We start from the raw sequence: 71,783 nt of genomic DNA on the forward strand, positions 1-71,783 counted from the left end.
TCAGTTCGAAAAGCTGCTGAGAGATACAGTTCGATGGGGACCGACTGTTTCCACTGGATTGAGCGACACAGGGAGCTGGCTTGGTGTGGAGATGGGGGCCGAGGCCAGGCTGAAGGAAACCAGCATGGAAACCTTCATGAAGCTCAGAGATCATCTCGACCGTCCATCTCTCTTTTCAGGTGGGGAAACTGAGGTCCAGGTACGGGGAGAGATGCATTCAGGGTGAGGAACACCCAGGAGAACCATTCCTTCATGAGGCAGGGACCCCCTGACGGTGTCCACCTGTTTTCAGGGCCCCAGAAATACCAGACTCATTTGAGATTTGCTGGGGGGGGGGGTGTGGGTATTCAAAGGGACCCAGATGGTGCTGCTCTCTGGGCACCTTCTGGATATGCAGGGCTCCTGGTTGGCTGAGCAGAGGGCTTTGCAGAGGTGGGGCTGACTGCAGCTCTCTGTTCAGAGAGGTGGTAGAGGGGGGAAGGGCAGGAGGAGCCCGTCATCGAGAGCGGGGACCTGTACTCTTGGTCAGCTGCCCAGGCTGCTCCTCCACCGTCTTTCCCCGAGGGTGGGAAGCTGTTTGTCTACTGAAGTGGCAAGAAAGTTGGGAGAGCCCCCCAGTCTGCAGTCAGGACTCTGGGGACAGAGGGAGGGGAGCCAGCGTTAAAGAGATGGACGTGTGGAGCTGAGGCACAGAAACCGGGAGGGACCTCTGGAAGACTCTCCGGGCCAAGAAGGGGCTCCCTGTGAAGAAAGCCAATGGCGGGGCAGGGGAGGGGTGGGGGGGGGGGGAGTTGTGCCAGGCTCACAGCCCCAGCCTGAGACATGGCCCTGCCCGCTCCCGTCCCAGGCAGCTCTAAGCCCTGGGTACTTGCAGGTCTGGGTCCTGAGCTTAGGGGCAGAGAGGATGACACGAGAGGACCTCGTTCTGAGTCGGCCTAGAACAGCGTGCCTTCACCCTGAATCCACTAAATACAGCCCATTATGCACGACTGGGCGAGAGGCCTCATACCAGGGGCATCCTTACTCATTCTCTGTGGCACAAAGCTGGGAGCTGTTTCCCTGTGAGAGGATCCATCTCGGGGACTAAGCTGGAAAGCCTTGTTTCACTGCTCTTCCTGCCCTGACTCCCTGCACCTGATGCGGGACCCTCACAGGCCTGGATCCCGCCCTTCTTGTCTCCCCTGGCCCTCTTCCTGGTGGTGGTGGTGTCGAGCGATCCTGCTCTGGGAGGCGGGCCGGATTCTCCCCGGAACTTTGGAGAAGGCCATGGCACTGGGCCCCCACCCTGCTGTGTCGCCCGAGGGCGCAAGTCCACTCAGCAGCCTCCCTGTGGATCCAGCTCTGTCATCCTCAGAGCCCCCGCCAACCTCCACAGGTGGCCTGGGGCTAGGGCCACACTAGCCGATGCCCCACAGCCCGCACGTCTGGCCTAATCTGTCCCTGGATGGAATCGAAGCCGCAGCCGAATGGCTCAGTTGCCTGTGTCCTCGGCAAGCGCCCCCCGAGGGGAGGGCACGAGTTCTTGATGTGCACACAGAGCAGTGACCAGCCCCTTGGTCGCTCAGCCTCACAGTGCATGGGTGAGCTGGCAGTGGTTCCCTGGGTATGGTCTGCGGTTCTCAGAGTCGGCTGCCCGTTGGAACCACTGGAGGTGCTTCTGGAAGTCTCCAGTGTCCCGGCCACACCAAAGACCAAGCAAACGGGAGCCACCGAGAGTGGCCCCCAGGCATCAGTCAGTTGTAAAGGCCTCAGTGTATTCTGCCAGCCGCCAACCTTGAGAACCCCCTGGTTTAAGGGAAACAGAGACTCCTGTCAAACAAACCATCTGTGCAGTTTCTTTTTCTCTTTCCCTGCATTCTCTCTCCTCAGCTCTCAGTCTCTTTCCCTCCCTCCCTCCCTCCCTCCGTCCCTCCCTCCCTTCCTTCCTCCCTCTCTTTCTTTCTCTTTCCTCTTTCTCTGTCTTTCTCTCTCTCCCTCCCCCCCCTTTTTCTCTATCTCCCCCTGTCCACTCTCTTTCTTTCTTTTTTTTTTTTAACGTTTATTTATTTTTGAGACAGAGAGAGACAGAGCATGAACGGGCGAGGGGCAGAGAGAGAGGGAGACAGAATCGGAAGCAGGCTCCAGGCTCTGAGCCATCAGCCCAGAGCCCGACGCGGGGCTCGAACTCATGGACCGCGAGATCGTGACCCGGGCTGAAGTCGGACGTTTAACCGACTGAGCCACCCAGGCGCCCCTCTCTTTCTCTCTTTCTTTCCCACTTTCCCTTATTTCTTTTCTTTTGTGAGTTTCATTGATTTGGAAACTCTTCCCTTTTAGCTACTCGTTTCATAAATGTATTACAAAGATTTTCTTAACTGCCTATTGTGTGTTAGGCATTGTGTGTTCAGTGATTTAAAAACAATGTGACAACAGCAACAACAAGAAACCGGTACGAAAAGAAAAAGAAAAAGACAGGCTCCTTGACTCCACAGAGTTTACGGTCTATAAGAAAGACACTCCTCAGGTGAACACAAAACAAATATATTATTTTAAATTGTGACGCAGACTGTGAACCCAAGGATAGAATGCTGACATCCTAATTTTCGGTGTGATGGGATTCGGGGGTGGGACCTGGGGGCGGTGATTAGGTCTTGAGAGTGGGATCCTCATGAAGGGCATTAGTGCTCTTACAAAGGACACCCTGGAGAGCTCCCTTCCCCCGCGGGAAGGTACAGCATGAAGACACGGTCTGTGACCCAGGAAGCAGGTTCTCACCAGATGCTGGGTCTGCCGGCACTTTGATCTTAGACTTCCAACCTCCAGAACTGTGACAGTAATTGCGTGGAAAAAGGCTATTATGTCAACATGAGAATGTGTCATAACTAGACATAAAAAGCTGAAAGATATTTCCTTCAGTTAAGGCATATGACTGGACCCTCTTACTATTAAACATGGCTTTTAGAAATGCAGGGTCCACTAATTTCATTTTCTGTCAGTATTTAATGGCTTATCAGTGCTTTCCTCCCCTCTAATAATGAATTTTAAATAACAAAAGAAATGGCCAGCAGCTTTAATTTAAAAATGAAACTAGATATTGGAATCAATTTGATACTTAAAAAATTTTTTTTAAGTTTTATTTATTTTTAAGAGAGAGAGAGAGAGAGAGAGAGCAGGGGAGGGTCAGAGAGGGGGAGACACAGAATCCGAAGCGGGCTCCAGGCTCTGAGCTGTCAGCACAGATCCTGATGTGGGGCTTGAAGCCACAAAACCTGAGATCATGACTGAGCTGAAGTCAGACAGTCAACCTACTGAGCCTCCCAGGCACCCCCAATCTGATACTTTTTTTATTTAAAAGAGAGTCTTGTCTAAGCCATTTGGCCCATGGGATTGTTCCCTAGCAGCCTGACCCCTCTTGAGGAGGGTAGCATTTAAACTATGACCAGAGAGGTGAAAAAGGAACCAGTCAGAGAAGAATGAGAATAAGAACATCCCAAAGACAAGAGCACATGGGAAGGGTGGGGTTGGACAGACATGAGGACATCTGGGGACCCCCAGGACAGTGAGTGGTCTCAGCAAGGATCGGAGGGACCAGGCTGGACGAGGAGTGAGGGTCAGCCATGAAGAATTAGGAGCAGGAGGCCGGCCATCATGAGCCTGTGTTGTTAAAATATCATCATGGAGAATTAATTCGTGGAATTAATTAATTATAAATATTCCACTTCCAGAAATGAAGATTTACTCAGAATAAAACCCTAAAACGAATTGGGAGTATGTTACAGGAATCATCCTAAAAATGTAGGCTTATTATTGAACACCTCACATTTGGCAACTGTCGCGTTAGCAGAATGCCTTTTCTTTTGCTAGGCCTCCAGCAAAGGGATGCGAGTCAATTTAGCGGGGAATTTGTGAGAGCGGGATTTGTTGCTGCTGTCTTTGTCCTTGGTGCCTCAGGTCACAGGATTCCAGCTCCTCTAGCGTGACCTTGGGCTTCATTTGCCTGGTGCCTTTTCTCTGCTGTTTCACCATTAGCCTTAAGCCTTTCCTTCGTGCTCCTGCCTTGGAGAGACTCTCCCTGTGCACCCTCACCCCCGCCCAGCGACAATCTTCTGTTGTCCTGGTTCAGCCTGCATCTCGGGCAGATCCCGTGCCCCTAGTTCCCAGGGTGGCCCTCTCAGGGAACAACTGTGTCCTCCCACCAGCAGGGGATGTCTAATTTTCCCAGCCCAGGACAGTCTCTGATACGCCCTCTCTGGGGGTAGAATATGTTTTCTCCTCTTCCTTTGCCAAAGTTGCAGTGGGTTTCACCTGGGGCCTTGGAGCAATCAGGTGTGCTGTCTTTCTTTCCTCTAGTGTCTGAAGTCTCGTATTCCCTAAAGTAGATGGAGCGGTGGGGGCAAGGTCTGAGTGGAGCTTTATGGCCTCCTGCTGCTGCCATCCCCCCACTCCCCCCCCCCACACCTGCCCAGGGGGCTTCCTCACGTTCCTGCCCTTCCACAGTGGTGTTTTGTTGTTGTTGTTATTTTAAGCTTTTACTTAAATTCTAGTTAGTTAACCTATAGTGTGGTAGTGGCTTCAGAAGTAGAACCTAGTGATTCATCACTTAGGCATAACACCCAGCGCTCATCACAAGTGTCCTCCTTAATGCCCATCACTCATTTAGTCCACCCCCCACCTACCTCCCCTCCAGCAACCTTCAGTTTGTTCTCTGTATTTAAGAGTCTCTTCTGGCTTACCTCCCTCTCTTTTTTTTCCCCCTTCCCCCTCCGCAGTGCTCTTGTAAGCACCTACTGAGGTCCACAGAGAGGAAGTGGAACTCGGTGTGAACCCCCTGAGGTTGGGACACCCAGGGATTCCATAGCCTCTGGTAGCGCACCCTCAGTTACATCCACTCCAAGAAGCCATTGCTCACATCCACCTCCCTTCCAGTTCCCATCTTTGCCTGTGTTTTGAATTTCTTAGTTGTACCGAGACCTCTGGTCTCTTATGGGTTCAGGAAATATTGTGATCTTACAGGTTACTGTCTTTTCTTTTTCTTTATTTTTTTTAATGTTTACTTACTTTTTAGAGAGACTGAGACAGAGTACGAGTCAGAGGAGGGGCAGAGAGAGAAGGAGACACAAAATTCAAGGCAGGCTCCAGGCTCTGAGCTGTCAGCACAGAGCCCATCGCGGGGTTCAAACTCACAAACTGCGAAATCATGACCTGAGCCAAAATCAGACACTACACTGACTGAGCCACCCAGGCACCCCAGTTTTCTTGAATTAAGGATGGGAACAACATTTTTTCCCCACGTCCTTGGTCTCCTCATCTTTTCAATATATTATTTTTTTAAGTTTATTATTTTTTTTAAATACTTTCCACACCCGGGGCGCCTGGGTGGCTCAGTCGGTTGGGCGTCCGACTTCGGCTCAGATCATGATCTCACGGTCCGTGAGTTCGAGCCCCGCATCAGGCTCTGTGCTGACAGCTCAGAGCCTGGGGCCTGCTGTGTCTTCCTCTCTCTCTGCCTCTCCCCCACTTGCGCGCGCGCGCTCTCTCTCTCTCTCTCTCTCTTTCTCTTAAAAAAAAAGTCAATAAACATTAAAAAAAAAATACTTTCCACACCCAACACGGGGCTCAAACCCACAACCCTGAGATCAAGAGTCAAATGATTTTCTGACTGAGCCAGCCAGGTGCCCCTTTAACCCATTATTAAAAGAAGATATTTGGGCTTAGCTTTTTGGTTTTATTTTATTTTTAATCCAATCTGACAATCTCCATCTTTAATTAGCAGGTTTAGGCCATTTACATTTAATGTAATTACTTATGTGATTGGTTATACATTGAGGAATTACAGCTATGATAGAACCATAGGTTGTTTTGAGAAGAGCATGTGGTTTGAGGTCCAAGGTTCTAGGCCAGTTATTTAATTAGAGACTTCTTAGTTTTGGGTCTTGGCTTCATTTTTTGAACCTCAATTTATTTACTCTTAGAAGGGTGTTATGACACCAGACATAAAGAATTACTTTAGGGATTGTGAAAATTGATGTAGCTGATACTGTATTAAAGCTATGTTCTGCTATACAAATATTTTATGGTTTTATGATCAAGGAGGAAACTGTGGTCAAATGGTTCCATGACAACTTTATAGGTTTGTAGTTTTGTTCTGCAGTGATGATGATATAAATGGTGCCTGTAAAACATTTAGCTTCTTTTATGTAATTCTTTCACAATACTTGTCACATCCCTTGTACTTACTTGCTTATGTTTTTCTTGTCAGACTAGGTCCTCATTAAGAGCAGGAAATACAGTTTATTTATGTCTATATTTTTGTGTCTTGCAGAGTGCCTGGCACAATATATGCTCAATATGGGTTTGTAGCATTGAAACACATTTTAAAAATATAGCACTGAAGCTCTCTGCACCAGTCTGAAAATACAGCATTCCCTGGATGAAGCGTAGCTAAGCATTTCAGAATTTGACCAACCTCTGAGGATCTTACTTCAGAGCCTCGATTGCCATCCACATTGCCCGAACCCTTTGACACCCAAGACAGCCTTGGCTAGTCGGCTGGCGTCATGGGTGGTGAAAATTCTTTCCGAAGCTTGTGGGAAATTTGGCTGTCAGGTCACCGTCAGCTACACACAAATGTGTTGCCAGGTTTCGCGACTTTGTATGACTAGTCTCCAAGCTGTAGTAATTGTTGCATTTGTGTGCGACTTCTCAACATTCCTGTGACATTACCACCGTGTTGCCACAGCTGTAAAAGGGTGAGAATTAAGTGGGGATTTGCAAACTTTTAGAGAAGCGTGGTTTTTGTATCCACGTGAACACTCCCTTCTGCCGAGGTGGAACTAAAAGGTTCCTCTCTGGAACTTCCGTGGAGTTTCTGTGGTTTCACAGCGCGTGCCCAGGTCTGGGTCAGCTAGCTCTGTCTTTTCATCTGCTTCCGAGTGCAGAGGCCCCCGTAGGGGCTCAGAGGGGCTTTCTGAGTAGGAATACATGCGCACCACATTCTGAAGGCGATCCTCCCTACCTCGGCCATCTCTAGCCACTCCCAGCTTGCCCTAACTCAGCCGCCCTTAGCGGGGGCCACACAACTGAGGGCCACATGTATCCTCACCCGAATTGTTTGTTCTCTTGTAACTTGTTTTTGTGTTGTTCTCATGGATTGCAGTTTCCTCTGCCCAGCAGTCCTGTCTTAAATGTTTATTTTTTGTCTTGGAAGGCCAGGTGTAGAGTAGCGTAAAAGTTGGCTTCTTCAAGGGCGCCTGTGGCTCAGCGCGTTGAACGTCCCAACTCTTGATTTCAGCTCAGGTCATGATCTCCTAGTTCATGAGATGGAGTCCACATTGGGCACAGAGCATACTCGGGATTCGCTCTCCCTCTCTTGCTGCCCCCTACCCCCGCTTGCCCTCTCTCTGTCCCTCCCCCACTCATGCATGCTCTCTCTCTCAAAATAAATAAGCGTTAAAAAGAAAAGTGGCTTCTTTCTGAACATTTGCTAACTCTACAGCTAACTCCATCCTTAGAGCTTGGAAGCATTTCACATGAGGATTATGCAGGAGTTAAGTAAACAGAGAGTTGAGATTCAACCGTTCCACATACCTATTTTGGGGAAACAAATTCAAGTTCTTCTTTGTAATAAAACACTACCCGATGCCCAGCGTATACCAAAGGTTGAACGGGGAAAGGCTCTTAGAAGTAGTTTCAGACCCCAGTGAAAACAATTTTGACCTGCTACTAAGGACAGGTTTGTACTGATACACAACGGTCTAGGCTGGGTCCCCTTTGGTGCCATGAGCCTAATAATTTATGCTGTTTTACCCTCTTCTTAGCTGCCTGGTGGTGGCAAAACTCTGAGACGTTTTCGTTGGCTAATTGGTAGCCGGCTAGCACTGGCCTCTCTGGAGACCCAGATTTCTTTATTGGGGAGACCCTTTTCTTTTCAGGAGAGTTTGGATAAGCACCCCTACCCTACTTCAGTTGTCACTAGGACTAGGAAGGGAAGTGTGGATTTAGGAGAAGGTGCTAAGGAAAAACCAGTGAGGCCTGCTGACCGTGGCAGCTTTAAGCTCTCAGAAGACAATGTTGTGTCTTATCACTATCTCCTCCTGGCGTAGTCGGCCGTCAGACAATATTTAATGAATACATGATGAATGACTGGATTAAAGGGGTGTGTGTGTGTGTGTGAGATTTCGCTGTCAATGAAAGGTTCAATATGCACAGAAATTTAGTCGTGGAGGCTAGAACTCTCGATATCTGCCTAACCATGATCTGATTTACTTGGTAATGGACACAGCTTAGCAAAATGTGTTTTATCCCCACACCTCACTCATCGTTCAGAGATGCAGGCCAGGTGTCAGTGCAGCCTGGGCCAGGGAGAGCAGTTGGCCCATTAGTTATGATCTGTCATGCCTGTAGACTCCAGGGACCAGGACATTTACCCTCAACATCACAAAGAGAATTAGCACAGTAATGGCTTTGTTCCTAGCCACCAAGGCCATTCATCCTGTCCCAGCCTGGCTTCAAGGTCTTTGGAAGCCCTGCCAGCCCTCCCACCTGCCCACCACCTCGTTCTAAGATTCCTCCTGAATGGCATCTTGCATTTGCTACTTCTAGGTGGCTTTGTGGTTGAGCAGAACTCTGTGGCATGCTTCTGCCTTCCCGGAATACAAGGCAGCATTGGGTATAATGATGGCGTTCATCTTCCTGTTCCGTTTTTGCTGCATAGTTTTAAATAAAATGAGAACGTGGTTTCAGTTTAATTCAAGAAGTGTTTGGCTAGTGCTTCTAGTGCACTGTGATGGGAGATAGAGAGTGATTCTTCATTCATGGTAACTAGCAGCATGAGGAATGCTTGTCTTCCCCCTGCATGCTAGGCTGGGTTTAGGAAGAGAGAGTGGATTTTCCTTCACATCTATCCTTCCTCAGTATTTTTCATGTTTGAAAATTTTTTCATGTTTGAAATGAACTACATTTGGTTATGAACTACATCTCACTGTGCCACCGCCCTCACTGGCATTCCCTTAGCCTCTTCACTATCTCCTTATGAAGAGAGGCATTCTCATTTCCACTTTACAGATGAAGAAACTCAAATTCAGGGTCAGGGAGACTGTGTAACATACCCAAAGCAACCTGTACGAAGGAGAAGTAAATTTTTCAGGAACACAGAGCCAGTAAGTGGTGGAGATGGGACCTAAAGACAGGCCTCTGGGACTCCTCAGTCCTAGCTACTAATCTTTCTAAACTGCTTCATAAAATGAACGAATGGATGATCTGTGCCATGGCTTGGATAACTTTGAAGTAAATTTGTAGAGCTGTGATGGACTTTAAAAACACACAGGATAGAGTAACATGTAATTAAGTACTAAAGTAAATCAGAGATCATTGATTTTATGCTCTAAGAAACCTTTTCGATCCAGTCAAGTCCCATTATCTTCATATAATCAATGAAGAGTCTGAAGATTATTGACATGTAAGATCTTGTCCAAAGCCACGGAACCGATACCAAAAAGCCGAGTCAGCACATGATGGTAAGTTACCTTGACATTAATCCATTATTCATTTTGATACATACTCCTGCCTTGATGACTTCCTAGAAGCAAATGTTATTAGAGTTTTAGCCTTTATGCCAAAGTATTAGTGTTGGCCAAGTAGCGTATGGCTGTGCGTTCCAACCTAGGCGAACAGAGCTGGTTCCTCACCCTAAGTATGCAACAATACCTGGGTGAGTCTACAAGCCTCAAGGTCTTACCAGAAAATGTGTAGTGTCAGTCTGAACTGGTATTTACAGATGAAGAGATGTTATTAGTGGGGTAATTTGGTTAAATGAATATTGTGCCAAATTATCTCAAATTTATAAGATAACACTTATCACAATTTTATGGAAAATTGCTTCCAAAATTATACCCTTATAAAGTGCACACATTAATAACACACCACAAGGACACGTAAATTATATAAGAGTCATATCTTTTTTGCAGTTGTGTACATTGAATAATGTGATGTTTTTGCAAGAGCCGAAGGTATACTATGCTCTTAAAACATACTGACATTTTAAAGTGCTACATTAACATCACTGTAGACAATCTGAAGATACAGAAATACTAAAAGACAGAGTGTTTTGAGCAAGATGTGATTTGTTCCCTCTCTAAATGGAAAAATTAAAAAACAAAAACAAAAGCCAGACCACACATATAGAGAGAATGGGATGAGCTCCAAATAAATGTTAGAAAGGGATGATATAACCTGTGGTCATTTTATGAAGTGTGTTACACTCAAATAAAGACATAAATATGACCTTCAGAATTATGAAGTTTCCAACAAGATGGAAACGCACTTTTCCCATTGATTCCTGGGAACTGGGGCTGCTTTGCCAGTGTGAGGAATGAGTACCAGCCCTACATCTAGAAGTGGTGAGTCAACACCCCCTCGTGCAGGTAGTTAGCCACATAGAATGGCACGCAGGACAATCGATGCGCCATGCTGTTTTGTGCACGTTCCCACATCATGCCTTTGTTAATTCTGTTAGTGCTTCGAATGTCTTTCCTCCTTGCTCCATATTCTCTTGTCCTTGAGATCCTCGGGTGAACACCATCTTCTCTTTCAAGATCTGGTTTGAGAGTCGTAATCTTTTTGAAGACTTTTCCGACTCCTCTTATGGAATTAGTTGGTTCATTTGGCCATCCCTGGAATCCACTTGTTGGTAACCATGTTTGTCTCCCTACTAGACTGTAAAATAGTCTTAATCAACTCTTTGAACCTAAATGCCATCACTGGTACTAACTCAGAATGGTGCACTTTTTTTGGACAATTGGATGAATGCATGAATGAGTGGATGGATGGATGGATGGAAAGTAAAGGAAAAAGCTAAATGAGACCTTGAGGGGCATAAAAGTTATAGCTATCAACATCAGTGCCACCAACTGTTAATTCTATAGGACACTTGGGCTGATCATAACATTTGCACATTTGTGACCTACCTTTTTTGGTTTCTGGCACCTTCTTACTTTTACAGAACTTAGGGCACTTTGTCAATAGGCTTCGATTTTGTATCAGCTGTCTTCAGTTTTTAGGGTAGAGCTGGTAACTGCCACAACTGGGTTTTCATTGTTACAGGAATTTGATAGGAAGACCACAACTCAAGTCACACCAGTTAAGCAGCTACCTTCCATATCTATGTCTGAATCATCTGGCTCAGTTCTAGAAAAAACACCTCTCTCTCTCTCTCTCTCTCTTTTTCTCCCACACTCCTCCTTCCTTTCTTTCTTTTTCAAAGATGTTTTGAAGACCTACCATGTTCAAGTCACAGAGTCAGCCATTAGGAACACAACACAAAACCAATGCAACAACTACAACAACACATGTTTTCCCCTTCAGCAGAGAAAACTAATGCTCACCAACATCTGTCTCTTTCCTCTTGTTGGGTACACTGCTAGACAACATTTGTACTCCCCTTGTGGCTTTTTTGGGCAAATGACTGGATTTTGGCTAGTGCAATTGTAGGTGAAAGTGGTGAATGCCGTTTTTAAGTCTGACCCTTAAATTTTCCTGCAACATCTGAGTTTTCTTTTTTCCCCCCTTCGGCTGACTGGCTTGATCAGATCCAAGAGTCTCCACCTAAGTAAACTGACGACAAACCCTAAAACTTACTTTGATGTCCACCCATAGTTTTCCTCCCCTCCCATTATATTTAGGAGATGCCTTTTCTTCTGGTGTAGAGCCACCTCCTCCCACTTACCCAGGAATTTTATTTTCTCTTCAACATCTTCCATCAGCACTGAAGCACGTTCAGATTTCCATCCCCTTAAAAGAAAAAAGTGAGGCAGACAAAACACCCTTCTGCGGCTCTCCTCTGATTTACAGTTGAACTTCCTGAACTGTTTGTCTACATTTTCTGTATTTTCTCAACTCCATCAACTTCTAAACCTGCTGCAATGTGGATTCTCTGTGCCCTTTAACTTCCTGCCATGAAACCAGGCTTATTCCGACCACTGCCATTGTGTGTGTGTGTGTGTGTGTGTGTGTGTGTGTGTGTGTGTCAAACTCAGTAAATATGTCAGTACTCATTTTACTTGATTTTTTACAGCATTTGGTTTTGTTGAACTTCCTCTTCTTCAGAAAAATCTAGTCCCCTGGCCTCCATGATGACCCTTTCTCCAGTTTTGTTTCTTTTTCCCTGGCCATCTTTCTGAGTTTTTTTGAGGCTCCCTTTCCTTGTACCATCACTGAAATGTTGATATTCTAGTCCAGACCATCTTTTTTCCTCCCTCCTATGTATATGCTTCTGGGTAGGCTCCCTCCCCTCTCCTAGCAACACGAACTACCTATCTGCTGATCCTTCCAGCTCTTTCTTCCAGCTTTCTTGAGCTCCAGTATTAACCTAATCAATGCATGTGAGCATTGTTCCATTTCCATAAATACAGATTTATACCAGCATTTTTACTGGTTGCCTTCTATCCCTCAAAATAATATATCACAAGCTTTTAAACCACTTATTGATGGAGATTTCAGTTGTTTGTGTTTTTCTTTGCTCTTTTTCTGCTCTAACAGCTTTACAGTAAATATCCTTGAACATAAATCTTTAAAAAGCAGTGATCTCTGGGGGCTCCTGGGTGGCTTAGTCGGCTAAGTGCCTGACTTCGGCTCAGGTCGTGATCTCACGGTTTGTGAGTTCGAGCACTGTGTCAGGCTCTGAGCTGACAGCTCGGAGCCTGCTTCGAATTCTCTGTCTCCCTCTTTCTCTCTCTCAGTGCTCTTCCCTCACTCACTCACACTCTCTTTCTCCATAATAAAAAATAAGTAAACATTTAAAATTAAAAAAAAAGCAGTGATCCCTATAGATAAACACACACCCTGAAATGAGTGGACCATGTGTTATGTTTATTTAAGATTCTGGCATGTATTTCAAGGTCATCCCCAGACTGGTACCAACAGTTCATGGCTGTGTCAATGTTTTGAATTTTTCCAACATATCAATACTTTTATCTGAAAGTATAGGATTTCAATTGTGTTTCTTTAATTAGAAGAAGGGTCAAAGATCTTTTTATATGTCTGTGGCCTATTTAATTTTTCTTTTCTTTCACCATGAATTGTCCATGTTTTTGAGAATACTAATATTTTACTTTTTAATGCATTCACGGTGCATTAGGAATATTATCTAAAAATACCTTTCTCCTGATGTCATTTTTTCTATAAGCTTTGTTTGTTGTGTTTCTTGGCCATACTACTATTTCTTTAAAATACTTTTCTGGCTGTGTCGACATACTTAAAATGGCTTTTCATATCACAAGATTATGAACGTATTCACCCAAATCCTTTATGGTGATTTTAATCTAAGTTTTTTGCATTATTGTTATGATCCATATGGAATTTATTTTGATATGAAGGATGAGGAGAGGATATGGCTTCATTATTATTTTTCCCCCAAATGGGCAGCCACGTTTTCTCATAGTCATTTCCCCCGTGACTAGGATCTGTCAGATGCAGTGATGTTTCTCATCAGCTTCCTCATCTGTAAAGCTGGACTGGCAATTTCGTGAGCTGTCTGGAGTCTGAGATACCCACTCGCCAAAGCCCAGCACAGGAAAGGAGACAGGGCAGCTGCAGAGGATTCTTGTTACACTTGTCCCTGGCCCTTCTACTCCTGGCTCAGAATCTTGGGCCCACTGGCCCAGCTTTGGGGTTTTTTTTCATCATGACTGAGATCAGAAGATCCAGACAGGTGGTCTGGGGTAGCCTTCAGCTCTGTGATTGCTGGACAGTATGTCTCAGAGCAGAAGCAGGCAGGGATGACGAATGCCCCGTGGTACTTTCTTGTTTCGCATCCAGGGGATCTAGGATGTTAGTTCAGGGATCAGGCTCTGGGGAAAATATACTTCTGCTCCTTGCTCATCACGGGGACTTCTTGGAACTTCCTTTCTCCGAGGGAAGATGCCGTGCAACTAGGGAAGCAGAGCTTAAAGGGATGCAGCCACAGCCCAAGGACACCTGGACCAGCAGAAGCCGGACGAGGCAGGAAGGATCCTTCTTGGAGGACTTGGAGGGAGCACGGCCCTGCCCACAGCTTGATTTCAGACTTCCGGCCTGCACGTGTGTGAGAGGATAGCCTCCGGCTGTTCCCGGCCGCTCGCAGTCACTTTTGCTAAGGCAGCCCCAGGAGATGGGCACCAGGCGTCTCCCTCCCTGAGTCTCCTCCCACCCCACCAGCGTTTCCTCACCTCCTGAATCAACCTCTGGTCTCAGCAATGCTTCCCAGGTAACTGAAGCCAACACAGCTGCGGTAATAATACTTGTTGCTGCTGTTATTGTATTATTTTCATTGGCATTGCGGTTGTTGGGAGGAACAGAGAATTCCCTGATTAACATGCAGATCTACCAGAGAAAGCCATATCACACATCGGGCACCTGAGGTCTGTTTTCACCTCTGCACTTCTGGAACTTTCTCGGGTATGCTGATAGCTCGGGGTGGATGTGAGTCTCAATGAAGCTTGACAGAGGACGTGATTCACCGCCCCTGGTTTCTGTGGAGGATGTCACAAGTCACATCGGCCCAAGCTTCAGCCTGATAACTCAAACTTCACCTTGGCCCAGAGCAGCGGGGGCCGCGGGCCGCCGCAGGGGACGGGTCGGGGCACCTGGCAAGCTGGTGCTGCTCTGCTTAGGACCTGCGGGCCCCCGAGGCCGTTGGAACATTATTTAAATAAGAGCGATGCTTGCAGATGTGAAAACAGAGGGAGCCTTTGAATATCATATTTACAGTGAGGGAGGGGCTGCGTGCGTCCGCGCTGGGCTGAATACAGGTGAATGAATACAGCAGCCATGCCTGCTGGGGGCGTGGCTAAGCGGACAGCCCTCCCTGGGAGGTGGTCAGAGCCAGAATCTCCTCTCCGCTTGTCCTGAGGGTGAAAGCCATCCGGTGGCTGGGTTGCAGGAAGAACCCATTGCCTGTCCCGTTGGAGACGCTTACCAGCTGGAAATACATGGGTCAATTACCAAATCAAACAGCGCGTGAATTGGGGGAACAAAATTAAAACAAACACTATGGCAACAAGTATCAGTGGTGAAATCTGACACTCGAGTGGTAAGTAGATGGGTTTCCTCAGCACTCCACAATCAGCTGTCTGAGTGGAACATATGCTTTGTTCTGCACCCTTTGTGTGACTCGACAGCTGTCTGTCCCCTTCCATGGGTGATATTCTGCCAATCCATCTGATCAGGGGCTTGGGGAATCTTCATACAAATACGTACCCAGGGACTGGTTCAATGGATTTGACAATCCTCAGTCGTGATTTCCCCAGGAACGTCAAGGACTGTGTCTCATTCATTCATTCCACTGCGCACTTCTCTGGCAGAGGATACAAAAACAGGTTGTCCGTGAAAGGACCAGAAGGAATTAGGGGTCATGTCATCAATAGGTTCCCAATAGAAGGTCCTGAGGTCCGGAGAACAGAAGTGGTTTATAAAGAGATCTTCAGTATTTGAAAACACCTGATGGGAATCATATATTTACTCACAGACAGAATGCACACTAATAAAACCACCCCTGTCTCTGCTTTGGCTAGAACTCTGTATCCCCAGTATGGCCCAGCACGCCCCATGCGGACAGACTAGGGGCATCTCTGAGGGCACAGGCCTTCTCACAAGCTTGAACTTGCAGCCCGAGTCCCCACAGGGGAGCTCTTGTTATCTCTCCTGGTTTGAACGAGGGTGCCAGGATTCTAGTCAGTCAAGCCAAAGGTCCATGTTCACATAGTTAGTGAGCACTGGGACTGGAGACGGTAAATACGAGATTCTGTAAACCCAGTGCTCTTTGGGAGAAGCCCTTTGCCTCTACACAGGGACCTTCCTTTGAGTATGGAAGAAGGCCTTTTTCACTTCACACCTTTTCATTCGCAAAGCTGGGGGTTGGGGCAGAGGAGCTGGAGAAAAGGTGCCGGTCTGAACCAACCAGAGCTTGCAGTCGTAAGTCCTTCTGGTCGAGGAAATACAATTTCTACAGCTTTCAGGCACGTCGATGGGATAATGAGAGTTTACTAACGAAGACTCAAATGGTCAAAGTTGCCCTGGCACCTTAGTGACCAAATATCAACACAGGAGACCTCATACCTCCCTTGCATGTGAACAAGTGCTTCTCTGGGGCTTTGGGCTGCTATGGGGATCTACCGGTTTAACCCCCGACAGACACGAAACTTATTTACGGCGCTGGCTTTCTTGTAACAGGCTGGGAGTGTAGTAGGTTTTTGATGAATAGGCACTGGTTAGACATTATTAAGAGTTCACCCAAAACACGTATCAGATTTGAACAGCTCCCACCTTTAGCATCTCCGCTGACAACTGGCCACCCAGAGGCCAATCCCCCAAATCCCTTGCCGGGAATTCAAGATCCCTTGCAAAGTAAGTCACAGCTGACAGCCGTGTGGCCCTCCCCAACCGCCCCCCTCTGGGTCTCTTGGGTTCTTACCCCGTATCTAGGCACGCTCAAGATTGCCCTTCACCCACAGCTGCCTTCTCTGCTTTCCGTGCCTTTGCTCCACTCCGTGTGGCCGCTTCTGCCTTGACTGTCCTTGTTTTCAGCTTCTCTGTTGGGAAAATTGTCTCCCAGGCTTCAGAGCTGAGGCTCAACCCACATCTTGTATATAGTGTCCCTTTAACCCACCCGCCCCACACCCACCTGCTGAAACAAAATTAATTGTTTCTTCTTAAGCTTTCCATAACCCTGGGCATGGCCAGGGAATGTGTCTCATTGGTAAGTGGAGACTTGCCGAGAATTTTTTTTGCAAGATAGGAACAGTAAGGTGGAACAGAGGGCTGCCTGGGGAGTGCTGGAGGCTGAGGGGGAAGAGGAGAGCAGGGTCTCTAGGAGGGCAGAGCAGAAGCGCCCACCCCGCTGCTCTGCACGATAACAGATCCATGAACGCTGGACTCGTTGGGTTGACCTTGGCCGGGGAGGCAGGGAAGGCAGCGATGCCTGTAAGCTCACATGGAGAGAGAGCCGGTGCCATGGGCTGGCTCCTGCCCTGCCTTCACTGGTCTCAAAGGAAAGGCAGTTCTGGGCTGTGAGGCAGTTGCCATGGCAACCGGCCCAATCTGGGGCTCTGGGGGTAGAGTTCCACCCTCCCCCCCCCCCCAACCCGGGTCGGTCAGGCCAGTGCAATTCGTAAAGCTGCCTGTCAGTTTTGGTGCTGAGCCCCCTGGCTGAATGAGTCCGCAGGCTGGAGAGACCGTCCTCTGCCACGTCAGAAGGCCCACAGCTCTGCAGTGTCGGGTGGCAGCTGAGGCCACATCCCTGCCACTGGGTCTGGCCAGGTGGAGACTGAGACTGCCTTCTGGGGCTCGGCTGGACCGCCGCGCCCTGCGTGTGACCAGGTCGAGTGGAATTCTCGCTGCCTCGTCATCTGGGTGCGGGCTCTGAGGGCCGGGCCCGGACTTGGGGTTGACCTGTGAGTGGCGAGGGCTGCAGGCAGCGTGTGCCCCGCCCTGTCTCTCCTCCTCCGTCTCCGCGCGAATGGTGGCACATGCCAGACTCTGCAGCTGTGAAGGAGCTCCGTCCCTGTGGGGCCTCTCTGGGCCTCAGCTCCAGCAGGGCGGCAGGGACGAGCACAGCCAGTGCGAAGGGCGAGGGGCCGCCAGGGGACACTGGGGCAGGAGGGTCCCTGGAGCTGTGATCAGTCTGAGCCAGCGGGGATTGAGTGTCAGGACAGGCACACGTTTTTAGACAGTCCAGTCACCTGGGCATGATTCGCTTAGAAGTCTGGATCAATTATCTATTGCCGTGTAACAAATTGCCCCAAACCTAGTGTGTGAGAGCACCAAACGCTTGTCTCGCAGTTCGTGTGGCCATGGCCCTGGGAACGTCTCGGATGGGCGGGACTGGCTCAGGGTCGCTCACAAGACTGTCAGCGTCTCGAGGCTCAAACCCACTCTTGTGCTTGTGAACAGGCCTCGGGTCCCACTGGCCACTCACCGGAGACAGCAGTTTTTTGCTGCATGGGTGTCCCCATTCTGTTGCTCACAACACGGTAGCTTCTGGAGCGAGCTTCCGAGGGCGGGGGGTGTGCAAGATGGAGGGTGGACGCCAGTCTCTTTATAACTTTATCTCCAGAGAGACATCCCATCACTTCTCCACGTTAGATTCATCCAAAGCAGATCAGCCCTGCCCAGACTCGCGGGGAGGGATTCCACAGAGGCGAGAGCGACAGGAGAGAGGCATCATGGGGGCTCCCCACACACCAGCCGTTGAGCAGTGATCGTGCTCCAGTCAAGCTGCTGAATTTTGAGGACACAGGAGGAGTCAGAAAATCATCCAGGAAGAACGTAATCCTTGAGTGGAGACTTGGGGGCGGTGCAACTATAATTGGGCACAGAGGACCGGTGAATCATTATTGCCCGAATAAATGGGCAATTACGCAGCTCCACCTTTGACCGACCTCTACCTGAAAACCTCTGCATTTTGCACCACAGGGGGTTGATGCATAGGGTGTGTCTGTGGAATAAACTGTCCTTGGTTTGAAGCTCTGTGACCACAGTAGCACATCTCATGGCCACGTGCTTGCCCCATGGTGAGCCCCAGGGACCCCGACCCCACCTCCTTGTAGCTTCCCCCAAGCACCAGGCTTCAGAGCACAAGCAAACTGCATACAGGGCCAGTCTGCACTTGGCCCAGAGCCCTGCCCTCAAAGTGTTGGTCTTCCTACAGCTGTGTTCCCATGGGGTCATGTCCATCATCTGCCTGCACGCAGAGCTGTGTATGCCAGGGTGTCCACGGGAAGGGGACAGGTGGTAAAACTCCTCGGGCTCACCTGCCTCTGGACTGAATCTTCAGCCCGGCTTCGTGGGAGGCCGTGGAGGGTGGTGCCGAATTGCAACAATCCAAATAGACTCGGGGTGTGGTCGCTGAGAGTGTGGGCCGTGGTTCCCCAGAGGCCTGACTGCAGTGCCCACCCCGCCGCCAACTAGCGCGGGCTTGCCCTCTGTCCTCAGCGTGCATATGCTCTTTTGCAATGGCAGGACTAGGCAGGCCCAAGGTCTCGCAGGGACAACCCGCGGGTGCCAGGTTCCAGGAGCACAGCAGACACTCAAATACTGCCATCCCTTCTTCCTCAACGAGAGGACCAGGTTTCAGATCCAGTTTTGATTCTGTTCTTTTACTTCCAGGTCCTTTCCTGATACTAGAACACAGCTAGAAGTAAAGGGGCATCTTAAGTGTTTTATCGTCTCACTTTCCCACATTTCCCACGGATCCCACATAGTACATGGTTTGCTCACTGCACCCAGAGCCAGTTGTAGGGGATGAACAAACCTTTTGTCTCCCGATTTGTGAAGTGTTTTAAAGAATTAGTCTGGTGCTCGCTTCGGCAGCACATACACTAAAATTGGAATCATACAGTGATTAGCACGGCCCTGCCCAAGGATGACCTGAAAATTTGTGCAGCATTCCTTATTTATTTATTTGAGAGAGAGAGAGAGAGAGAGAGAGAGAGAGAGAGAGAGAGAGAGAACCTTAAGCCAGTTTCATGTCCAGTGTGGAGCCTCCCCCCCACCCCCCACCCCAGAGCAGGGCTCAATCTCACAACCATGAGATCATGATCTCAGCCAAAATCAAGACTCAGTGCTCAACCGACTGAGCCACCCAGGTGCCCCAAGCATTCCATGTTGTCAAAGAAGACCTACAGACGCCTAACATATATGAAAAGGTGCTCAGCATCACTCATCATCAGGGAAATGCAAATCACAACTACAAGGAGATATCACTCTACACCTGTTAGAATGGCTAAAATCAACAACACAAGAAACAGCAGGTGTTGGCAAGGATGTGGAGAAAGGGGAACCCTCTTGCAGCCTTTGTGGGAATGCAAACTGGTGCAGCCACCTTGGCAAAAAGTGTGGAGGTTCCTCAAAAAGTTAAAAATAGAACTATCCTATAATCCAGCAATTGCACTACTGGGTATTTACCCAAAGAATACCAAAATACTAATTCAAATAGATCATATGTACCCCAATGTTTATAGCAGGATTATTTACAATGGCCAAATTATGGAAAAAGCCCAAGCGCCCATCAATTGATGAATGGGTAAAGAAGATATGATATCTATATACGATGGAATATTACTCAGCCATAAAGAAGAATGAAATCTTGCCGTTTGCAATGATGTGGATGGAGACAGAGTATATTATGCTAAGCAAAAAAAGTCAGAGAAAGACAAATACCATATAATTTCACTCACACGTGGAATTTAAGAAACAAATGAGTAAAGGGAAAAAAGAGAGGCAGACCAAGAAACAGACTCTTAACTATAGAGAACAATCTGATGGTTACCAGAGGGGGGAGGGGTGGGGATGGGCTACACGGGTGCGGGGATTAGGGAGCCCACTTGCCATAAAGAGCACCGGATGATGGATGGAAGTGTAAAATCACAATATTGTATACCTGAAACTGATACTCCACTGTATGTTTCACTAACCGGAATTTAAATAAAAACTTAAAAAAAAATTAGTCTGAACAATGAGGCCATTCTGTTGTTCTGTTTCTACCTATTATGAAACACATCTTCGGTGACATTCTAAAATTTTGCTTACCCCAGTTCATTTGGGGGGAGTATTGTGTTTGTTTTAGCATCAGCTGAGAAGCAGCTATCCTGCTTGTGGTTTATGTGTGTTATAGAGAAAACCACCAAGCATTTCAGCTTGACCAGACTTTTGCAAAATATTCTTGGGAAAACCTGTGTCTTACACATGTGATCACAGTCCTTTACCTGAGCGAGGGGGTCTTTCGATCTGGAAGATCTTCTTTTGAATTGTATTAAGTATGTAATAAAATGATTGTGAATAGATCATCACTAATTTAATCAGGGGCCATCAACTCAAATGCCTTCAGTGCACAGAGGGTAGCAGGAATGGAGGGGAAGCTTCTGGGGTGCGGGTTGGGGGATCAAGATGGCCGAGATGGAAGGAGAGGGCACGTATCCTGCCTAGAAACATTCATGTTAACTATTCAAATAAAATACAGCACTGGCCAAAACATGTTTGTAAGCCAGTGAGTGAGCCCCAATTTGGTGGGTTTCTTGCACTGTATTATCGCCGATTTGGAGTGACACAAATCCACAGGACAGAAGGACACCTCTGCAGACCTCCAGACACATGTCTCAGTAGATGGGTCTGGCCTCAGAGGCACAGCTGTGTAGCTCTGTGACCCCAGTTAAACACAACTGGGTCCCTGCGGCCAGCATGAGAACTGAGAACACAGAAAATGTTAACTGGAGGTTAGAGTCTCTGAGCAAACTGGGTTTCAGTACTTTGTCTCTGTTGACCTGGAACCCGGTCGAATTTCTGAATCTTGCTAATCCCCAGCTCCCTCTTTTGGAAACAAGGGGTCATATCCGTACCTCCCCTGTGGGCTTGCTGGGAGGCTTCAGTGTGGAGATTCAGAACATGCTCAATGCTCAACGAGGGGGCATCTCTGCTCTGAGGGTCCTTCCTTCTGTGCTCCCAGAAGATCTGAGGGGCCCAGACCAGGACCTCAGAGCTGGTCGAAGGGCATGGGGACTTGTCAGCCTGGTGCTGGGCCCCTCCGGCCTCCATGGCTTCCTGAATTCACCAGCTTTCAGATGTGCTCTGCCTGATGCTGCAGGTGCCCCCGCTTGTGCCCCCCACCCCCTGCCTTGCTCCCACTCCCCCTGAACTCGAAAGCAAACGTCTCAAACGAATCACGTGGATTTGCTCCATTGCCTCCCACCCAGCCCTTGTCCACTCTGTCGACGGTGACCCCCCACTGCCAGATCCTTTCTTCATCTGCTCGTGCCACTGTCACAAAATCCTGCAGGCTGGGGGGCTCCTCGCAGCGCTGGAGGCTGGAAGTCCTTGGTCAAGGTGATGACGGGCCTGATTTCTGTTGGAGGCTCTCTTTGTGGTTTGCAGACGGCCGCCTTCACACTGTTTCCTCACGTGGAAAGGAGAGAGAGGAAGCAAGGTCTCTTGTTCTCTACTTCTAGGGGCACGAAGGGCATCATGGGAGCTCCACCCTCATGGCTTAACCGCCTCCCTAAGGCCCCGCCTCCAGATGCCTCCTAACCATCCTAACCATCCTAACCCCCCTAATTGGGGGTTGGGCTTTCAACATGAATTTGGGGGCGACACGGTCTAGAGCATCCGTCCTCATTCTTCTGGATCATGTCAACCTTTTGTACCATCACTGGTCCTTCCCTCCCATCCAGCAGCTCTCGGGCAGCCGGCCTCTCCCTGAGCCTCCCAGGTTGATCCCCATAGTCTGTGGCCTGGTCGCTCTCCCCTTCCCCAGCGTTCTGGTCTCTTCCCTTTGCACATGGATCAGCGGCTCTCTCTATAGCCTTCTTTCCCACACAAATGGGCATCACCTCTCCAGTTGTCTGCACTCTTCTTCCGGGGGAACAGCACACATCATCCCCGGGAGGCGCTTACAACTGCAGACATGTGCTGCACAACTTGATTAAGAGTTGATTTTACTTTAATTTGGGGGAAATACAATGGCATGAATTTGAAGTTAAGATATACACACACACACACAGTTACACAACTGTATATAGAATATACTAGATTCCGGGCACGTGGGTGGCTCAGTAGTTTAAGCATCCGACTTCAGCTCAGGTCATGGTCTCTCGGTTTGTGCGTTGGAGCCGCACGTCAGGCTCTGTGCTCACCGTTGAGAGCCCGGAGCCTGCTTCGGATTCTGTGTCTCCCTCTCTCTCTGCCCCTCCCCCTGCTCACACTCTGTCTCTGTCTCTGTCTCTGTCTCTCTCTCTCAAGAATAAACATTTATTTATTTTTTTTAAAGAAAAGAATATTCTAGATTCAGGCAAGTTTTTCAAGTAAAATAAAATGTTTGAGGGATTGTCATGTGATGTGCACCCAGATCCTTACAGCTGGACGTGTGCATTGGAAGTACCTTGGGGGGAAATGCCCAAAAGAATGAGGTACAGAGCACCTGGTCTTGAAAATTAATTTCAAACACCAAAGACACGATCTTCCTGCCTGAGACAGTTCCCCCACTCCCTCTCACGTTCCTCCCTGCCATGAACCCCCAGCTGCACCGCTGAGGCCCTCAGTCTTCCTCTTTTCTGCTCCCAACGTGTGACGAACACGGATGACCCTGCTTCTGACGTTCTCTCCGGGGTCTGCCCGGGTGATTTTCACTCCCAGAGCGGCCACCTCCGTTCAGACGTTCAGACATTCAGACGTTCAGAATCTCACCCAGGGATTATTTCTTCTTCACATCTGCTAGTCACTCGGCAACTTCTCAGTTCATTTCTTCGTAAAATTTTCATTTTGCTCTGTTTTAGATGGAAACGAAAAGACATACAAAGATCAGAAGCATGTACTTTTAGATCTCTTGAGGAAAGGGCTAATGTGATTTTTTGTTTCTCAGGGTTATAAAGTCCTACAGATAAAGGTCAGTTTTTAATAAAAAAAAAAAAGTGTGGTCGACTCTGGGAAAGCTTGTTACGTTATGACCTTCCAGTGCTGCTAACTAAATGTCACAACTGTCTCGGGGAAGGCGGCTACACCAGGATCCGCACGGGGGACGACGAAACCCTGGTGGCCATACTAACTCCTGTCTTCGTGACACCGTCTGTAATTACTGTCATCTTTCTTCAGCTTTGCTCCACCGTAGCTGAAAACCATCCAGAAAACCGAGGCTTACTACCCTTGAGTCATGTGGCCTCGGCCACGCAAATTGTTCAATTCCAAGTTTATTATCCTTCCTTGGAAACAGCACCCTCTGTCATGTCTGGCAAGGACAGTCATCTTAGCACCCAGCACGGTGCCTCCCATGGGAGGCACCCGTATTTGTTGCCAGTATTTGTTTATTGAATGGATGATTTAATTAACACAGAGTCCTACATGCATATGGAAATGTATATTGACGTATTTCCATTTAAAACTTCTTAACAGAATTAGAAAAATTCGTAAGTTCAGAACTACAGTAACTCAAGGCCAATTGGTTTTTTTTTAATAACTAAAAGTGTTATGAAAATAACAATAGGAATACATTTCTTACAGAACCGTTCATGTTCTTCTTTGCTTTGACATTTGGCAAAAACTTTAAAAAACTGGGGTTATGTGTGTGGACCATTTTATCGTAATCAATATCTGCTCATCACTGCAGGGAATGGAAAATAAAATACAGCCAAAGAAAAGATTCCTGAATAGTTAGTATAAATACCTTGTGACTGTCAGTAATATCGGTTCCAACAGATCTCAGGCAATGGTTTGAGAATTTTTTTTATCTTTCTTGGGTATCGGAAATGGGTTATTTTACCAGGTCACTTACACCCTGTTATCCCACACTTTACCAGATTCAACATATCTCTAATTTAGCAGGAAATATTCCAAGTTTCCAAAACTTTGGAAAGTAGAATCTTTGTAGAAAGTAGAAAGTAGAATACAAAACATATATTTTATTTAATCCGCCGTCTTGGAGCTCTTTGGGAGACAAGAAAGCCTTCATGAAGCACAAACTTTTAAAATCAAGACGGAACAATGCCTCACCTGTCCTGGCCCACTGATTTCCTAAGGAGACACTCCTGGGGTCTTTTGGTGGGTTTGTGGAATGAGCAGCTGGAGGTGGCCCGGGTCACATGTGCTTTTAATACCAAGTTCTATGCTGGACTTGAACCTGGTCCCACCCTTGAAAATCATGGGCAAATGTAGAAGAAATGCAGAAATGATCCAGCAGTAAGGAAAAAAAAAAAAAAGCTTTATCTACTGCAGATTTTATGGTGCTCGTGTGAATCAACTAAGCAACCACCTCTGTACTCGTTTTTTTCAGAGTAGCGGACTAATGAAGTTTGACTGGTATTGCTTAGGCAGCCCTGGCGTAAGGTCCAGGAATTCTGTCCTGAGTCTTCCAAAGGAGCCATGATCTCCAGGAACACACTGCCGTACTGGCCTGCCTTGCCTCCCCGTGTCTCACTCTGCAGGGTTCCAGACTTTTGCTGAGTCTCCAGTGCAATGAATGAACCCATTCGCCAGAATCACAGTGGTTTCTGTCCTACGTCAGAATTCCCCCAAACTGTCTCTGCCGATCCCCCACTGCTCTTCTTCCCGTTATCTCTTTGGCTTTGTCCTGCCCTACTGACCTGGGCCAAAGAACCCCTCTGCTGGCCTCCTCTGACTGTGCCCCTACCCACTGGGCAAGCCAGCCCGCGTGCCACCAGGAGACTGGGCCCGAGTGTTCCCCGCACCCTCTCCATCCACCACCCGGAAGGGATAACAAGTCAGGCCCAGCCCTGAAAGGGCATCAGAAAAACTAAGCTTTTCTGTGCCCATGGTCTGTCTCTGGGCAGGGAATGAATTCCCTTTGGGCCCCGTGCAGGTGGGTTTAATACCATCTAGTAACCTTAAACACTTTAGTGGAGGAAGTGTCATTATTACCCCGATGTGTCATTATTCTCCCAACACTGTTTATCACTGAGGAACATTTATGGCCTTTGAAAGGGTGCTTTCTGAGTATTGACAAGGTGACATCTCGTGGCACACCTCGTTCCAGCTCGTCCCCTCCCCCAGGCCCACCGTCCCATTTATCACCTAGACTGAACACCCGAGGGACCTGGGGGCTCCCTGGGGGGAGCTGTGTCAGAAGAGGCCTGGGCAGGCGAGGGCCCGCAGGGGCTCAGACTCTCCGGAGTCTGGGAAGGGGCAGCACAGGAGAGGAGCGTGCGGTGGGCACTCCCTGGGCACCAGGCACCTGGCATACACCGTCACGCCCACTGCACACAGGGCGGGTACCGCCATTTTGCATGTCCCTGTGCTTCCCATTGCTTCCAGTATCTTCACGTGCTGTTGTCTTTCTGAAATGCTACGCATCCCAAGACACGGGCGCTCGTCCCTCTTTTCTCAGATCTCTCTGTGGGTCACACAGGACCCTGGGTTGGGTTGGCCCCCTTACAGGACAAGCTGGTCTCGAGTAGGATAAGAGGTGTGCTATGCTAAGGGTTGGAGCGCAGTAATCCAGGGGTGGCACGACCCACCATTTATTGATAAAGTGGTCATGGATTCTGAGGGTAGAAATACTGATCTTTATTTGGCCTTGCTCAGCCTATTTGCAGAAATCCCAGATTTCCTGGCCTAACGTGGCAGTGAGGTCAAGTTTAGCCAAACTTTTATTTGGTTCAATTTATTATGAATCAATGTAGATCTTCTATGTGTCCACGAAGAGCCACGGATAAGATGGTAATCTCCTCTGTCTGCCTTGTGGGTCTTCTAGGCCCCAAAGGAGCAAATAAGCTCCATCCATCTCACCATGTTATTAGAAAATATCAAAACACATAATTGTACCACATCGCCATGGTGAACGTTATTCTGCGCACACTTTTGGGTTCTCCAAACGGAACGTAATTGCACATCCCCGCTCCCTATGACGCAGGCTCCACCCACCCCCAAGACACCCATTCTGACTGTGTCCCCAGAGCTGTGATCACGTCGTGGTTATGAGGCCGCGTGATGGCTGCCCTAGGCTTCCATTTGGGATATCTCAGAGGGTGGCCATTGTGTGTGAGGCACCGTGAGGGGTGCGACTCCTCTCCCCAGCCATGCTTCTCCCAAACCCCGAGGTTTGAACAGCATGCCTTTAGCCAGCTCTCCGTCCTGCAGGGAGAGTTTTGCTGTTTCTCCCGTGGATCTTGTGAGTTCAATAAAGCGGAAGCTCAAATTCCTATCTCTCCACTTTTCAGTGCCAACTCCCAAGCCAACTCTTACCTCATTGGAATAATAAAGCCCTTGCAACCTCTACTTACCCTTCAGTCAGTCTCCAGCACCTCCTTCCTCGAGCAGCATCTCAATGGTAGGGTGGCTCTGGCCACACACTCCAGCCTCCCCCCGGGGTGGTGCACACAAGCTGCACAAATGTCAAATCATCGATTATTACATTTGCTGGGGATTGTTATCAGTGATGTCAATAAGCCCTTCCATTTTCACACTTGGCACAACTGGGCTCCAGGGAGGGGACACAGTCAGCTCCGTGTCAGCACTGTGAGGTTGGTCACTCAGGGGACTAGAACCCCTCACTACAGGGGGGCCTCACGCCATGGTCTTTCCCTGGCCCCGTGTGTGGGTTCCAGGCTTGTTCATTTCATTGGTTGTTGCTTTTTTTAATTTTGAAATGCTGCCAGCATCCATGTCTCTATTTCTGTTCTGCCTTGTTCCGAAAATTTTTTTGATATGGCTTACAATACTATGGTATGATAACACGGCAATACATAGGTGGACTTTTAAAAGTCAGTGTGAAAAGAAAGATAAAATGGTATGAAGAAACCAGAGGGGTAGTTTGCCATGGGACTTTTTGCTATAAAATCCTCCTGACTTTCGTGAAGTTGGGTTGCAAGTTAAAACGTGGACTTTACCCGGCAACCAAAGCAAAAAGGGAAAGAGTGCAGTGGAAGATTCATACTATCCATAAATATATAAAAAAAAAATATATATATATATATACTTTTATATTTATATATATATTTATGGATATATATATATGGATATATATATATTTATATCAATTGCTCAAAAGTAAGTTTTTTCTGGCCATGTTTTGCCCTATATTCTGGATTTTTCTTTTTGTCTGAGGACATAAATACCATATCCCTCGTTAAATGAAGTGTAAGTTTATTTTGCTACCACACATTCCCTCCAGGTTGTTGTATCATTCCCTGACTTCCTTCCACCTAAAGGCTAATCTCCTTCAATCCACAGCTTGTGACTTTTCTTTGGTAACCAGGCCCCCCGAGCTTTCTTTACTGTCCCCCCCTTACCTCTGCCCAGGGTCATCCTCCTTCCCCAGAGCAGCCGCGGTTTGAGATGTTTGCTGTGGTTAACCTGCCTTCGCCTGGTGTCTGAGCAGAGCAGTGGGCCACAGGGGTATGGAGCCCCCGTCATCTGTGTGGTGCTGCTCTCCTGCTTGCTGGCAGCTGGAGGGGAAGACGGGCAGGGCACTGGGGTCTCCTGTCACACCTGCCTCCTGCTGCTGGGACTCCTTGTCCCCTCGCCTGTCACCAGGACCCAGAGAATGCTCTAGGGCCCGGGTGGAAATGGCAGTTCAGGGGCCACGAGGCAGGACACATCCTGTGCCCAGCAGAAACCAGTGGAGAGTTGTTGCTCTAAAATTTTGATATGCCATCTATTTTCATGGCCTTTCAGTCTCTTTGCTGATTTATTATCCATATATATACATATATATCCCTTGCCTGTTTCCGTGAACCATGTGAAGTGACATCAAATTGCAGATAATACACAAGAATAAAGGGAGTAGCCGAGGGAGTCAGGGCCAAGTTTACTTGCCTGGCACCAGGTTCCTGGCTGCCGGGATGAATGGAGCCTTTGGGGTAAATTGAGTCCCATTACCCTCTAATGATGAGCTGCTACTGTTCCTCCTCTAACGACTTCAACCCTGAACTGCTTTTCTCTTGGGCATCTTGTGGATTGACAAGCAGTCTCCGGACTGTGAGCGTTCCCATTAACACACTCAGCCAGCACCTGCCCTACCATCACCCGGTAATAACACAGCATTTGTGTAAATGCTTTACAACATTGACTAATTGACTCTCAGGGGGAAAGGATCACTTATGTGCGTGGGGATTTTTGCATTCTGTTTTGTTTCCAGACCTCTGCTGTGGCCGCCAGAGTCACTGGGCGGAGCCAGAGGACTTTGTGGTTAGAACACCACCCTTGGCTAGGACTGCCATTTTCCAGACGTTCCATCGCTTGGCCAAGAATGGCAGAGGTGGAGGTGGTGTTTGAGGAAGAAGGCTGGGGGTGAAGGGAGAGACTTCCGTCCCTGCTCAGCTGCTAGCGTTGCTGGGTGATTTCCGGGAGGTCCCTTCACCTGTTTCAAAGGCTGCCAAAGGATGACATTGAATCCGGTGATCTCTGGGTACCTGGGGGGGGGCTGAGCGTTCGGGAGTCAGTGAAGTTCCCGACAAAGACCTTTCCTGCAGGAACATCATACGTCACCCGGCTTGCAGATGACAAGGTTCTGCCTCATTTGTGGTTCTCAGTCCTCTGCCCCTACCCCTTTCCGGCCCGTTACAAGAGCTGAAAGGGCAGAAACAAAGATAATGAAACACAATGCAAAGTGAAGCAGTCACTGAATCCCTCACTCCATACACAGAAAATTATCGCCAGCTGTTGCCCAATTAAACACAGCAATCTAGCGAGCTCCAGCAGTTCGAACGCACACACTGTGTACCCAGCCAAACCACTTCCGTGAAAACCCAGAGGATTTGAACACAAAAACACATTTTTCCATAAGCTGGGTTTGTGTCGTCGTTAGAAGCATCCCAACTCAAAGGCTTGGTGAGCAAGTACCGAGCCCTGTTCACATTCTCGGTGTCTTCAGTATCTCCGGGAAGGGCATTTGAAAGGGTCCTTTTATTGCAAGTGCTTGCAGAGCCCCCCAGGCTCTTAATAGTGCTTTGCTTGGTGCACAGGTGAACTGCAGCATGGTCAATACCTGCACTCCTCCATCTACACCCGTTCACCATACGTTCGCTGTGCATCTTCAGTGTGCCACACACTTTGCTGTGCTTCCGAGTATAGACTTGGATAAGACAGGTTTCCTGCCACGAGGGAACCCAAAGTCTGGCTTAACTGACAGGTGTGAAAGCTGTAATACAGTATTCCAACATTATAAGGGCTTTTCCAGGAGTTTGGACCAAATCAGCAAGCATCATAATGCTTGGAGGAGCCGGAGAAAGCTTCTAGAAGGAGCTGTGTTAGAGCTGGGACAGAGGCATGCATGGCTAGTTCTTGAAAAATCCGTTTATTTTTTTCTCTCTATGATTAGTTGTTTTTTTTTTAATGTATTCGTTTGCCTCTCTTATGTAAGAAATCTTTTCCTACCCTAAAACCGTGAAGCTATTTTCAAGGGATGAAGATATCACTTCATATTATCTTCTGAAACCTTGGTAATTTTGCCTTCCACATTTAGGGTTATAATACACATAGACTTGATTTTTGTGCAGGATGGAAAGGAGACATCAGTGCAATTTTTTCTCCATTAGAAGTTTTTTTCCATTTTTTCCCCATATGGATACCCTTCTTCTAAGCACAGCTGCTGTGTTGAAAGCAGATAGTGAGAATGGGAATCTTCATTCCATCCTGTTGACAACTTCAGAGGAAAAGCTTTCATTGTTTTACTGCAGGTACTAGGATTTTTGTAGTGTTTTGACTGATGCTTATTATTAGATTAAGGTGTTCTCTTCATATTCCCCTTTGTGTAGATTAATGTTTATCATGAATTACTATTGAATTTCATCAGATTGTTTTTATCCATTCATTAAGATCATGTGGAGTTTCTCCATTAATCTGTTAAAGTGGTGAGTTATATTAATGGAATTTCTAATGAGTCTTGAATTCCAGGTGTTAAGCCAGGTTACTCATAATGTATCAATTCCTTTATATACTGCTCAATTTGGAATGCCGGCATTTTTTCCAGGATGATTGCATTTATGTTTAAACATCAGATTGTTTTATAATTTCTCATTGACTTTTGGTATTAAGGTTCTTCTAACCTCTAATTTGTGGAGGATACTGTCCCCCCCCCCCCATTCTCTGGAAGACTTTGGGAGAGAATGGTTGAATTCGCTATTGAAACCATCTGGGCCTGGAATATTCTTTATGAGGGAAAGGTTTTGTTATTGATCCATTTACATGAATTGCGTCACTTCTAGTAAGTTATGTTTTTTTCTAGGAGTTTACTCAATTTCATCTAAATTTTTGATATTGGCATAAAGTGGCAAAATCACTTGCATTTTCATTTTGGCTCTTGTCCTTTCTTTTCCTCTTTTTCCCCCTTCTTTCTCAAGCGGTTGTGCCACACATTTATGGATCTTCTTAGTTTCTTTCAAGAATCAACTTTTTGGTTTTTGACCTTCTTTATTGTGTGGCTTTATTTTTTTTTTTAATTTTTTTTTATGTTTATTTTTGAGAGGGAAAGAGAAGACGGGGAATGAGCAGGGGCAGAGAGAGAGGGAGACACAGAATCTGAAGCAGACTTCAGGCTCCAAGCTGTCAGCACAAAGCCTGATGTGGGGCTTGAACTCGTGAACTGTGAGATCGTGACCTGAGCCAAAGTCGGACGCTTAACCGACTGAGCCACCCAGGTGCCCTTATTGTGTTTGTGTGCCTTTAAAAAAACCAAAACTTTATTGATTCCTGTGTCAATCTAGATGATTGACATGGATGCCTTATTGCTTCTGGGCCTTTTGGCTAAGATCAAGTGTATTGACATGGATGTCTAGCTCATTAATCCTCAGGGTTTTTTTTTTAAATTTCTTTTCTATCAATGTACAGAAATCAGTTGCATTCTTATACACTAATAATGAAGCAACAGAAAGACAAATAAAGAAACTGATCCCATTCACAATTGCACCAAGAAGCATAAAATACCTAGGGATAAATCTAACCAAAGATGTAAAAGATCTGTATGCTGAAAACTATAGAAAGGTTATGAAGGAAATTGAAGAAGGTATAAAGAAATGGAAAAACATTCCATGCTCATGGATTGGAAGAATAAATATTGTCAAAATGTCAATACTACCCAAAGCTATCTACACATTAAATGCAATCCCAATCAAAATTGCACCAGCATTCTTCTCGAAACTAGAACAAGCAACCCTAAAATTCATATGGAACCACAAAAGACCCCGAATAGCCAAAGTAATTTTGAAGAAGAAGACCAAAGCAGGAGGCATCACAATCCCAGACTTTAGCCTCTACTACAAAGCTGTAATTATCAAGACAGCATGGTATTGGCACAAAAACAGACACATAGACCAATGGAATAGAATAGAAACCCCAGAACTAGACCCGCAAACATATGGCCAACTAATCTTTGACAAAGCAGGAAAGAATATCCCATGGAAAAAAGACAGTCTCTTTAACAAATGGTGCTGGGAGAACCGGACAGCAACATGCAGGAGTTTGAAACTAGACCACTTTCTCACACCATTCACAAAAATAAACTCAAAATGGATAAAGGACCTGAATGTGAGACAGGAAACCATCAAAACCCTAGAGGAGAAAGCAGGAAAAGACCTCTCTGACCTCAGCCGCAGCAATTTCTTATGTGACACATCCCCAAAGGCAAGGGAATTAAAAGCAAAAATGAACTACTGGGACCTTATGAAGATAAAAAGCTTCTGCACAGCAAAGGAAACAACCAACAAAACTAAAAGGCAACCAACGGAATGGGAAAAGATATTTGCCAATGACATATCGGACAAAGGGCTAGTATCCAAAATCTATAAAGAGCTCACCAAACTCCACACCCAAAAAACAAATAACCCAGTGAAGAAATGGGCAGAAAACATGAATAGACACTTCTCTAAAGAAGACATTCAGATGGCCAACAGGCACATGAAAAGATGCTCAACGTCGCTCCTCATCAGGGAAATACAAATCAAAACCACACTCAGATATCACCTCACGCCAGTCAGAGTGGCCAAAATGAGCAAATCAGGAGACTATAGATGCTGGAGAGGATGTGGAAAAACAGGAACCCTCTTGCACTGTTGGTGGGAATGCGAATTGGTGCAGCCACTCTGGAAAACAGTGTGGAGGTTCCTCAAAAAATTAAAAATAGATCTACCCTATGACCCAGCAATAGCACTGCTAGGAATTTACCCAAGGGATACAGGAGTACTGATGCATAGGGGCACTTGTACCCCAATGTTTATAGCAGCACTCTCAACAATAGCCAAATTATGGAAAGAGCCTAAATGTCCATCAACTGATGAATGGATAGAGAAATTGTGGTTTATATACACAATGGAGTACTACGTGGCAATGAGAATGAATGAAATATGGCCCTTTGTAGCAACGTGGATGGAAATGGAGAGGGTTATGCTAAGTGAAATAAGTCCTACAGAGAAAGACAGATACCATATGTTTTCGCTCTTATGTGGATCCTGAGAAACTTAACAGAAACCCATGGGGGAGGGGAAGGAAAAAAAAAAGAGGTTAGAGTGGGAGAGAGCCAAAGCATAAGAGACTCTTAAAAACTGAGAACAAACTGAGGGTTGATGGGGGGTGGGAGGGAGGGGAGGGTGGGTGATGGGTATTGAGGAGGGCACCTTTTGGGATGAGCACTGGGTGTTGTATGGAAACCAATTTGACAATAAATTTCGTATATTGAAAAAAAATTCTTTTCTAACATGTGTATTTAGAAACATCTCCTGAGTTTTGATAGGTAGGTAGTATTTTTGTATTTTATTATTTAAACTTATTTTCTGATTTTCCCTTAGGTTAATGGGTTATCTAGACATGTAATTCTTAATTTCCAAACATGTGTGTATTGTCAAATTATCTTCTTTGTTTATTTTTTTACTTCTAGTATAATCGTGTGGCCATCAGAGGACATACTTTCTATAAATTCATTTCTCTAAAAATGAGTCATTGTTTTGTGACCCAATGTGTGGTTAATTTTTATAGCTGTTTCTGGTATGCTTCAAAGGATGATGAATTCTGCAGTTTGGGGAATAACATTCTGTGTTTAGAAGCCAAGTATGTTATCAAGTTGTGTGTATCTCTGTATCTCCACTGTTTTTGTTTTTGTTTTGTCTCTTTAAATCGCTAATTAATAAGAGTTGTGTCAACATTTCTGGAGTGGTGGTGGGTTTTTATGTTTATCCTGGTTCTAGATTTTTTCATTTTATGTGTTTTGAGGTTATGTTATTAATTGCATACAAATTTATAACTTTTTAGTCCTCTAGACAATTGGAGCATTATGTTATTATGCATTTACCCTTTTTATTAGTGAGTTTTGCCTGAAAATATGTATAATGTAGTTACATCAGATTTCTTTTGGTTAGTGTTTACATAGTATATGGTGTTCTTTCTTTTTACTTTTGCTAATTTTTATTTATTTACTTTAAGTAGGTTTCATGACTAATGTGGGGCTTGAACTCACTACCCTGAGATTTAGGAGAGTAGCATGCTCACTGACTGAGCCAACCAGGTGCCCCTACTTTTGACAGTTTTATCATTTTATCTTAGAAATGTTTTATATGAACTGAGTATATTTGGATTTTATTTTCTTATTCAGACTATGACAATGTTTATCTTTTAGCTGAACCACTTAGTTCATTTAATTAAATGAAATTACTGATATATTTGGATTTAAGTCCTTCATGTTTTGTTTATGTTTCTTTTTCCTTTCTTATCTGCATTCTTTTAGCAGCTACCCTAGTAATTATAACTGTATTTAATTTATCTATATTAACAAATGCTTTTGTCCTCTTGTGGACAAGACAGGACCATAGATCCCTAACTCTGTTTATCCCCCTCCTGACTCGCTGGCTGCCATCTCTCTTGCCCTTGGGGATGGCTTGTTCTTTTCTCATCTCCATAGCTCTTGGTAGATGAGGTTCCCTGGATGCCACTCTGACTTTGCCATCCATCGCAATAACTGCACTTACTTTTTTTTTTTTCCCTAATGGTTAGACATTGTCACCTAACTTTTGATATTCTGGGATCCTAATGTCATACTGATATCAGGGAACACCATTCAGTGTCAGCATTTCCTACAGTTCGTCATGATCTGTAGGGAGCATGAACCTGATGCACCATTCACTGGGGCACGCCTCCTTGCGTTGGCAAACAGAGGGACTCCAAGCCCTCCTGCCATACCTAATTGGTGGGATTTCACTAGTCCCTGTTAAAATCAAGTGGCTTCTATAGTATATCAACTCTAGCAATCCCAGTTCTCTGAGATTTTGATCCCTTCTTCCATGCTTCTAGAGAAATTCTGAGATTTCCACTTCACTTAATGTAGGCTGTTGCTTTCTCACAGGTCTCAGGTGCCATTGTAGTGTGTTACAGCGTATTAGCACCATCTCTTATGCTCCTTGCCAGCATGTGAAATCCTCGGTCATAGAAGAGCCTCTTCTTAGCCTCCATTATGTTTTGCCTGACCTTGATTCTACACCTTCAAGATCAAGTCTCATGCATGTTCTTTTAGCTCTTGCTGATATATCTTGCTGAAGTCTTGTGGCTGTTTTAGAGTATAGTCCCTTTCCTGTGTCTGTATGCCCAGCACCTCTCCAGCCATGTATGCTGGGACTTAAACCTAATTAATGATCTGGCGGCTAGGGACATTAGTGGGATAGATCTTAAGCAGGGGGCAAGGGTGGGACAGAAGCGAGATTGGATGCCTGTTGTCTTATGTGATGGAAGCCACTTGATTTTAGCAGGAAGGAGCGAGTGTCACTTCTGCAAAGGATCTGCAGTTCTCAAGGGCATCCATCTGGGTGTGAGCGCCCCACACATCTGGTTCCACCTTCCCAAACAGAGATGTGGCCTTGGGATAAATAGCCTTGCTGAAGTTGAGAATTCAACCTTCTTTGGAACCTGCTACACTGAATATTAACTTATGGACTTAAGTCTCCAATTTTCTACCCCAAAGTATCAGTAACATTCAACAATTGCCATTAAAGACCATTTTCCTTACAATTACTAGACCCATACTTGAATTTCTCAAATTCATGTGGTATGGGACTCCCAGTTCATGCCCCTCAGTATATCCCTTCCTGGTTCATAACTGTGAAACTTTAACTGCTGTACTTTAACATGCCCTGGGCTCTTCATACTTCCTTTACTGGTCCTCAGTGATGGGGTCTTCACTGACAGTTAGCTAGGAGGTCATCCAGTTCCAGAATCCCTCTTTAGGGTCAGTCTTCTCAGACCAGGTCTGACACCGGCTGCCATAAATCAGATTCTTGGGAAAGCGGACTCTGAGATACAAATTTAGGGCAGGAAGTCGATCAGGGGTGTATCCTTGGGATCAATATCTGTGGAGAGTAAAACTAATAAAATTGAACAAATGGAAGAGTTTGACTGAGATGCAGTCAACACAAAGGCCTCAGCTGAATCCACAGGGAGCTCTGGATGCTATTGTTCTGCCTGGAGGCAAGGAGGCTGGGCCTTCACATGCCTTGCCTTGACCAGTCACCAGGTGCAGGCTGTCCACATGGAAGGGGAAATGACTTTGTGGAGATGGCTGTCTTGAATTGCAGGCAATTGGGGCAATTCCTAGAGAGTGACTTAGCTGTGAGCTGTCAGCAGCTGGTGGAATTGCTCTGGGGAGGACTGTGGGGCAGTTGCCCAAAACAGGTGGTGCTGTGATTGGCCTTCATATTTTGAGGGGCTCGGACCATTGATACCAAGGTCAGAAAGTAAGTGTGGGCTAACTTGGGAGAAAGTTCAGTTGGGCTGGCTTTTCTCACCAGTAGGAACATTGGATCCACATGGATTGGGAAGTCTCATGTTGCAGAGATTCTGCTAGAGAGATGTACACCAAATAGATTTAGACTTTAAATGAGATGAGTGTTGGGGCACCTGGATGGCTCAGTCGGTTAAGCATCTGACTTGTGATTTCAGCTCTGGTCATGATCTCATGGTTCATGAGTTTGAGTCCCACATAGGCTCCATGCTGACAGTGCAGAACCTGCTTAGGGGTCTGTCTGTCTGTCTCTCTCTCTCTCTCTCTCTCCCCCCTCTCCCACACTTTCTGTCTCTCTATTTTTCTCTCTCTCTCAAAATAAATAAACTTTTTTAAAAAATGGGAAAAGCGTCCCTCTTTTCTCCCTCATGTACTCCATCCCTGTGAATGATTACGAGGAAAGGAAAGAGTATGGAGTTATAATGGGGGAGAAACCAAGCTCAGACCCCAAAATATTGTCCAATTATAAGATCCTAACACACAGTGTAAAAAATAGAAGAAGCTGCTCAAAGAAATTCTGAGTCTTGGATATTGCAAGAAATGGCCAAGAATAGGCAATAGAGAATGGTTGAGTGTTCTAGGTAAGTAGAAATCTTGTAGTACCCAGGGGAGTGATTTCTGTCATTGATTCATGTTTGTTTATACATCAGTAAGATTATAGAGAGCAGAGATGATCAGTTACTTGGTGTTATGGACTGAATTGTGTCCTCCCCCAGATCCCATGTGCTGAATCTCTAAACCCCAATGGGACTGTATTTGGAGATAGTGTCTTTAACAAAATAGTTCTGATTAAATACGGTCATAATCTGTACATTTATCAAATGCAGCCCTAATCCAATAGGACTGGTGTCCTTATAAGAAGAGGAAGAGTCACACCCACAGTAAAGAACATGTGAGGACACAGGGAGAAGGCCACCATCTGTAAACCAAGGAGTGAGGCCTCACCAGAACCCAGTTCTGTTGACACCTTGATCTTGAACTTCTGGACTCCAGAACTGTGGGAAAAGAAACTTCTGTTGTCTTAGCCACTCGGTCTACGATATTTTATTATTGCAGCCCAAGGAGGCCGAGACACTTGATGATTTCTGACCCATTCCATGCATATCAGTGTGCCTCAGGACAGTGGTTAGAAACTTCTCTGATGTGGAAATGTCACTTGGGAATATGTGCATCTGAAGGGAAGGTAAAACCACTCAGTCACTGAAATGATTAAAGTTCAATTCAACGTAGTGGATACCCCTGAGTGATTGCCTCTGGGGAAGATGGGATAGAAGGTAGGGGAAGAATTGGTACAAGGTAGGCTTCAACTATATTGGTAATAATTTGTTCCTGTGGCTGGCTGGTGGATACCTTGTCATTTATATTCTCTTCTATGTCTATATCGTTTTGTTCACATGGACTATTTCATAAAACGTTAGAAAAAGAATAGTGAAACATTTTGAGTAGTCACTGATTCAGTGTTTATTGGATCCTTTTAAAAATAATATTAATAGAATAGAAGGGAAGAAGTAATCAAACCTATGCTTGATTTTCTTTTTCATTTTTTCCCTTTTCTCCAGCTTTATGGGTATATTACTGACGTAACATCTGTAAGTTTAAGGAATACAACATGATGGTTTGATACACATATACGTTGTGAAATGATTACACAATATAGTTAAACCTCCATCCCCTCACGTAATTATCATTTGCGAGGGTGTGGTGACAGCATTTAAAATCTGCTCCCTTAATAGCTTCCCAGTATATATCACAGTCTGGCTAATTAGAGTCACCATGCTGCACGTTAGATCCCCGGGGCTCATTCAGCTTACCGCTGGAGATGTGTATTCTGACCAACATCTCCCCATCCTCCCCACCCCAGTACTTACCTTTTCCTGTCTGACTTCCTTGACTCAGTATGATGCCCTCAAGGTCCATCTGTGTTGCCACAAGAGCAGGATTTCCTTCTTTTTATGACTGGATACAATTCGTGTATACAGTTTTCTTTATTCATTCATCCGTGGATGGACAGGTTGTTTCCACGTCTTGGCTGTTGTAAATAATGTCACAATGAACACGAGTGTGCAGAGATTTCTTTGAGATCATGATTTCGCTTCCTTTGGGCGGATACTCAGGAGTGGAATTGCTGGGTCATTCGGTAGTTCTAGTTTTATTTCCCTAAGGAACATCTGTACTGTTTTCCACGGTGGCTGCACCGATACACATACCCACCAACAGTTCATGAGGGTTCCCTTTTCTCCACATCCTCCCCAACACATGTCTTTTGTCTTTTTGGTGTCAGCAATTCTAACAGGTGTGAGATGATAGGTCATTATGGGTTTGATTTGCACTTGCCTGATGATCACTGATGTTGAGCACCTTTTCGTGTACCTTTGTACCTCATGTACCTTTCATGGCCGTTTGTATGTCTTCTTTGGAAAAATGTCTATTCAGACCCTTTGCCCATTGTTTGATCCACTTGTTTATTCTTTATTTTTATGTTTTGCTCTTGAGTTGAATGAGTTCCTTATATATTTTGCATAGTAAGCCCTTATTTAGATAGATGGTTTGCAAATATTTTCTCCCACTCCGTAGGTTGCCGTTTCATTTCTTTAGCTGTGCAGAAGCTTTTTAGTTTGATAGTGGTTTTATTTTTCAACGCAGTTGTGTTGCCATTAACCAAACCATGCTTGGCCTAGATGTTCTTATAGTTAGACTTTTGCTTTTGCAAGGTCACTGACCTTATTTAAGGAACATACCTGCAATGTCTAGTGTCTTTAGACAAAAGACACACATTTAATGTAAAAGGTTTATTTCTGCCTTGAGGCAGGACCATCAAGATTTTCTGCTGATTCCATTCAGATGTCCTTGCAAAAGTTTTCATGCCCCATGATGCTTAAAAAAAAAAAAATCCTAATTATACCTGACATTTATTAATGGCGTCATAATGATCAAAGTGCTTCCAAAGGCCCCGATAACTTATTAGATCTGACCACCATAAGAAGGAGAGTATCTCACTTGGGCTGCCTTATCACAGGAGGAGCCCCGGCTGGGAGACCCTCCCTACAGGATCCTTCGGCAGGAAGCCTAGGAGGAAGGGGGTGCATTTGAGCAAATGGCAGAATGTGCATGCGCTATATGCTACCTCCAAATTGCCCCCAGATCTTTCATCAGTTGCTAAATTAAAATGGCAGAGGTGATTGGATTGAATGCAGAAGGCTAAGTAGAATGTTTGAGCACAGGGCACTGGGTGCAGAAGGACGGAGAGGAATCCAGGAAGGCTTTGAGCTCTTACTCCAGATTCAGAGTTTAGGCTGATTTTCACCAGATTTCAAATGCAGAGAAAGCGCCACCCAACACCTGGTTACATGAACAGCAGTGATGGGAGGTGTGTTTGGCACAAACAGGGCTGCCCATTATGAAGGTGCAGAAACACAAGCCCAAGGAGGGAGGACACAGATCTCAGCCAACAGTATCAATGCTAGGGGTTAGGGGCAAGGTTCCAACCGCCACATCAGTTCCTCCTTCTAAGCCCAGACTACCACCACGGAGCAAGCGAGGGTCGCGGGAACTCACATCCAGGATTCAGATGCCATCGTAGCTCAGTGGTCAGCGAGGAAGGCGGATGGAGGGGGAGAGAGAGGCAGCAAGTCCATACAGGGGTTTCAGTGGGATAACTGGGTATAAGTGAATGGTGCTACAAGGTAATTTCCCTCTCCAGTTCTCCGGAACTTTGCTGACATTTCCCAAGGCTCTGTACTATCTCCAACAATCAGTCTTAATTACAGGTTTCCTGTGGCCAGTGTCCAGAAGGCTGGGCGGTGTGCTGACCCAGCAGGAAGTGATCTCATCAGCACGGCAGGAAGTTCCCACATTGTAATGGAGAAAAGGAAATCCAAATAAGTTAGGTTGAAAAGAAAGTCCTCATCGGCAAGAAAGGGAATTTGAAACATCAGAAGTAACTGCGAGGAATGTTGGGGGCATTTTAAATGGGAAATGATACTGACTTTGATTTTGGAGGAGATAACTTGTGTGAAAACAAGATAGAAGCAGGCAGGTCCCTTTTGCCTGCATAGTCACACCCTCAGTGTATGTTACTCAAAACTTAGGACATTACACAGTTCTCTCAAATAAGGCTTGCAACTCTTTTATTAAGGAAAGTAGACTTAATAAAATGGGTAGCTGCCAGGCCTGAATTTGAATTGTATGTTGAAAAAAAAAAAAAGTAATCCCCTTAGCTTCTTGTTTCCAAGGGAATTTTTTTTTCCCCCAGAAATATATTGCTTATTGGATGGTGATTCTCTAATTTTGGAGACCATATGTTCTAGGTATTCTGGGAAAGATCTGGGTTTCAAATACCGTGGCCATTGTTCCCAGAAGCAAAACATACTTGAGAATCCCAGAAGCGATGGTTATCTCTCAGTGAACACTTTCTGTGTCCCAGGGACTTATGTGCAGGATGTCATTTCGTTTTTCATGGCAACTCCTGAAGTGGGCATCACTGTTGTTACAGTCTTATCTGCTTGGGAACCAAGACTCAGCATCTCCGGCCGGCACGGGGCAGAGCTCTGAGGGCTCCAGGGTCTCTTATGGCGACCAACAATCTGCCCAGGAGAGCAGTGGTTCTCTTCCACCTGGTCGCCAGTGGACTTCCACGATGACCCCGGGACCCCTGCACGACCATCCAATGCCTTCCCCCCACTGCCGGCAGAACCTATGAAGGTGATGGTCACGAATCATCTCCATCATTAGATTCCTGACCAGTTGGCTTGGAGTTCATCCAAATGGAGATTATCTAGGTAGGCTGACTTGACTGGGTCATCTCTGTAAAGGCTTTCATGAAGGTTCTCCCTGAAGTCAGAGAGAGGGGGAAGCCTGTGAGGGCCTGTAGATGGGGTCGCCCAGCAAGGACGTGACTCAGCCTTTGTCCCCAGGCTGACAGCTAGCGGGAGAGCAGGTTTTTCCTCATCAGCCTCCATGCAAGGATAAAGCCAGCCGACCCCGTGCTCTCAGCCCTGTGGCACCATGAGCAGGGAACCAGTGGGAGCACACCAGACTCCCGAGGAAGCTGGAGATGGTGACTGTGTGCTGCTTAAGGCCACCGTGTCTGTGGGCATCTGTTACGTGCAGTGGAAACCAATACACCTGCAGATCAGCCTAAACTCTATTGTCCTTCATCCTTCCTTCTACAAATATTTATCAGCATTTATTACGTGTTAGAATGTATGTGAGGAGTTGCAGCCACAGGGCTCCGCAGGATCAGATGAGGGCCCTGCCTTGTGAACTTTATGACGCGGTGAGGGGGACAGATATAAATCAGATCACTGCAGGATACAGGCAAAACTGGGCCCAAGGTAACTGAGAGGACCCTCCACGGTACGGGTAGAGTAGAACAGCAATCTTTCATGCAGCAGAGAGCACGAAAAAATGTTCCCCAAGGCATGAACAGAAGTTGAATATGAGTAGTAATTAGCTGAAGTGCAGGGAAAGGCACTGCAGGTGAGGGGAACAGCAATGACTAAGCCCCCGTGCAGGCAGAACCACACGTACAGGGCAGCCCCTCACAGAGGGCCTGAGGTCGTGCATGGACACGGAGCCCAGAGATTGGGGGAGGGGGGTGGCTAGAGGTAGGAAGCCTACAGCCGTGTGTTCTAATGTTCTTTTGTAAGAACAATGGAAAGCCCATCCGAGGAGCAGATGAGGTGAAGGGAAAATCAGGAGGCAGGGAAAGAGCAGGACAGGTGGAGAACACGTAGGGCAGCCCTCAGGACAATGACCAGAGTCTGAGCCAGAGCTATGCCTGGGGAGAAAAGGTGGGCACAAGCCGGTGGCAGATGAAAGGCAGCATGTGGGCTTGAAGAGTAAGTCGGCGAGAGCTCCAGCATTTCTGGTCTTGGTGGCCGAGAGGAGAGGCATTAAGAAGGAAGGTCAGGGTCCGGCTGACCCTCCCGGGTGGAGTCTGGGATACAGCCAGGTGGGACTCTGCATACTTAGAGCCAAGGTGTACTCACAGACATTTAATCCATAATGGAGGGGGCTGCGATTATGAGAGCGAACGGGATGCTCTGATGATGAGAAAGGAGACAGAAAAAGGCCAAGGACAGAACCACCTGGAGACCATCTATTTCTTTCTCACCTGTCTCGGTGACTCACATGTTCCCTATCTTAAAGAAGTGGGTAACGTGTGCTCCCTTTGTCCAACTGGGCAAATAGTGGGAAACTGAAATAATAATAAGCAATACGCTATAAGTTATGCTGTAGTTTATAACATATCTATGTAGCATGAAATAATAAAATTTAAATAATTGACTTTTGGAGACTGTAATGTGATATAATGGTAATTCAGGCTCTGTTATAGTGAGTCCAGGCCAAAAGAAAGACTCAGATCTATTAATACGTATTTAAGTTCGGTACTTTTTTTTTTTTAATTTTTTTTTCAACGTTTATTTATTTTTGGGACAGAGAGAGACAGAGCATGAACAGGGGAGGGGCAGAGAGAGAGGGAGACACAGAATCGGAAACAGGCTCCAGGCTCCGAGCCATCAGCCCAGAGCCTGACGTGGGGCTCGAACTCATGGAGCACGGGAGCGCGAGATCGTGACCTGGCTGAAGTCGGACGCTTAACCGACTGCGCCACCCAGGCGCCCCTTAAGTTTGGTACTTTTAACTTTAAGCCATGATTAAGCTGGCCATGATCAGAAGCCCTACAACCATACCGAATCTACTAGATACTGTTTGTTTTGTCTGTTGTCAGTGGAAATTCTGTGTATTGCAAATTTTCATTCAAACAAATCTGGGGGGTGAATTTCAATTTTGATCTGAAAATGAATGGAGAGAAATAGTTCACCTTTAGTTAAGGACTCACGGCATGAAGAGAGCTCATGTTTTAGAAATAAAAGGGTATGCATATTTTAGCTAGGGGACGCAGTGGTCAGTATGACTTGACCCCCTCCTCCCATGCTGACCCTTTTCCCAGGATACATTCCACTTCCATCGGGAATTAGACAGGATGGGCTCCAATCTCAGCTCTGTCACAGACCATCTCTGTGACTCAACAGAAACTACTTATTCCAGAAAATACTTCTTAGGGCTGCCACGAAGATTACAGGGGGTAAAAATAAGCGAGGTGTCTGGGAAATAATAATTGATACATGGGAATAAAGGGGCTGATTTGAACTCCAGTTTTCGGTCCGTGCCCGCCACCCCCCAAAAAATCCTATCTTCTGAAGAAGTAAAGGAACAGAAACGTGAAAGGTATTCAGGATACCTGAATGCCTCCTGGGGTGCTGGGGGTTGAGTTGGGGAGTTTATGAAAACATTCTAGCATTTCATTCATCTTTAGCTGCTGTGTCTGACATATGGAAGTCTGTAATTTCACAAGGAAGTGAAACCTTACCTCCTACCAGGTGCCAATATATTTTAAGCAAAGAGATATTACAACTCTGGAATTATCGAAAGCCTATGTTCTTTCTCTCCCATTGCTTGAGGCAGACGTAAAAAGTCACATTTTTGAAATTAGCATATGACGTCATTGGGATGAGCTGTAATGGAGGTGACAGGGTGGATGTGGGAGACAGTGGAAAACTTGGGCTGAGGAAAGCTGGAGGGCAGACCTATTTTTAGGTTTTTGTTATGCAGGGCTATTCTGAGGCTCTAAAGAAACCATAAAACTGCCTTCTCTCAAGGTAAATTGATACTTCACTGCCCTGGATTCTAAAAACTTAACAACAACAACAAAAACCCCCGAAACTTGCTTTCTGTCTCTTTCCTCAGCTCTCAATCTCTCCAAAGGTTAAAAGTCAGGAGGTAAATGGCGTGTGTCCTCTCTCTGCACCCAGTTTCAGCTCATTTTAAGTGTCTAATTGACTCAAATAGTCTTCACTTCATCCTGGGACTATTTCAACATAACAAGGAAATACAAGGGTGTATATGATCTACCGACATAAAAGCATCTTGAAAAAGTATGTGGAGAATGTGTGTGTGCATGCATGTGGTGTGCACGCGTGTGGATGCATGCACGTGAGCGTGTGGGAGTGTGTGTGGATGCAGATGGCCGTGTGGGATTGTGCGAGCAAGTGTGTGTGCACGCGTGTGGATGCATGTGCTTGCGTGTGTGCGTGTGCCCGTGTTTACCTCCCCCAAGGAACAGCAGTGCCCAGTATTTACTCTGTTCCTATTTTTGTCCTTTGTCAGCACCGCTGTCATCTGGTAGGAATATTTACCCACTGGATGGGTCTGACTTGGCCTGGTAACCGAGCACATGTGGAGTCTAGACTTGGCGGCTCTGCGGGCAGGCTCGGGTCCCAAGGCTCCCCAGCCCCCGCGGCCCGCTGTGTCCCAGCTTTGCCGTGCACCGAGGAGGACGGCCACCGGAGGGGCCTCCCTGGCCCCTTCGGTGACCCCCCGTGTGCTCAGGGTGCTCTGCCGGGGGTGGGGGGGGGGGGGAGGGAGGTGGGAGATTCTGACTGCAGCTTGAGAGAGCTGACGACTTGTGGTCCCACTTGTTGGGGCTCGTGGGGTGTGCTGAGTTGGAGAGAAGGGTTCTGGGGGCATATTAAGTCGAGAGAAAGAACCCGGCGTGGCGAAAGGGGCGAAGGGGACGCAGAGGCTAGAGTGTATGGGTTCGGGTTCAGGTCCACATTCGGCCATCACACCAGATGGGTCACCTTGAGCGTCTCTGAGGTTCAAATGCATTATCTGTAAATTAGGGGGAAGAGAGACCCCTCATACAGCTGTTGGGAGGAGTGCATAGATCAGAAAGCTGAAATGCCATAAGGTGGGAAATAAAACCTAGTCTCCTTTTCTAGCAGGCTTATCACACTCACAGATGAGAAAGTGATTCTTTGACCCAAGGCGAGAAACACAGCCTTGATGGTTGCTGAAAACATAGGTGGTTTTGTGTGTGTGTGTGTGTGTGTGTGTGTGTGTGTGTGTGTGTGTGTGTGTTGGGGGGGTGGCATCGGGCGGAGTGGGGGTGCTGAGGTCTTCCTGTGCGATGAGCAGGTTTTGAAGCGGGTCCAGCAGCAGTGCCTACTTTTAGATATAAGGTAACAGGGAAAAAGGCAACCACATTCTTGTGGCTGCAACATTTCCCATGTGGGATCTTTTTCTCCGCTTGGTTCTTTTTATAAAATGAAACTGCTGTGCGGCTCTGATAAGGGGCTGGTGACTTCTACAGACCGGGCTGTAGGGTCCCTCAGGAGCCGAGCCTCCCTGGACACGGTGTGCGTGACACCCGAGAGACCCCTGATGCGTGGGCACTGCTCTCTGTCGCTCTCCTTTTTTAACCACAGTGGATCATTTTTTGGTGTCTCACCTGCACGAAGATGCTGTAATCAACAGCAACAGACTCTCCATAGGTGTACCTGATTAATTATATTTGTAATAAAGTGACACCTAAATAAATTTCCCATAAAGAATAATGATTTGGATGTCTACCCAGCAAACAAAAGCAAGTCTTTGAGAATTATAGGTTTCTTTTGGAAAATTTACGGTATTCTGTCGAGTTCGGCAAACCGTGGCCTACGGCCCACAAGACAGCAACTGCAGATCTCCTGCCAAACCTAAAATGTTTCCTCCCTGGCTCTTTACAGAAAACATTTATCGATGCCTGCAATTACATAAATGAATAGGATTGAGAAGCGCAGCTTTGGCTTTTAAAATTAGGAATATCCGTCTGTCCGGGTAATCTTACCACGATACTACCTGCCTTACACCTATCTGGTGCTCCCGCTGACAGCTGTTTTAGTCTGTTTGGGCTGCTAGAGCAAAATAGCATGGACTGGGGAGCTTAAACAGCAGACATCTCTCTCTCTCTCTCAGCTCTGGAGGCTGGAAGTCCAAGGTCAAGGTGCCAGCAGATTTGCTTCCTGGTGACAGCCTCGTCCTGGCTCGTAGATAGTCACCTTCTTGCTCTATCCACCCGTGGCGGAGACAGAGAGAGAAACGCTAGTTTCCTTTTCTCACCTTAAAAGGGCACCAATTCCATCCTGAGGGCTCTATCCTCATGACTTTATTTAAACCTAATTACCTCCCAAAGGCCCCATCTCCAAGCACCATCACATCAGCATATGAATTTGGGGGGTACACAACACTCAGTCTATAACAGCTGCACAAGAAATTGCTCACCGTGGGATAGAAAGCTCTTCCCGCTGGATGTTAGCATAACAGTCTGACTTCATTCCCTGACACTCCATTCTCCCAGCCTTGTGTGCCAGACAAGTGGTCAGGTTCCTATAAGCTTCTCTGGAAACAGAAATGAGGGGGCAGATCATTCTGTCTGAGGTCATCAGAGACAGACGAGTAGAGTGTATTTGATCTGGCCCGGAAGGCGAGGAAGGGGGGGCCACGGTGCTCTTGTCCCTGAAAGCGGCCCAAATCACAGAGCCTGGGGGAAGGCGCGAAGCCCTGTGGTGTTTGCTGCGGGAAACCGAGGCAGTCACGGAGCAGGAGGCCAGGTGTGTGAGGCCAGTCTAGAGTCGTGGGTCTGCTCTGCGTGTACTGGATGCCTGTCTTCGGGAAAGTGCTTAGGTTTCTGAGCGTCGACATTCTCACCTATGCAATGGGGATGGGGGGGGGTACCTGGGGGCTCAGTCCGTTGGGCGTCCGACTTCGGCTCGGGTCCTGATCTCACAGTCCGTGAGTTTGAGCCCCACGTCCGGCTCTTTGCTGACAGCTCGGAGCCTGGAGCCTGCTTCGGATTCTGTGTCTCCCTCTCTCTCTGCCCCTCCCCTGCTCATGCTCTGTCTCGCTCTGTCTCTCAAAAATAAATAAATGTTAAAAACAAAATGAAACGGGGATAGGGACAACACCTGCTTCCGGAGGCTGTCAGGAGGAGAAGAGAGAAGCAAGGTGGCAGACCGTGTGTGTGGCACTCCTCGTCGCCAGCCGCTGCTGCCCTTGTCAGGACCTTGCTTCTGCCGTTCCCGTCCCGTTCCTGAGAACCCTGACCACAGCACTGGGTAGCGTGTGCCGTCTCTACAACCTGAGCCATCGAAAGTCACAGCTTGCAAGCTGTCTGCCTGCCATTTCACTACAAACGTACGCTTGTGGCCATGAAGGGACATGTGGAGCTTTTAACGAGACCGGCAGTCATAGGATTAGGTTTGGTTTGAGTTCGGTTTCTGCACCCGTCATTTTCCGGTTTGGTAACGGGCAGCAGGAGTCTAGCAGGTTGACCAGACGTAGCATTTCTGTTGTAGCCACATGAAAACGTATGATACTGTGGGCCGACATCCTCTAGTACATTTTGACATCGTTGGCCTGTACAGTTAGGTGTATAAGTAGATTTTAATAGTCAAGGGCTTTCCATATAGGTCCATTAGTATTTAGGACTCTTCTGTAGACTGAGAGGGACCATGTATTTTAAGTCGGGGATATTTTTTCAACAGTTACAGTGAAAATCCCTAGCGCCCAAGCTAACTATTTTTTTTTATTTGTTTCTTTTTCCTGTAAGTGACAGAAAAAAGTAAATATTAAATCTTTTTTTTCTTAGTCACCAGAATTGCAGCAGCTGACGTTGTTCCGCGGTGGTGTTTGCGGGTGCACCTACACGAGTGTGTACCCGCACAAGTCTGCCTGGGTGCGTACGTGTGTGCACGCACGAGTAGGTGCGCGTGCACGGCAGCGGGTCGAAGTGTGGTATATGCTGAGGCTTGCAGATGAGGAGATACTTAAATATAAGCAGCATGGACCCCACGGAAGGTTTGCTGACTCAAGGGCTGGAAAGAGAGTGGAAGTCTTGTCCCCATTGATTGTGACAAGGCCCAGGGTCCCCTGATTGCACTCCTGCCTTTGGATGGAGGTCTTGCCGGGTGAGCAGCAAGGCTCTGATTTTGAGTCATGAGCTGTTCTCCCCAGTCGCTGAGTTCCTTCTGAGCCTGATGGACAGGAGCCAGAAGTCTGCGGAGATGCTGGCTCACACTACACTTATCTGTGACAAGCCTGTTTGGCACACGAAGTGGGAATATCTTCATTGTCACCAGCAGCAGCAGCAACAGCAGCAGAGCCTGCTTTCCTGTGACACGCCCGTCCCTGCACTAGGACTTTTTTGTGGAGCCCCCAAACCAAACCTCTCTTCTCTAGGTCTAGTCCCAGAGAAGGTCAGTGTTGGCGGGGGGGGGGGGGGGAGCTCAGAGAAGAGTTCAGGTGTCGTCGTTTTAGAGATTCAGGACTGGAGGCTCAGAGAAGGGCTTTGCTCCACACAAGGCCACACCGCTGTTGGTAGAGCCAGAAATAGAACAGCCTCTCTAGATTTATGTCTGGAGCTTTCTCTACCATTAACATGCTTCCTAATCTTCTGAAGAGACTGGTGAGAAGGTCACGTAGTTTAGCGTCATTTGTAGCCATGGGGGCATTGCACACGGTGCCTGACAGGGGACAGACCTTCAAAAATGATCGTTTGAATGGAGTACTGAAAGAGCGGAGTTAAATTCCAGTGGCCTAGAGAAAATGTCAGGAGGCAGGGAACCGTCTGCGTCATCCTCTGTCAGAAGAAGGAGTTGAGATACTGCACGGAGTGCCGTGCTGGCACGTGGAACTCAGTTAATTCCAGCGACAGGGATCATCATCGTCGATACTGGGCATGTGTGCTTTTTCTCTGTTGCAAAGCTATCTTGCCTCTAGCCCGCTGTGCTGTCGGTGTTAGAATCAGAAGACTGTACATGAAGTTGAGAGGATGACGCAGTTGAGACCAGGCCCCGCGTTGTTCGTTCCCAAGGGAAGCTTCCATGGAAAGGACAGCACCCCTTCCCAGAGAGCCTTGTGGGCGCCTCCCAGATTCTACTATGTCGTCACCTCTGTGGGCTTGATGACATTGGCTCCACAAGCTGCTGCACGCCGCAGGCCCCATGTTAGCAGCCCTGACTTCTCTTCAACGCCACTGTCTTGAGTCAACGGCTGCCAACCCAGACTGTCTGATGGTGTTTCAGTGTATTTCGATTAGTGAACTCCCAACTATCTGCAAGTTGATTTAGAACATACTTAACGGCTTTCCAAAGCCTGGGATTATGTGAGAATAAGATAAATAACAAAACTGAATCTGTGACTCTACAGTCACCAAAATGCTGGCGCACAAATAATCTTATTTATTCGCAATGCATGGGGGATAGATTAGCCCCGTTTTACGCGTTAGGAACGGAGCCTCAGACAGGCCGTGATGAGCACAAGTCCGTTTGCAAGGCTTTGGGTTTTGCTGTGCTGTGTTGCCACAGCGAGCGTGGTTCCTGTGTGCAGGCCAGTCCCGGGCGGGGCCCGTGCTGGTGGCACCGGGGCGTCCCTGGGTGCCCCCTCGACAAAGTACTCGGGCACCAGCTGCCATTCGTGGTGCAACCTGTGTGTCAGCCGCTCCGACTGTGGCAGTGGGGGAGGGGGAGAGAATGGAAGCTCCAGGAGGGCAAGAGGAAGGGAAATGTAGTGGTGAAGCATACTTAGGTGAGTTACTCGGTGGAGAGGAGCCTGGCCTCAAAGCCCGGCTCGCTCAGGTTTACTGGACTCCCTTTTCCGGATCTGTACAACAAAGGGGATCACAGGAGCACTCCGGTGAGTCAGCTCTAAAAGCTCATCTTTCGCTTCATCGAAGTTAGACCCTGGGTCCTTTTAAGATTCCTAGAACCTCACATTGTGTCTTTGGATCGGCTCGGAGAAGCCCATGCCATGAGGATGGACGTTGTCAGGAAAGCTCAAAGTGGACAGAGGCCAGATGCGCAGTGGTCAGTGGTCACGGGCACCGACTGTCTGGGCTCCAGCCCAGCCACTCCTCAGCTGTGGGACCTGCTTTCTGTGCCTGTTTCCCAGTCCCCTAAATTGGGGTTAACTACCTCAGGACGTTGTTCAAAGAATTAAATGAATGGATGAATGCAAATGTTTGCAATTCTAGCTCACAACAAGTGCTGTCTACATTTTAATGATATGTATTATCATATCACTAGTATTTTCTTATCCTATATGTGGGAGATTCCTCTCAGCCCAGGGGCTCTCTTGTGACTGGAGTAACACAGTCCTACCTCTCTCTCTTTTTCCAGTGTTCTCCTCCTGTATCTTTTTTTTTTTTAATTTAAAAACATTTTTTAATGTTTACTTATTTTTGAGAGTGAGAGAGAGAGAGAGAGAGTGGGGGCGGGGCAGAGAGAGAGGGAGACACAGAATCCACAGCAGGTTCCGGGCTCCGAGCTGTCAGCACGGAGCCGACGCGGGGCTCGAGCTCACGAGCTGTGAGATCATGACCTGAGCTTAACCGAATGAGCCACCCCGTTGCCTCTCCCCTCGTGTATCCTGATTTTGGCCCATGGAATGTGAGAACTCTGTCCGGCGACTTTGGGGAAGGGTTCTGCTGTCTGATGGCAGAGTGAGGTGATGAGCAGGCTGTGTAGCCCCAGCCCCCTTCTTCTCTCCCAGACGCTGTTCCCAGGATGTAACGTTGGAAGTCATGGCAGCTGTGACCTTAAGAGGAGACGTTCTGGGTCCCACTGGGGATGGAGGAGCAGGAAGGAGGAAGGACCTAGGTTCCAGGCAGGTTTGGTCTGCCCAGAACCAGCCCCGGTACCAGCTCTATGGGTCTTATTCCTCATGAAATAATCAGATGTCTTTGTTGGTCCGTTATTTGGCTATATGCTCCCAGCGCCCTCGTAATACTGTTTCTATGTGCAGTAAACGTGTCCGTTAATCAAGTGAGACATAGCAAAGAGGAGAGAGGTACTGGGTGCTCAGTGGTGCTGGTGTAGTTGCTCGGAAGAAGTCCTGGAGTTTGCTCTGTGCGTCCTCACAGCCAGTGTGGAAGAAGAAGGGAAGGCACCCGACTTCACAGGGCACACAACAAACCGAGTAGGCAAAATTGTGTAACTGAATAAGTAATAGATTTGAGAAGCCACTTCTCACATTCAGTATTATAGGGGTGACGCTGAACGGCATCATGGGCTCCTGTTTGACAATTATGACCAAGTAAGTTTGGTTTTTAAAATGACTGCGTCTCATAAGCAACCTTCGACTGAAAGGTAAGCAAGGACATGATCTGAGAGCGAAACCATTGCTGTTTTCTTTATGTTTTCTTCCTTTTCTCGGTTCTGATTTTCTACCTCCATTTCATTAACTTTATCCCCATCTGTGTCTTGCTGATGAATTTGCTTTAAATCTTTTCAGAATCAGAGAAAAAAGTGATGTGTTGGCATAAAGACATCCCAAGTAGAGTTCTGTGGATTCACATCAGCAAGTGTAGACAAGAATGTATATGATTCATGTCAGTAAGTGTGGGTGAGATTGGGTTCTAATATCTGGACCAAAACGAAATGATTGCAGTCTTATGCGCTGAGCCCTCACTGGGGACTGTGGGTATGAGTGCTGGACTCTGGTGGCATCCGCAGGACGGTCGGGGCACAGGGAGCCACGGAGGGCCCTGAACCAACCCAGGTTGATTGTCAACACGGATGGATCATACGTTCTAGGAATACATACTGTCTGGAGAGGAGAGAATTGGCAGGAAATTCCAACTGACTGTTGATGCTTAGGCAGTGACTCCTTGGCATGTTTATTTACACTCGTGCGTTGTTTTCAGACAATCATGCCAGCTTTTAGTTCAGACCCGCATTTACTCCTGGTGTGGCAGCAGTCTCCATCCCCTCTGAGGTCAGCTTAGAAGTGGTCAAGGAGGCACAAGGGGACTTGAGGGTTTGGGACTTCTAGCTCTTCCGGGACATTCTGCAAAAAACATTTCACTTTTATCCTAGGATGTCCGACAATTTGGGAAGAGCTTAGGAGACAGGAAAAATCTACTGTTTATAAAACGGGCCCAGGACATGGTGTGAGAAGGCAAACCGAGGAAGGGGGCCTTTGGTAAGGCGGCCTCTGCGTGGTGGAACTTGGGTCGGTCAGTCCAGGGCGGAAGCCCTGTTCGGCGTGCATTGAAGGCATTTAGAAGGTGATAAAAGACCTCCGCTGGATTTTGAGTTAGGAAATGCTTCAGAAAACTCAGCCAGATGAAAGAGTTGACGAAGGGATGTTTTCAGGGACTAGAGCAGACAGATGGCCGGCAACTCCAAAGGCTGCACCTGTTAAAATATGCATTGGCCAGAAAGAGCCCGAGGTCTTCTGTGACCAGAATCTGGTGCCCAGACAGCCCCTGGGGTCAGCCCGCAGGTGGATTGCATAAAGGGCTTAAGGCCTCACACATCCAAGCAACGTGCTTGTCCACAGGACAGCGGCATGCTTCAGAATCGCCTTCTGCTTAACGGGAAAGGTAGGCTACATCAATTCTTGCTGTTATTAATTCAGCTGCCGTGGGTGGAGTTTTGGGGGAAAAAATCAGAATGAGAACGAACTCTGGGAGGGCTAGTGAGACCTCACCTTTGACAGAATTTGACTGGGAATCGGTGTGGAGAGGGGACCCAGGGGCAGACCCCTGCAATCCTGAATGCTCCTGAAATCCTCTTGTCAAAGTTGACCGTGTGGTTCCAAATTGGAAGGTTCATTAGAGAACTGTGCGCGTGGTAGAAGGAGAAAGTCTTTGCTGGAATGGTCTGAAACCTGGCTTACTAGCAGAGTGACTTTATCCGTGACCCCTCACCTCCCTGAACTTCTTTTCCTTTACCTCCTAAGTCAAGATGGCTAAGGCCACGCGGCTGTGCTGTTGTGAGGTTTAGAAATGGTTCCTGAGTAACAGGGTGGTGCCCGTACATAGGAGGTGCTCCCAGAGGGAGATTTGGGTCCTCCCAGTTAGGGTTGATTTCAGCTCCCCATTTGGCACGGGAGCAAGCAAACCCAAGGAGGTGAGTGTGCTCCCCCCAGGGCACAGCCCGAAATGGGCCCTTCTGCATCCTGCCTCTCAGGTCACAGCCAGTTAGGACCACAGCTTTGGGGCTGGGGTGGTGCTGCATAAGAAAAAACATAGTTGGTTGGAGGGCATAGAAGAAGCTTGCTGTTTACTGTGTTTTGTATGTTAATGAGATGATTTCCCTGGTGGGGGTGGAAGGCTAGATAGCCTGAGGATAGGGGGCTGGTCACCAAAAACAACTAGAGAATTAGGGATTAGATCTTTCGACCCCACCCTGGACCTCCAGGGAGGGTGAGGGGTGGAGGTGGAGTTCAACCTCCAAGAGCTAATGATTTAATGAAACATGTCTCTGTAATGACGCTTCATAAAAATCCCTAAAAGATGGGTTTGGGGAGTTTCTGGGTTAGGGAAAACATCTAGGTGCGGGGAGGATTGTGTGCCCAGCTCTCCTTTGCCCCCCAGCCTCCTTACCTTGCCATATGTGTCTCTTCCATTTGGCTGTTCCAGAGTTTTATTCTTGGTAACAGGCCGGGTAGCCTCAGCAAAGTGCTTTCCTGAGTTCTACAACTTGTTCTAGCAGATTATTGAACTTGAGGAGGGGGTTGTGAGAACCACGACATTTGCGGTTGACCAGGCAGAAGTGGGGTGGTCTGAGCCCCGCAGTCTCAGCTGGTGTCTGAAGTGGGGCCATCTCGTGGGACTGAGTCCCTAACCCGTGAGGTCTGTGCTGACTCCGGGCTCATGTCAGAACACAACTGAAATGGTGGCCATCCAGCTGGTGTCGGAGAGTAGGTTGGTTGGTATTGGAAGCCAAAACCGCACGGGCTCCCACAACCGAATGGGCCCCACATAATCCCAGGCAGGAGTCTTGGGAGTGAGGAGTTGGGGAAGGAGTGGATCAACCCAAATCCTGTACTAAATGCTCCTGCAGCCCAGTCCCCATGGGGACAGAGCCAGAGACTCCCTGGGTGGTGACGTTGGGTCCTTTAGAGCTGGTCACAACTTCCTGCCCATAAAGTCAAGACAAGTTAATACGAAAAGTTTTAGTCTTGAGAAAATAAGTCTACGTTAATTGTCTTAATAAAGAAAATAAAATAACATGACTGGACACTTTGTCGCTTTCAGGCACAGTTCTGAGACTTCCCATGAGTGAACCCATGCTGTCCTCACAGCAGTGACTGTGGGGCTGGCACTCTTAGTGTCCCATCTTACAGGCAATGGCACAGAGGCTCAAAGAGACCACACGATGTGGCCAAACCGTGAGGCCAGCAAGGGGCAGTTAGCTTTGTGGGGGACAGACTTCTGTGCCTGTCTGCTCACCAGCAACGAAGGAAGGTGCCAAGTGTGGAAAGACCATTGAGGGGCAAAACCCACTCTCACCGCCTGGTGGCTGGCACATGATAGGACCAGCTCATTTCCCCTGGCTGGGATCTAGAACATGCAGTGTTGGAAATTAGACCAAACACGTGCTGAGTGTTGGTGTCACTAGAATCACTGAGGTGAGCAGCCCAGGGATGCTAAGGGCCTACAATTGGTCAAATGCAACTGAATGGCAAAGAGCCAGGAAGCTAGTGATGGGCTTCCAACATTGATAGAAACCCACGCGAAGACCACTGGAAATGCAGCTAATTTGGTATCTGGGACGCTCCGGTCAGAGAACTATAGAACCATCTTCATGGGAATCTTGTTTCAGGATATGAGGTTGCCAAGCTGATGAGACTTGAGAAACTGTGTGCCCTTTCTGTTGCCTTCCACACCTGTGCCCATCTGTACAGCCAGGCTGCTCCCCCTTGTCCAGGGGCCTCAGCTCAAATGCCGCCTCCTCTGCGTATCACTTCCTGACACCGCTCGGTGCCTTCAGCAGCCCCCAGTGACCATCGTGTGTCCCTCAGTGGCTGGAGTGACCATCTGTGTTGCGCTCATTAGGTACAAGCATGTCTGTTGAGACATTCATGAGGGGAGGGCTTTATCTTTGCATCTCTGACACCAGGACATTACAAAAATCATGGTGGTTTCTTACTCAGTATTTGTGGAATGAATGAATGAATGAATGAATGAATGAATGAATGAATGACTTTTCCTTAAGCAAACAATTCCCCAAATGTACATTGTGTATGAAAAGAAACATAACAATTAGGAATATAACGACTTGCAGACATAGTCCTTGGTTTCTATTGCACATACATGGAATGGATTTTTAAATTTCTATTATTTTGGGCCTAACACCATAGATAGGGCAGACTCTGGAACACAATTGAGCACGTGGGCTCTGGAGACTGAGAATGTATTAGCTCTGGGAATGTGTTTTGTATAAATCTTAATACTTTGATGGTGTTGGCATGCAGAGCAGTTAATGAGGCTGGGTGGAGGGGGGGGGGCTAGAAGGAACAAAGAAGCCCTCCTCTTCCTCACAGGGTGCCCAGTCAGTGAAAGGACAGGACTGCCCAAATGTGCCCATAGACCAATGAAAGGGGCCACCAAAACAAAACAAAAACTTAGATAATCGAGTAAGAGAACGTGAAGGAAAAGAAAAACAGAGAAGGGGGGAATGATGGAAGGAAGGAGAAAGGAAAAGAAAAGAAAAGAAAAGAGAAAAGAAAGAAAGGGAGAGAGAGGGAGGGGAGGAAGGAAGGAAGGAGAAAGAAAGGAAGAAAGAAAGAGAAGAAAGAAGGAAGGAAGGAAGGAGAAAGGAAGAAAGGAAAGAAGGAAGGAAGAAAGAGAAAGAGAAGGATGGAGGGAGGGAAGGAAGGAAAGAGGAAGGAAGGAGAAAGAAAGGAAGAGAGAAAAGAAAGAGAAAGAAAGGGAGAGAGAAAGGGAGGGAGGGAAGGAAGGAAGGAGGAAGAAAGGAAAGGAAGGAAGGAAGGAAGGAAGGAAGGAAGGAAGGAAGGAAGGAAGGAAGGAAGAAAGAGAGAGAAAGAGATGGAGGGAGGGAGGGAAGGAAGGAGAAAGAAGGGAAGAAAGAAAAGAAAGAAAGGGAGAGAGAGAGAGAGTGCAAAAGAAAGAAAGAAAGAAAGGAAGGAAGGAAGAAAGAACAAAAAAGAAAGAAAATTCAGGCAAGGGTCAGCCAGAGTTGAAGGCTTAAGTTGGATGCCCTGAGCCCGCCTGTGCACGCGGACTGCCTGCACGAGCAGAAGGGATCCAGGGGCAGGTAGGCACCGCCAGACCTGGATGGTGGAGTGGGCAAATGGTGGGGTGGAGGTGACCACACACATGAGCAACACTTCAGTATCGAACAGGTGACTCTTGATGGGTGTGGATAAAGTCAGGATTTGGAAAGGCTGGAATAGAAGGTGGTAGAACAAAATAGTAAGAATCGGAGTGGGGTGTGAGGTAGGGAAAGATGGAAAAGTCAGTCTCGTTCAAATGCAGTGGGAGAGTTGAAGGCAAAGTGAAGGAAAGCATGGACTTTCAGGGGCACTGGATGGAGGACCCTCCTATAATTAGTCCTGTAAAGATTTGGGACGGGAGGAATGAAGGAACGAGATCCCCATGTCTGAGTGTCTCTACCAGTCATTCCAAACGAGTGATGGGGCTGTATCTGTTTCCACACTTGACAAAGATGCCATATCCTTTCTGATACATCATCAAAGTGGAGCGGGGGCCTGTAGAGGAGAAGGAGACCACCGAGGGGGCTGGAGAAACACATAGATGTATGTAAATCAGCACTGCAGCCCAAAGCAAAAGGACACCAGACCCACTGAGGCATTTGTTAAGGTGCAGAGGAGTTATTGTTTTGATTTTCCAACTTCCTGCACCTAAAGATTGTGTTACACGCTCTAAAAGACATGAGGAACATAAGCTGGTAGTTGTATATGTAACGTATTTTGTCAGTAGAAGTTCTTGTAAGGAATATAAGTTGGGTGCAAAGGGGTTTGAAGAAACGGAGTGGATCTCCTCCAACTTTGCCATTAGAGCGATGACAAAGGTCATCCAAATGCAAAGTGAATTAATGACGGCAGCATCTCGGATATTTTGGTGGAGGAGGGCCTGAAGATTTTCCCAGCGTCAGGCTAGGAAAACGGCCTGTCGTGTGATTTTTACCTCCACAGTCTTGGTCAATGGGCTGACAGTTCATTTTGCAAGTAAATAGTATTATCTGTACCATGTTATTCCTGCTCAGGCCTGAAGATCCAGTGAAGTCACGGCCTCACGAATAATCTTCGCAAGAGAAGAAACAGAAGAGATCTGTTTGCAATTAGTCTATCCAGTTAAGGGCAACTTGCCTTAGCAACTAAACACAAAACATCCCCATTTTATGTAATCTGCAGATTTAACTGCAGTCCACAAACACTGCAATCAATTTTTTAAAAACCCGATCATTGAGTAGATAACGCAGAACACAAGCTGGTCATACAGGACATGGTTTGGCCATGGTGACATCTAAACTCTTTGTAATTGTGCATTTGAAACCCTATCAGGTATTTTTGAGGCAGAAACTGAGCATAATTCACTTGCTATGGCTCTTCTTAGTTGCAATTAGAGTTGAATCAGATGAGCATGTCTGTTGGATGACAAAAAAACAAAACAAAACAGAAAACAACAAAAAAAGGGATCATTTACATATTTGGGTCTCTTGGTTAAAGCCCCAGGAGGAGAATTGTAGGGAGGGGCACCAGTCACCCAGTAGGCTTCTTTGGAAATAGTGGCCCCTTTTGGGGGATGAGAACACCAGAAATTATGGCTGAAGCTGTGTTAGACATCATCAAAGTGACTTTTTTTTTTTAAATACTTTGTTTTTAAGAGCATTTTAAGGTGCATAGCATTTTAAGGTTCACAGAATTGAGAGGAAGATCGAGATGTCCCACGTAGTCCCTGTCCCACGTGCACATCACATCGCCCACCAGAGTGGGATATTTATTACAACTGGTGAACCCACCCCGACTCACCATAAGCACCCAACGCCCATAGTTGACGTTAGACTTCACTGTTGGTGTCGTCCATTCTGTCGGTTCGGGCAAATGGATGGCAACACGTGTCATACGGTGTCACACGGAGGAGTTTCATGCCCTGAACGTGCTCTGTGTTCTGCCTTTTCATCCTTCCCACTGCCCAACCCCCGCAACCACAGATTGTTTTACTACCTCTGTAGTTCTTTCCTTTTCTAGAATGTCATGTAGTTGCAATCATTCAGTCTGAAGCCTTTTCAGATTGGCTTCCTTCGCTTAGGAATACGCACTTAAGGTTGCTCCGTAAGGTTGCTCCGTATCTTTTCCTTTTAGTGCTGAATAGTATTCCCTTGTCTGGAGGTACTCAAGGTGACTTTTTCATGTAATAGATGGCGAGATAGGCCCTCAAAGTGTAAATGATTTCCCCAAACGTGCACGAAGCTCACGGCAGGGCTAGGCCGGCCCTGCGACCTCCCCCGTCTCCAGCTCCTCTGTCCTCCACAACCCAGAGGAAACCTCACCAATTGTTCTGTCACACAGGCTTGCACACCTGCAGATTTTGTCCTTTTTTCCTCCCAAAAGCTTCATGGGAAGCGAGGAGGTAGAAGGGACAGATTTGCATTTCCCTGCAGGAAAGCCTGCGTAGCCTATCTGGGGGTCAGGACAGGCAGGTCCCCTCCCCATGGCTTCTCGGACAGCCACGCCCGGAGCTTCCCAGACCCACAGAGGAAGTCTGTGCCTACCTGAGGAGCAGCCGGCTGGTACAGGCTCCCACCAGGGGACAGCCTCTCTCCGAGGCCCCTGGCCCAGGGTGGACCCCGCAGTCAGTGAGTTTGGGGTCTTCCGAAAAGTGGCCCTAAGTGCAGAAGCAGAGGCTTGAGACCCTGGGAGGAAAGCCGCCTCAGCCCTGCCTGGGTCGGTGGGTCGCCCCGGTCGCCCGGCATCACTGGTCCCTCCGGCATTTGGTCAGCACCTACCTCGCGGCCCTCGCGACATTCTGCCGGTGTCGGGGCGTCGATGTCCGATTCCTACAGCGCCTGTCCTGGGGGACTCCCAGTCCGTGGCCACGCCGAGACATGACACGCGCCCGATGTACGGCACGTCCATGGGGGAAACGTGGACCGCACGCCCCGAGGCCCTCCACTCCTTCCTCCTCCGGGCTGAGGCAGTGCCCAGAAAACAAGCCTTCTCTTCCCCAGCCTGACATGGCACGCGTCGTGACGAGAGAGCCGACAGAGGAGGAGCTTGTGTGTGGGCTCCTGTTGCAAGACTTTTCCACCTTCTACCCCCCGCACCCGCATCCCTTGTGCTCTGGTCAGTGGAGACGGGGGCAAACCAGGGCTGACAAAGGCCGTAGAACACGTCTGAGCTGGAGAATGGCCTTGAGACATTAGCTAGAACGTCCTCTGTATTCAAAGGTCCGTAGCAAGGCAAAGCACGCTCATGGTGACATTGTCAAGCAGCCCCAAGGGTATTCAAGTCCAGGGCCCCAAGTGCCCTCCAGACAGTTCTGGAAGCGTGGAAGCACAGGTTGTCTGAGGCTGAGAGCTGGTGGGCCCGCCTGAAGCCGGTTCCCGGAGACACACGCTCAGGTGGACTGTTCCCTGGAGCTGTGCTCACCTCCACTTCACCTGCCGACCGAAGTTTTCCTGCTCTCGGTTGTAAGAGTTGTACCCTCACGTACTGAGGTTCCTCCTCAGACTCCCAGCCAGGAGCCATTCCAAGTGTGACCCTAATTTTAGTCTCTTTCGTCCGCACGGCAGTCTATACTAACGGTATTATTATCGCTGTCTCCACTGTATGGATAAGAAAACAAAGGCCCCAAGAGTAGCGTAAATTGCCCCAGATCATGTTGCTGTATTGCGAGGAAGAAGCAAAGCTGTGTGTCTCCCCGCCCAGCCCCCAGTACAGGGTCCTTCTGAGCTGGCGTCATGGCTCCAGCCTTTTCCCCTAGGAGTGTGGCACCTGACACATAGCGAGTGTTCAGTTAACATCCAGTGACTGGATTCGTGCGTTTCTAATGAGAAATGATCTTCTTTACTATCCACGTGCTTTGCTTGATACCGTTTGTTAGAAATTATCCATCGATTAAATGATCTGAATGTTTCCCTGCCCCCGTATTCGGCTAGTCCAGGAGGGAAAACAGGCCATCAGAGATTCGTGACCTCCGCGTCAGTTCTGGTTTCCAGACGAATGTGAGTTGGGATAGGCGAAGGGGGCACCCTCTTCCCCCCTCGGGGAAATCATTAGTTCGGTGATTACGGAGTCCTGTGCCGAAACAAAAAAGACAAACAACAAAACCAAGGGACTCATCTTGGAGAAGATTCCAGAGGGGGGAAAATCATCTTGAAATTCTCTGGCATCGCGAAGTTGGCTGCATGTTTTGAATTTACGTAGAGGGCAGGAACACCGAGACTCTCCACCTTCCCTCCCCTGGCCCCTCAGACTCCTTCACCGCCCATTCATTCCAAACACGCAGCCCACAAGTGCCAAGGCAAATAGGAGTCTTGGCTTAGCCCTGAACTGGCGGGCCCTCCTTCGGCCAGTGCTGATAAGGTTATACCAGCTGTGCCCTCCCAGCAGGACGGGCGCCGTGGTGACTTAGGCTGGGAGTTGGTATTTAGACAAATTGGGCACTATTTTCTAAGCTCTCCGTGCCATATGTCCATGCGAGAATGGGATAATGAGTGCATGTGCAGAGGCAGACTCGACTGCCACAGAAATATCATTTCCAAACGAGCAAACCCGCGAAAGGCAACCATTTCTACGGCAAATGTATACCCCTCCTCCCCAAGTTGAGCCATAATAAGAATAGCCATTATTCTCCATATCACAGGGACTCCTCATTTGTTTTGCATGACCAGAAACACGGAGTCCTTGCGACGTACTTTTGCACAGAAATGAGACTTTGCATTCTAAATTTCAATGAAGATCTCTGAAAGTAACGTATCGTCTCCTCTGCCTCCCTGACCTCTGAAGACATAAAAGCTAACGGGGTTTATGACGATGCTGAAGTGAGCGGCATCCCTCTAAGTCCGTGTCCACCCAGAATTTGTCGTGTGACTTAGTCCACTTAGACTGCCATAACCATGTATCACAGACTGGGTGGGTTAAAGTAGAAATTTATTTTCTTAGGGTTCTGGCGGCTGAAGTCCAAGATCAAGGTACTGGCATGGTCAAGCTCTGTGAGGATCTCTGTGAGGGCTCTGTTCCTAGCTTGTAGACATTCCCTTCCTCATTGTGTCTGCACATGGTGCAAAGAGAGAGGGAAAGAGCTCTGGTGTCTCATTCTCTTCTTACAAGGACAGGAGTCCTATCAGATTAGCAACTTATTCTTAAGACCTAATTTAACTTCAATCATTTCCCAAAGCCTTATCTGCAAACACAGGTGGTTCAGGCTTCGACATTTGAATTTTGGGAAGGCATATTTTAGTTCATAGCAGTGGCCTCATTTGGAACTGGTGTCTTTGCAGATGTAATTAGTTAAAACGAGGTCATCCTGGACTGGGGTGGGCTTTATCCAGTGACTGGCATCCCTATGAGATGTGAAAACAGAAACGGAGAGAGAAGAGAGTGCCCCGTGACGATGGCATCAGAGATTGAAGCAATGTCCCTACAAGCCACGGGACACCAGTGTTCTAACTGCCATCGTACGGCCGAAGAGGCAAGGAACAGATCGTCCCTCCGAGTTCCCACAAGGGAGCGAACCCTGCCCGCACATTGATTCCAGGCTTCTGGCCTCCAGAACTGTGAGAGAATACATTGCTGTTGTCGTAAGCTGCCCAGTTTGTGCCAATTAAGTATGGCAGCCCCGGAGAGCCAATACACTGAGTGCACGTCACCACAGTGGTGCTCTGCTGTTGAACGTGGCCTCCAGGACGGTGATCGCTGGGTACTTCCGATGACGTCACACAGCAGATACCAGCGAGTGTTGCTGAGGGAAGACAGAGGGTCTGATTACAAGTTTTCTTCCTCCATAGTGCTGTAGGCATGGAAAACCACTCATTAGGCCTAGAAGGGTTGGTAGGAATGAGTGGGTGGAACATGGACGAGTGCCTGGCACACGGGGAACGGACAGTATGCGTTACCTTTTATTTCCTAGAGTTAAAGTTGCTGGTATTTCTTTTTTTTCTCTTTTTCTTTCTCCATTTCTTTTTTTTCTTCCTCCCTTCCCTTCCCTTCCTTTTTTTCCTTCTTTCTCCCTCCCTTCCTCCTTCCCTCCATCCCTTCTTTTCTTTCCTTCCAATAAGATACTATTTATTTATTTTAATGTTTATTTATTTTTGAGAGAGAGACCGAGAGACAGAGTACAAGTGGGGGAGGGGCAGAGAGAGAGAGAGAGGGAGGCACAGAATCGGAAGCAGGATTCAGGCTCTGAGCTGTCAGCACAGAGCTCGACGCGGGGCTTGAACCCACGAACCTAGAGATCATGACCTGAGCTAAAGTTGGATGCTTATTCAACTGAGCCACCCAGGTGCCCCAGATACTATTTATTTTTTTAGCCCTTTTGGGGTTTAGAGTGCGTTTCATTTATGCCTTATCACATTAGATGCCTATTAATGTCCTGGAGGAAGACAAGAGAGGTATGGTTATGCCCATTTTACCAATGAGGAAACTGAGGCTCAAGAGGATCATTCTTTGATTAAGGTCACTTGGCTCATTATGATATTGCTCAGACCCAGTCCTGTACACCAAGCTCATGTCTTTAAGCTGCATTTACAACAGTATTAAGCGAGGAGTCTGAAGAGAAGAGCTCTCGTTGTAGCTGCACCAAAAGTCACCTGGGGAGGCTGGTGCCCTAAGTTCATGCTGGATGGCATACCCCTTTTTACTTAATGTTTCAGTATATTTGAAACTCATTCGTTCCTGTAAGAAACACTGACGGGGTGCACATGGTGTGCTGACTGCTGGCTTAGGCCCTGGAACTCAGACTGTGAGAAGGGCACAGAACCTGCTCTCATGGAGCCTGTGGATCGTGGGGAAGACAAGCAGTGGCTGTGACACAAACGAAGGAACGCTGTGCCAGTGGAAGCTCATGGCCCGGACTTCACACCAGGTCTGAAGAGGGTACAGCGAATGCCTCCCAGAGGACATCACGGTCCAGAGACTGGAAGATGAATAGCAGGTGGTGAGGCAACAGGAAAATGTCAGTTCAGGCTGAAGGAAGAGTCAAGAGGTGTGTTTAGCTCAAAAAGAAGGGAGGGAGGGAGGGAGGAAGGAAGGGAGGGAGGAAGAAAGGAAGGAAGGAAGGAAGGGGAGGAGGAGAGAAGGAGGGAAGGAAGGAAGAGAGAAGGAGGGAAGGAAGGAAGGGAGGAAGGGGAGGAGGAGAGAAGGAGGGAAGGAAGGAAAGAGAGAAGGAGGGAAGGAAGGAAGGGAGGAAGGAAGGGGAAGAGGAGGGGAGGAGGGAAGGAAGGAGAGAAGGGAAGGAGGGAAGGAAGGAAGGAAAGAGAAGGAGGGAAGGAAGGAAGGAAAGAGAAGGAAGGAAGGAAGGAGAGGAGGGAAGAAAGGAAGGCAGGGGAGTAGGAGAGAAGGAAGGGAGGAGAGAAGGAGGGAAGCAAAGAAGGAGAGGAGGAGAGAAGGAGGGAAGGAAAGAAGGAAGGAAGGAGAGGAGGAAGGAAGGAAGGAAGGAGGGAAGGAAGGGAGGAAGAAAGGAGAGGAGGAGAGAAGGAGGGAAGGAAGGAAGGAAGGAAGGAAGGAAGGAAGGAAGGAGAGCAGGAAGGAAGGAGAGGAGGAGAGAAGGAAGGAGAGGAGGAAAGAAAGGAAGGGAGGGAGGGAGGGAGGAGAAGAGGAGGAAGAGAGAAGGAGGGAAGGAAGGAAGGAGAGGAGGAGAGAAGGAAGGGAGGAAGGAAGGAAGGAAGGGGAAGAGGAGAGGAGGAGGGAAGGAGGGAAAGAAGGAAGGAGGGAAGGAAGGAAGGAGAGAAGGAGGAAAGACCATGTGGCTAAAAACTAGGCTTTGAACATGGGCTGGGAGCGTAGTGAGGGAGAAGTCCGGGCCCTTCTTCATGGATTTACAGGTACTGGGAGCCCTCGAAGGGTTTCCTCCGGGGGCATCAAGGTCAGACGTATCTGACAGGCCTTGTTCTCACCCCTGGTTGAATCTGGATTGGACTGGAGTGGAAGCAGAGACCAGTTAGTTGGTGGCCCAGACCAGGTGGTGACACTGCGGGGAGCAGGGCGCAAGGGACTGGCATTCGGTGAAAGGCTGGGGGGAGGGATGAGGAAGCTTCGAGCGACTTAACTTCTTTTTCTGGCGGAGGAAGCCACACAGAGACACATTTTCAATAAATTATGTTTCAGTAACCACAGGAGCAAAGTGAAGGAGAATTAGTGGCAAAGTGAGAATTCGATTCTGCTGGGTTTTTGTGAAGCCGTGAGTTTATATTTGAATCCTGCTTCCCCTTTTCATTTCTTCACTTGTCTCGTTCATGCAGTCGCATTTCTGATGGTTCTGTGGGGACGTTTCTGTTGGGGATTTTATCTGGAGTTACCACTAAAATAGTTCCCTTACATGTAATAATTGTTCATCTGTTTCTGTTAACTGCATTTTCTCAGGTGCATATGGTATGCCAAGGGCTGACTTGAACGGCATATGAACTGAGAAACATATTGAAGACAGGCAAGATTGTGGGCAAAAATTTACTGGGAAAAGGACAGTCTTCCTAGGGAGGGATCCGAATGTCTTCTGGGACTTCCTGAAAATATTCGCTAGAAAACACACTAGGGGAAAAACAAAACAAAACAAAATGACCAACAACAATGAAGACTTGAGCAGCTGTGTGGAAGACGGGCCATGTGATTGAGTCAAGTGAAAAGACGTGGGGTTTGCAGGGGAAATGTTTCGGTTTGAGTTTCCTTTCATCGTGGTCTGATCTTGTCCAAGCCATAAAATTTCTCTGAACTCAGTTCACGGCTGTAATAGAGATAATAACATTAGTATTGCAGAATTTAAGTGATGTGCAGTTTTTAAGTGATGTCTGACACATTGTAAGCCATTCAATGCCGACAAATAATAGCTCTTAATACGATGATTTTCCTGCATATTTGGACGCCAGTGGCATATCCTATTTGAGACAGCGGGACGCCTTGTGTGATGATGTACTGAATGCTTGCTAGAGTTCACAAAGCAAGTACGCCAGGCAGAGCTCTTCCTTAGGGGTGGAAACTTCCCCTGCTTTACCCAAGCCAAGAAAATAGATTTATTTTGGAAAGTTTCTTGAAAAATTCATCAGGCTATTGTTTCTGGGGCTGGAGTTTGATTTGGTTTGAATTATGGCAGTACAACATAAATACTGTAAATAAATAACAGAGATACCCTTTAATTTTAGAGCTGAGGAATCTAAGTACGCTTTGTCCTGGAATTATAAACATGCAGCCAGTTTCCAGATAGAGTTACTGAAAACTGGGGCTCTTGCGAATCGCCCCGGAAGGAAAGAGACAGCAGGAAAGAGAGTGCAGGAAATTGTGCGGTCAGTGGCTGATGAGTGGTCCAAGTACGAGTCCTCCCAAGTCCTCAAGTACGTGTCTCACAGCACCTCTTGAAAAGTCTTAAAAATCCTCACCGGTGGGGTCCGTTGGTTGATGAAGCTGGAAGGGGCCTTAGCAATCGTCAGATGCGGACACCTCGATGATGTGGTTGAGCTTCCCCCACGAACTGCTTGCAGAGCCTCGAGTGCTGGCTTTTGCTCGCATAGCACTTTGCAGTTTGCGGAGGGTCCCCGTTTACGAGATCGCTCTTGAACTGCAGACAGGTGAGGTTCACCTGCCCGCGTGACTGTAGGCTCCCATCGCCCGAGACAGTGTAAGAACCGCTCTCGTGTATATTCCCTTCGCTGATCTGTTTGAAATCGTTCCCATTTTACAGGCAAGAGAATAGAGGCACGATATGTTGGAGCAATTTGCCTGCCTCACATGCTGAGCTGTGACACCAAGATGAGATGTGAACACCTCTCTTTCTGACTGCAAGCCAGTCATTATCTTACCATAACGTTATAGTGAATTGCAAATAGAGTAAGTTGTTATTTACTTACTTCCATTCTGCCTCTACTTGGAAAAGGAAAAGAACAAAGGAGAAGAAAGTAGAGAACAAAACATAGAAGCAGGGACATACATTGAACATCTACAATAACTCATTGAAGAAGAAAAACACAAGAGAGGAGAAGTTAAATCTAACATCCTGGAGGTGGGGGGGAGGGGTGGTGGTGGTGTTCTGTGTTTCTGGAAAACCATTTGCTTTCATTTCTGAACTCTGTACCCACTTCCCAAAGTAGGAATCACTAGCTCCTTTGAGGACTTGCACGCCCCTCCCTCGGAATGGACCCCTTTATCCCTCGGAAATGGCTTGCGTTACAGGACAAGGATAAGATTAGGGAGCAGAGGCAGCACGGGGGGGGGGGGGGGGTCCAAGCCAGGACGGAGACCAGCGTCCGGCCTTCTTTGATTTCTCCTGTCAACATACAGGTAGGTGGTAGGGAGACTGGGTGACAGTGTGGCTCCCTGACCCTGGGAAAGAGGCACTTGAGATCGTCACTCAGTCCAAGGCCTCTGGGGCTGCCTGAATCAGGCACAGCCTGACCCCCGGCACTGTGGAAGGCCAATGGCGCCATGCAGGAGACTGAGGCAGAAGGTGGGAGGTCCCAGCTGGGCTTCAGGGGCGCCCAAGGGCGAGGCTTTGGGTAGCAAAGAATCTGGCTGATCCGTGTCTGGACGAGCTCCAGACCAAGGTAGCAAGGGAGTGTGGACTTCCTTTGCCTGGAGGCTCTGTGATCACCAGACTCTCGTGTGAAGCTGGTTCTTAAAGTGATGTGCAGAGTATGAAAGCAGAGTGAGCTGTAGTCGGGAAGGAAACATCTTGTTTACAAATGTCAGGCGGTAATTAGCATATTTTAAAGAGCCGAGCCACAACTGCTGGCTTTTGTTAGTTGAAAACCTCAGCGCTTTCTTGTGGTTCTGCTTTAAGAGGCCGGGTAGACATGGAGACTCTGAACCTGGTTCATAAATAGTTGATTTCATCTTTTAAAATCTTGCACTAAAACTGTCACCCCCTCTCATGGATCACAGATGGTGAAGAACTAATTTGTTACTGTTTGATAACTGCTTTTATGTATCAAAGCTCTTATTTACTGCTCTGTGGGGGAAATGACAGACTAAGAGGGATTGTGTGTTTCTCTCCTTTTCTCTGTAACCGCAGAGCTTCTTGTTTGCTCCCTAGCATGTTTCTTATTTGAAATCAAAATTGTGAATCTTTTGCATATGCTGGCTTGATTGAACCCACTTTTGGGGGGATTCGGAGATGCCTCTCCTAGCACAGACCCACGGCCTTCTTTCTTGATGGTTTTTAGTGTCCCAACGCTATATAATAGCATGCAGACCAGTCTCCACTCCCCCTCTCAAGTCACAAAATGTTTCTAATTAGAGATGCAAATTGGGGCTTTGCTTTTGAAAACTGTCAGGGAAATGTATGAAAGTATAAGAATAGTCATGAGGTAGATCCAGATCAGATGCTTCTAGTACCCAGGCAAACCCTCTTTTTTTTTTTTTTTAACTACTTGTTTTTATTCGTTCATTCATTCATTCATTCATTCATTCACTTCATATTTAATTCACTTTTTCATTCAGCCAGCCAGTTGAATTCTTTCCTTTGTGGTAGGACCTCTGGTTAGATCAGAGCTTAGCCGTGGGTAGGTACAGTGGGGGCTCATGTCGGTATATACTCATCACCACCCTCACCCCTGCCTGACGTTGGAGTGCCCTGAGCACAGCACAGAATGCCTGGAAGAAAGTTCAACAATTGGTTAGCTCAGGTTGGCAAAGTACAGCTCATGAGCTAAGACTGCTTTTTATATTTTCAAAAGGTTGGAACACAAAGATTTCTTTGGTGTGAAAATTATGTAAAACTCCATTTAAAGGTTGCTTCCCACCTCGGGGCCTTTGCACGTCCTCCGTTTTCATACAAAGATACTCTTCCTCCATACCTATTCTGTCTATTCTTTTTCTTCTGATTTTACATCAGATGTGACTTCATCTGAGGAGACTTCACAACCCTTCAGACTAGATTAGGTCTTTGGCTTCGGTGCTTCCTTTGGTTTCATTTTTTTCCTTCTCTTCCTCAATAGCAGCCCTTGTCAAAGTTTGCAGTTATATTTGTAGTACTGCTGTTATTTATTTGATATCCTCGTATCAGCTGTAAGACCCCTGAAAGCAAAAACAAGGACAGTTCTTTCTGTCGTCACATCCCAGGTGCCCAGGAGAGGGCTGGTAGGCAGTAGTGAATACCAGTTTCTGGGTGAAGGAAATGTGCCAACGCTTTGAGCTTTTCTGTGTTCCAGGCACCATGCTGAATGCTGTTCACACAATACTGCACGTAGCACTCCATGGTAAGGAATTAATCTCATTTTACAGATGGAGAAAACATGGACGCTTCTGAGGATTCAGCAGAGTTCTGGCAGAACCCGTTTCTGTCTGACTCCAAATCTCTCCTGACTATTTTACAGATAAGGAACTTGCGTGTAATGCATCGTGATTCAAATCAATTCCCACTAGGAAAGAAAAGTGCCATGGAAAATATTGTATTCTATACACAAAAAGGTTTCCTCAGCATGTTTTATCAACATAATCATCGTCACATTATCATCATTAAGACATGAAAGAGAGTCGCACAATTGAGCGGCTCCCCTTCCCTTCCCCGTCACGCGGGGAGCAGACGGTACGGAATTGTGAGCTGTCTTTCGCTCTACTGTTAGTCATGTTTCCCTTTCTCGAATAATCACAAGGTGTTAGCAGGAGTTAGGGAAGAGCCAGAGGCCCCCTTATGTGTCCCGCCCAGAAGTGAGAGGGGACTTCTCAGTCCTAAAGCCCTCGGTTGGCTGAGATGCTGGAATGATTCTCTTCCTGCTGTTCCCAGGACCCTTCCCATCTCCCTTATTTTAGGAAACTCTCTTTGGCTTTTTCTTTATTTGAGAATAAATCGCTCACTTTCAACTTCATTGTGTTGTATTTTGAGGTTTGAGATGTTAAACATATTTTCACGAAAGTTATTTAAACTGTCCCTCTGCCCCCAGACACACACGCACTTCTAAGGCTGCCCAGGGTTAACTTTCGGAGCACGGAACGTGCGAAATTGAGAAAATGGATTTCACATGGCACTCTTTGGTAAACGCTCACGCCTCCTCATAAATGTTGGGATGTGGCCTTCGCCCAAAGTCCGTGCGTGTCTGGGGCTCATGCGCCTCTTAGCCTACGTGTCCATGTTACCCTTTGCCCACATGAAATTCGGGGGGTGAAATGGAAGCGTGAAGCCGTTTGCAGAATAAGTGGGAACAAGATGGAGGCTCCAGAGGGTAGTTTCAGGGTGCCCTTAGCCTTCCTCAGAGCAGAAGGTGATGGCGATGACCGTGCCAGCGACCATAAATAGAACAGCAGGCGTCACTTTGGTCATGAAATCGTCACACTCTTTTTTCAGCATTTTTTAGTATCGTCTCCTCACCACGCGGATGAGGAAATGGAGTTGCAGAGGGCTTATGGGAGATTGCACACGTTACACAAGAAATGACCGTTGGAGCCAGGGTAAGGGTCTCCTCCTCGTCTCCTCAGGAAGAGAGCCACGTTTCTCTGCCACCTAAACTAAACTCTCTGCATCTGCTCACTGATTCCTAAAAGCCACAGTAATATGGGAGAAAATCTAGAAAAGAAGTGTCCAGGTGAAAGGGTAAATTATTGACTTAAACCCACATTGAAGAACAAATTTGACGATCACATCCTTGGGATTGAGCCCCAGGTTGTGGGCGTGTTCCAGAACGACTGTTAATTCTTGCCATCTTACCCCCTGAGTGTCCAGTGCAGGTGATAAGCCGTAGAGCTCTGGCAGGTGAATCATGTGACCTCCCCCCACCCCCAACCCCACCCAGATAGAAAGGACTGAGCAGGCTGGTTTGGGGAGGGGGAGGGAGGAAAGGAGAAGTGATCGGTGCCTAAACTGGAGGGAGAGGGCTCAGTCGCCTCTCGTAGGGTCTTTCTTAGGTCCGGTTCTGAAGTTGTGTAAGAACAAGACACATTCCACAGAAGTCACTGAAATTAGGGTAATGTCTGTCTGTCTGTCTCTTCTTCTTTTCCTTTGTCCCTTCCTCTCTCTCCCTCTCTCTCTCTCTCTCTCTTTCTCCCTCCCCTTTACTCCCTTCTTCCTTCCCTCTCTTCCCTCTTTCCTTCCTTCCCTCCTTCCTTTCTCCCTCCCCTCTTTCCTTCCTTCTTCTTTCCTTTCTTCTTTCCTTCTTCCTTCCTTCCTTCCTCCTTCCTTCTCTCCTTTCTTCCTTCCTTCCTTCCTCTCTCTTTCTCCCTTCCTCTTTACTCCCTTCTTCCCTCCCTCTCTTCCTTCCTTCCTTCCTCCTTCCTTCTCTCCTTTCTTCCTTCCTTCCTTCCTCTCTCTTTCTCCCTTCCTCTTTACTCCCTTCTTCCCTCCCTCTCTTCCTTCCTTCCTTCCTTCCCTCCTTCCTTCCTCCCTCCCTCCCCCTTCCTTTCCTCCCTCCCCTCTTTCCTTCCTTCTTCTTTCATTTCTTCCTTCCTTCTTCCTTCCTTCCTTCCTCCCTTGCTTTCTTCCTTCTTCCTTCCTTCCTTCCTTCCTTCCTTCCTTCCTTCCTCCCTCCCTCCCTCCCTCCCTCCCCCCTTCCTTTCCTCCCCCCTCTTTCCTTCCTTCCTTCTTCTTTCCTTCCTTCCTCCTTCCTTCTTCTTTCCTTCCTTCGTTCCTTCCCTCCTTCCTCCCTTCCTTTCCTCCCTCCCCTCTTTGCTTCCTTCCTTCCTCATTCCTTCCTCCCTCCCTTCCTCCCTCCTCCCTTCCTTTCCTCCCTCCCCTCTTTCCTTCCTTCATCCCTTCCTTCCTTTCTTCCTTCTTTACCTCATTCCTTCCTCCTTCCCTCCCTCCCCCTTCCTTTCCTCCCTCCCCTCTTTCCTTCTCCCTTCCTTCCTTCCCTCCTTCCTTCCTCCCTCCCTCCCCCTTCCTTTCCTCCCTCCCCTCTTTCCTTCCTTCTTCTTTCATTTCTTCCTTCCTTCTTCCTTCCTTCCTTCCTCCCTTGCTTTCTTCCTTCTTCCTTCCTTCCTTCCTTCCTCCCTCCCTCCCTCCCTCCCTCCCTCCCCCCCTTTCCTTTCCTCCCCCCTCTTTCCTTCCTTCCTTCTTCTTTCCTTCCTTCCTCCTTCCTTCTTCTTTCCTTCCTTCATTCCTTCCCTCCTTCCTCCCTTCCTTTCCTCCCTCTCCTCTTTGCTTCCTTCCTTCCTCATTCCTTCCTCCCTCCCTTCCTCCCTCCTCCCTTCCTTTCCTCCCTCCCCTCTTTCCTTCTTCCTCCCTTCCTTCCTCCCTCCCTCCCTCCCTCCCTCCCTCCCTCCCTCCTCCTTCCTTCCTTCCTTCCTTCCTTCCTTCCTTCCTTCCTTCCTTCCTTCCTTCCTCCCCTAATAGTGTCATTACATTTTTTCAGCCCCATCGAGGTATAATAGACCACTGGAATTGTAAGATGTTTAAAGTGCATGTTGGGATGAGTTGTGGGCCCACTGTGAAAAGTTCCTCCTATGTAGTCAGTGATCACATCCATCATCTTACACACTTACCGTTTTGGTTTTTTGGTGAGAACACTGAAGTCCTACTCTCTCAGCAAATTCATACATACGATATCGTATCACATACGATACAGTGTTATCAGCTATAGTCATCATGTTATATCATACATTAGATCCTTAGACCTTATTCATCTTATAGCTGAAATGACCTCTCCCTGCTGTAGCCCCTCCCCCCCCCCCAAAAGCCCCTGGAAACCACTTTTCTGTTGTTTCCCTGAGTTCGACTTTTGGATTCCACATGTAAGTGACACCATGTGGTCTTTGCTTTTCTGTGGCTTGTTTCACTTGGTGCAATGCCCTCAAGCTCTGTCCGTCTTGTTGCAAATGGTAGAGTCTCCTTCTTTCTCATGGCTGAGTA

General features: G+C 47.4%; 1 non-coding gene and 1 pseudogene across 1 annotated transcript; both read left to right on the forward strand.

Annotated features, from left to right (window-relative positions):
- Positions 1 to 19,304: 19,304 nt before the first annotated feature.
- On the forward strand, positions 19,305 to 19,407 carry LOC113592544 (U6 spliceosomal RNA). The gene has a single exon (XR_003412451.1). It is a non-coding gene; the product is annotated as a U6 spliceosomal RNA (small nuclear RNA).
- Positions 19,408 to 31,171: 11,764 nt separating this feature from the next.
- Positions 31,172 to 31,323, forward strand: LOC113592530 (uncharacterized; annotated as a pseudogene).
- Positions 31,324 to 71,783: the final 40,460 nt, after the last annotated feature.

The sequence above is a fragment of the Acinonyx jubatus genome, chromosome A3, assembly GCF_027475565.1.
Source record: "Acinonyx jubatus isolate Ajub_Pintada_27869175 chromosome A3, VMU_Ajub_asm_v1.0, whole genome shotgun sequence".
NCBI classification, from domain to species: Eukaryota; Metazoa; Chordata; class Mammalia; order Carnivora; family Felidae; genus Acinonyx; species Acinonyx jubatus.